Source organism: Podarcis tiliguerta (genome assembly GCF_965153285.1).
Source record: "Podarcis tiliguerta genome assembly, chromosome: 8".
In the NCBI taxonomy this organism is placed as follows: domain Eukaryota; kingdom Metazoa; phylum Chordata; class Lepidosauria; order Squamata; family Lacertidae; genus Podarcis; species Podarcis tiliguerta.
In genome coordinates this window covers 35,429,565-35,501,653 of record NC_139541.1, presented here as the reverse complement: position 1 = coordinate 35,501,653, position 72,089 = coordinate 35,429,565, and positions in this window count along the sequence as shown.

The following is a 72,089-nucleotide window of genomic DNA, read 5'->3' as shown; positions in this document are numbered from 1 at the left end:
TGACCCTCAGAAGGTCACCCAGAGGAATATGTGGCCATCATACTGCAAATGTCTCCCCACCCATGACCTGCGACCTCTGTTCTTCACCAAGGATATGAGCATGTGGCACCTTGGCCAAGCACTCAAGCTTCAACAGATCTCTTTCACTCCCTCCATTGTCCCTGTTTTCTGCCTGGTTCTTGCTGACAGCCTCCCTCTCCTCTCCTCTCCTCTCCTCTCCTTCTTTCCTGCTCCTCTCCAGTTTGCCATAAGGGTGACCAGATATCCTACTGTAAGAGAGTCCCCCATTTAATCAAGTCCAGCATTCTGTTCTTGCTGTGGCCAACCAGATGCCCATGGGAAGCCCACAAAGCAGAAACTGAGCACAACAGTGCTCTCCCCACTTGCGGTTCTCAACAACTTGTATTCAGAAACATAGTGCCTCTGACAGGGGAGGTAGAACAAAGACATTGTGACTAGGAGCCACAGAAAGCCATAATCATCCATGGCAATCAGTCTGTGTGTTTTATTTTTAACGAATAAATAAAAGAACTTCATCTTGTCATTTCCATGTTCTTTCCCCATAAATGAGCCAACTTTTTAAAGAAGTCTATGATAACATGTTTGTGTGTGTGTGTGATATTTCATTTTTTAAAAAGCAAGTTTAGAAATTTCCATGCTAACTGGTAACACTCTGCTCGAAATGGCAGGTGGCGTTGAATAGTTTAAACCTCCCATTTTCAGCTTCAATATCTGACACGGACTCATGTAAGGCACAGCGACAGGATCAGTTTGAGCAAATCCCTCCTTCGCTCAAAGACACATTGTCTTATCAGCGGAGAGTGAAAGTGCAGTTGGAGTATAACGCAAGCCCATTTCTCGCAAGCTCAGAGCTTAAGCACTTTGTTATTGGTTATTAGGGCTGGAGTCCCAGAGATAAACCTACAACTACTGTACCCCAGTTAAGGGCAAGTAAGCAAAATCCCCGACAAAAGTCTGTTGTAAAATGATGAATAAGCCTCCTAAATTGCCATAAGGCGCAAGTGACAATGGAATCGTATTTGTCAGACATGCATTGTAACCCTAAGGTTATCGTACTGGGCCAGCAGATACAGAAGGAGTATTTAACATTATCACCCCTAATCATTTTTCCTACCGGCTAAAAAACTCTACTGGGAGCACTACCACTTAGAGGTAGATGTGTATTCCACTAGATGTTGTAGAAAGCATTTGGAGAAGGGAAAAGAAAACTATATCAAAGACCACTGTACTCATACTCACACAATATATGAGAAGTGAGATTGTGTGTGTGACACATGTGTCACACGCAAACTTACTTAACCATGTCCCCAAAGGCCCGGAGTTTTAAATAATAAAAAACTGCAGATTACTACTTTATTGGTTAAAAAAAAAAGTGTATGAAAAATTATCTCTTGCCCTGTGGGAAGACATTTTATCTGAAATTATAGCAACTCCAAAAGAGCACTCTGATATCAAATTTAGAACTTAAAGCAGCTTTCCGTAACATTTGCTCTCAAGAAAAAATAAAATAGGCCACACTATATTATTCCTATGGCAAATGAAATCATAAAGTGCAACTCTCCCTTTGGAAAGGAAGACATTTTATCTTCCTTAAGTCTTCTTCCCTTGTAGGTCAAATATAGCTGGTTCACCTGGCATAACCTCAAAGTCTGTCTATTTCAATTCTCCCAGTTTATCATTTCCTCCCCAATTTTAGATTTATTTCTCCACCTTTCTGCAATTTGCAAATCATTTTTTCTTAAAAATTATCACAAAAGTGTGTCAGCATTTTTATGCAAATTTATCCTAATAAACACGTTATTATTTTTTGCAAGGCAGTTTTCCTTCATACAATGCATGTTTTGTATGTTATCTTCACTACTATGCATCTGTATGTACATGTTAGGTTGGCATGTGCATTTCTATACACATTACTTGGCTGGAGAACTATATTGCAAAATTGTAACAAGTGAAAATTCTGAAGGATGGCTGTTTTATGGTTTGTGCATTTTTGGGGTACGTGCAAATTTGGTAGCTTTGCCTTTAATTGTGAACTGATTCAACCCCCCGCCCAGCAGTACCCCAATTTTCCATATCAACGGTGACTCCCTTAGGGCCTCCCTTACACACACACACACACACACACACACACAGTTTGCTGCAGGACCATTTTCTGGGTTTACTATTCAATAGTTTGTTTTCCTCTCATTTCAGAGGCCAGAAGTTGTCTACTGAAGATAAAGGTCACCACCAAGACCAAAACTTTTAAAGCAAGCTTCCTCAAACTCAGCCCTCCAGATGTTTTTGGCCTACATGATCCCATGATCTCCCATGATCCCTAGCTAGCAGGACCAATGGTCAGGGATGATGGGAATTGTAATCTCAAAACATCTGGGCAGGCCGAGTTTGAGGAAGCCTGTTGTAAAGCATTCTGTCACAACCAATCCACTTTTTATTTTAAAATGATTTTTAAAACTTTTTACTTGCTGTTAAGAAAGTGACAGGGAAATATCCTGATAAATGTGGGATGAATGAATGGTTGATGGGAAGATGTGCAAACACCATCCAGTGATGTCTGTTGAAGCGTCATACACTTGTGTGAATGAAATTTAGCATGACCTGTTGGTATATTGGTCATGTAGCCACAGTTCCATAGCATTACAGACCCTGCAGTGTGAAAGGAACATTATAAAATGGGGCAAAAGTGCTAGATTTAAGATGGGGAAACTAATGTAATATTCCCCACATCTGAATGCACCCCAAGATCAATCTGGATGAATGCTGAATAAACAGGTTTTCTGTGGAAGCCCAAAAGACAGTTGAAACAAAAAAAGGTTGACAGTTCACACACACACCAATTTCAGTCTTTAGGCAAGAAAAGCTTAGTAAAGGTTGGAGGAACTTGAAGCCCATAATGATTTATATCCTGTGAGCTGGAATGCAACTTTAAACATGGTCTTTGCTTCCAAGTTCATCTTGTCATCCCTAGATAAATATAAATTAGGACAAACCAAAATAAATGGGTGGGTACCAAAAATCCACAGAACAACTAACCATAATGGTGGTGCTAGTCCCTCAATTCAATAGCAAAAACAGCACATTACTCGGTTTAAATAACTGGTTGGGCTGAAATGAAATATTATTGGACAGAAACGCTCATCTAGTATGATACAAACAAGTCAAAAAATAGTCAGGGTACAACCACATAAAATAAAACACTGACCAGATTTAAGTATAAACTGATCGTCTTCTCATGTTTTTGGATTCGTGTGATTATAGGCTGCAAGGCTCCATAATGTACCTTTAGAAAAGAAAAAGTCTTGTTCATTGGAGTTGCCAAACACAGATTTTTTAAAAAAGTAAAATAAAATAAACACACACACATTTCTGCAGACAGAAAGGTGCCGATCAAAAGCAATTCAAAATGAAGGACTTATTTGCAGAAAACAGATGGCGTTCAATGCCAGAGGACACTGCGGTGACCACTATCATATGACGTGTAGCTATAGAGGACTAAAGTTGTTGAGGGCAGCTTACTTTGTGGCTATGCAGAATGGAAACAACAATCCAACCACTGTGTTTGTAGCCCATAGAGCTCCCCTTATACTAGGTGATGAGGATGACCAGTAGTTGATTGTGGCCAAGCTCATCACTCAGAACTGGAACAAAGCAAGGAAGCTCCAGAGCAGGGGAGAAGAACAGGGCAAATGAGGCAGTGCCTCACTGTTTCAGTCTTCCCTTGACTGACCCTACATAGTCAGTCCAGGGGGTGGACCTGGCTATCAGCCTCTTCCTCCTTAGCCTCTGTGTTGTAGAATTCAGCAAGGAGGAGGACGGGGACAAAGCCATTGGCTCTGGCTCCATCAGCTGTTGGCTTTGGTGCCACCTACTGTTGGCTTCCCTACCTTCCATTTAGTCCGACTGGGCACCAGCCTACACTGGGGGTGCAGACACTTTGCAACTGAAGGACTATCTTCCCTCTGGGGGCCATGTGGGTGGAGCAATGGACACAACTCTGACTGTTTATAGTATGCTGAGTGACACCCGGCTCCCTTGGCTGCGACCAGCAGAAGAAGGCAGAAGGGAATAGAAGGGAGGCAAACAGTGTATTATTGAATTTGTGAAAGTTAAATGCATGTGTGATGTGACTACACTGTATTTTTTAATGAATGGCCCTTGTTACATGTGTGTCAAGACAATTTGCAAACACATAATATAAGCAGCTACAAATGGTTATTCAAACAGTACACAAAATAACTTAAGACAGGGTTGGAGGGGGATACAAAATAAGCTTGCCAAAACTTCAAAAGTTTCTGGAAAGTGGAGGACTTGAATCAGTTCTATAATGCAAAAATTGTGTAATTCTGCAAGTGAATCAATGTCCTAAACACGGAACATGCAAGCAGGTGGCAATATCTTCAAAAATAAAGGCACAGTTTCACACATATCCATCATCATTATTATTTCAAGAGTAAGGCTAGTTTTCCTATCTTTAGTTCAGGCAAGCTGGTTATTTTATGTCACTAGTGGCTCCAAATTATCCTACATTATCTGTGCTTTTAATGAGTAAAACATAGCAGCTAATTCATTCCAATACTATTTCTCACTGGTACATATTTCACCCCTTCCTTTACTAATACATGTCACAATACATTCCCTTACTACTCTAAAAGAATGACAAGAGAAAGCTTAGAAAAATAGCCCCTTATAAAAATGATACAATCCACTGACAAACCTACTTTGCAGAGACTTTGAAAACAAAAGGCAGATTTCATTTCTCTATTCACATTTTGGCCATGTCAAATGTTTCACACATTGCTGCCCTCCCTGCCCCACAGCAGGAATCTTAAAGCTGTCTCAATAGCTAGCGGTGGATCCAGCAGATGGCAGCGTTGCCTTCTGCCACTTGGTACCTACTGGATGGGTTCCAGTAGACATCTTTATTCACAGCAGCTAGAGAAAGTCATTGTCCTAAGGCAATTTTGAACTGTCTCTTCCTCCTAATGCAGATGGAGTTTGTGGGTCTGAAACAGAGGTATAAGTACTACTTCAGTCCTTCAAAAATGCTGCTTCCCTTTTAGTCTCTGTGTGCCACACTCCCTTCTCCAAAGATGACGACATCGGCTTTTGCTTGAGAGTAAGAAAGAGATATTTATTCGGGCTGATGGCAGTGCAGACTCAGGAGCAAGCACAAGGTCCAAAAGCAACAAGACCAAGATACATGAGGAAGACAAGAGGTTCAGATCCAAACTACTGTATGAAAATTTCCCAACAGTTGGAACACCCATCCCACCAAACTTTTAAAGATGAGGCAGGGTGAGGTCACACATGAGACGTTCTTGCTCTATGGGACTTCTGAGTGTGCACACATGCTCTTCATGTAGATGTGTCTCATCCCACCAATAGAGATGGATCCTGGTTCTCAGTGACAAGACTGTGTCCTGCCCCTCTGCTTCTAGCTCTGCCACCAGCACCTCCGGTTCAGACCCTTCCTTGATGCTGCTGCTGCTGCTGCTGTTGCCACCATGTATCAGAGGTAGGGCTTCAGTCTGAGCCAGATTACACTAGAGAAGAACCATCAGAGGGGAGCATTCCCACATTTTTATTCGAAACTGGCCAGTCACAAAGTTCAGCACTATTCCCTGAAATTGTGCACAAAACCCAAACACCAGCTCTGACCAAAATGGCACATAAGGTGCCATTGTGTTACTTTGAAGTAGCATTGGCATTCAAGAGCAGGGTTTTCTTCAAGTAGGTTTGCAGTTGTGCCTGTCTGAATGCTAGCCTCATCCAGCCTACAGTAACACCCCTTCACACAAAGACACTCTTAAAATAAGGGGGTGTACATACTGAGGTCTCCCATTTTAATTCATTATATGCATTATGGAAATGAATATCAGATGTCAAGGCTGGCTCCAGGTCAAATCACAGTGTGATTGATTCAAAAGGCCCCTCTGACAGCAGCAGACCCTGAACAGCGTTGACCACCCCAATCTTGCTATGAACTTACTGGCAACAGTGTTGTCTCCAGAGGTCCACTGTAGGGAATGTGGGGAATTTGAAATTCAAGAGGGTCACAGCTGTCCACTGCTGCTTTTAGGGGAAGTGTAGCAGGCGAGTTGACTTAGGCCCAGAGCAGACATCAGGCAAGTTGGCTGTAAGCCCAGCACCCAGGGTTACCAAGTGTTGGCGCCAAGCCTGTCCAATGCGACTAAATGGTAAGGAGCTTCCTTGGACTTTAAAAAAGCCCTGGCTGACTTTGAGAAAACTAGTTCTCAATAACTTATTTGTCTTTAAGTGATAAGACCTGGGCGATTTTCAAGCAAAGAAGGAAGCACTGATTAAGGGGATAGTCTAATTACTCAGCTCATTGCGGCAATAACAGTTAAAAGAGAAAAGGAAAGATGCACTTTGATGCAGAATTCCTCTCTCATTAATTTTAGAGACAATCCCTAATGCAGTCTTAGGAAGTGAGCCAAGTATGATAAATGAGGTTGAATTTGGGGAGCATCTAAAAATCAGTTATTAGAGGCAGGAACAGTGCAGAAGTGATGAGGTGGGTTTCTTTGGCTGGGAGAGGAAGGTTGTTTAGTCAAGCTTTTTGTCTACTTCTGTTACATCTTCCATATTCAACCATTTTAAGAGGCTGGTTGTTCTTCACAAGTAATGAAATAACAGGGATAATTACTTATGGAAACTCTTTTGGTATGAATAATAAGCAGTGTTTAAACTAGTGAATCTTGGTTAGAGACTAGCCTTTACCTGTTGCAACCACACACAAAGAGATTGATTGTAGGTAAGAAAATGATAAAGCTGTTTATTGTAGGAAAAGCTCTTTACGTGTCAATGGGAATACTCAACTCTTAGTCCCCTTTCCCCCAAGTTGTTTGTTTTAGTAAACAAATAGAAACAAAATAGAAAAGTGTCCATGGGTACTCAAGGGTTGTGGGGAAGCAATTTGCAGGATGTTGTGCCCAACTTGATTCCACTTGCAATAATCTGAGCTGGGGATGGGGAGAGTGGCTTGCATAGCCAATCCTAGATCCCCTGGCACTGTATTTGGTCCCAGTCTACTGCTTTAAATCACAAGAATCCAGTCTTGAGTCTGAAGGAGTGTCTTCAGAAACATTGATTAAAATGATGTGTTAAAAATCTGACATGCTTATATTTCCTCCTCTTCTTCTTCTTCTTCTTCTTCTTCTTCGATGCTAAATCTTTGGCATGCAAGTTATGGAGAAAGTAATGGCCTTTTCCACCATGAATAATGAAGTGAAAACATTTTTAAGCATCATGAAACATTTATAGCCCTAACAAAGAGAATGAAACACATTACCACCAAAGGTGAGAAAACAGTCAAGGAGAGTGCAGATTTATTGCTACCAAGCTGAAGAACCCAGACCATAGGGAAAGCCAAAGTGAAGCACTTGAGATCATCAGGTCCTGTCAGGTTGCTCACAATTTGGTGCACAAGATTTTCCAAAAAAACACAATTAAAAATACATACATAAATAACGAAAGTTCATTAAGCAATCATTTGCTTCCTTATGATCATCCAGAAATTTAAATGTCCACTAAACTACAAAGGTGGCACTGGTTGCAAACAATATCTACTGACAGGAGGAGGGTGTAGATAGAGGGATGGACACATCAGCTTATTCCCATTCTGTGTCAGTATGGCATATGCTCAATTGTTGGTAAATTCTGCCCCATCTCTTGTGGATTTTTTAAAATAAAGAAATTGAAGGATAGAACCTGCAACCTTTTGCACGTACTGCTTGTGTTATTCCCTGTATAAAATGAAGCATGTGGCTGCTCTTTGTAAAAATTGAACAACAACCACCAAAAAAACAACAATAATCCTGGTGCAAACAGCCCAATAGATATGTGTGTGTTAAGGCTGTGAAATGGCAGTATCGAGAAAATTACACATTAGCCATCTCCATTATAAAGAAGCTGTCATCTTTCAGCACAAGGTGATCCATTAATCATCTAACAATCATTCATCCATTCTTTCCCTGAGACATTAAACTGTGGTCTTTTCTGTCTGTCGCCGTTGATCATCCAGGTGGAAATTAGAAATCCCAGAGCATTTTTTTTTAAAAGAAGAAGGGCCAATCTGGTGACCCTCAATCATGAGAGAGAGAGAGAGACAGAGAATGGTTTCTATTGTCCACAGCTGTATGGGAAGCTATAACTAAGCTTAAAAGGCAACACATTTACCAGTGGCATTTTTATTCCCCTTGCGCCACCAGTGATGAAGGCACTCTGAGATACCATGAATCTAGAGGGAGCTACCTAGAATCATAATCTACGCTCATTTGTTATTTACAGACTTTCGACAGATCATCTGCCAAAAAATTAAGACATACACCTGAGATTCATTTGAAGGGATTTTTCATCATCAGTGGAACAATCTGTCTCATGTATTCTTCTCCGCCTGGTGACAGTCAATAACAGAAACAGCTGAGCACCACAAAAGTGGCCACATCCGTACCATACATTTAAAGCACTTATTACCATTCTAACAGGTGTGGCTTCCCACAAAGAATCCTAGAAAGTGTAGTTTGTTAAGGGTGCTGGGAGTTGTAGCTCTCTAAGGGGGTGATCTAACAGTTCTCAGCAGCCTTAACAAATTACAGTTCCCAGCATCCTTTTGTGAGAAGCCATTACTCTTAAAGTGGAAGGAGAGTGGTTCCTAAATGTATGGTGGGGATGTGATGAATAATCTCACATAGCGGAAAGAAGGATGAGCATACCATGGTGATAAGTGGCTGGGCAGAATGGTTTGTCAATACGTGTGTAGGGGCTGAGGAAGATAACAAACTGAGCACAAAGTAACAACTTTTAGGAGGTACTGTGATGGACAGCAGAGGATCACATGCATACGTCAAGAAGCGGTGGGACTAGAGCACCCACATTAAGCAAATTAATCAATTAGATTAATTGATGAGAATAATTTTTCATTGCCTAAAAATCTACTTTGGATTAAACCGGTTTGCATCCAATAATAGTTCTACTCGAAGTAGACCCAATTGAAATTAATGGATACAACTAACTTAGGCCCATTAATTTCAGTGGGCCTCCTTGGAGTAGGATTTAATTGGATACACCCCCCAGCAAATTACACACACACAGACAGACTTCACTTCTAATATTTCTGATCTTAAGTTCAGCACCCCACATCTCCACATACGTTTGTGATTTTATTTCAAAGGGTCCTAATCTGTATTCTAGTGTGAATGTCTCCTAGCAAACCTACCGTATTTTTTTAAAGCAATTTTGTCCAAACGAGCAATTTCCCCTAAGCATGCCTTTTTATTTACATTTTACCCGAAGATGTGCATTTTATGTCCACAACACTTGGCAGAAGAACCACATTGCAAAATCTGGAGGAATACGCAGTTTGAAAGAGGGCTGTGTTTCAGTTTGCATATTGTTTTATAAAGTACAAATTAGAGAGATTCGTGTTGAAATGCAACCTGGTTTGAATTTCTCCCACCATCCCAGCTCCTACAGCATGTGAGCCGCTGCACTCAGGCATCAGCCTTCCTTTAGGTTTGAACTCTGCTGGCATTGCTCATTTTGCCAATTCAAGGCTGGTCCTGGCTTATGCAACCCGAGCTGGCTCTAGGCACGCTGCATCCTGCTTGATACATCGTTTGTTGTTGGGCCGATGATTTATATGTCAGGTGCCTGAGGTATCCACTCTCAATTTTTCTGCAATTAAGGAGGGCAGGCCGGGGCAGTTGACAAACGGTCCTCCTATAGCCTTTTTGCTGTTGCTATTATCCCGTGGATATCTTTTAAACTAATTCATCCCTTTAGAACCCACAAGGTTTGGGTTGATAAATCAAGTGAGACCTGCGTGTGCCGGGAGCTGATTACAGGGTCATTCCTTAGCAGCAATGTTTGACCAGAGTTTCACAACTTCATATTTTATCTAGCAGCTGGGTGATGTATCACTGCTAATCCCAATGCAAAGCATCAGGAAATAAAAAAGGAGGAGGAGGAGGAGGCTGTGTTTATAATAAATCACTGACAAGCAATGTTTGACCTTTTCATTTCCTACAAGGTATTTCATTGTAACGCCACAGACAAACAGGATTTTTCATCGGGTGCTTAATATGCATCAGAAAAGAACAAAGGTTTATAAGCACTGAAGAACAGGCAAACTACTACCCCTGAAGATATACCAACTTCTTCAGATAAACACATTAAAAATAGTGTTATTCCAAAAATACTGATATCGTATTGAGGACCTCTGCTCCCAGCCACTGGAGTGGATAGTATAATAGAAGCTTCTAATCTCATTACTTTTTGAAGAGAGTTATTTTAAAAAAGATTTTCTTATTTATTGTATTATTATTATTATTATTATTATTATTATTATTATTATTATTATTATTTTGTTGGCCACTTGTTAAGCAAATGTCTCCAAGTGACTTACAACACATCTAAAAGCCTTAACACAAATACATTATATTATAAAAAAGCAAAACAACCCCCACAGAAGCCATTTTTCTTCTCCTCTTCCACCACATGGTTCTCTTCCCTGGCTCATATTGGGGAAGAGCCATAGTTCAGTGGTGGAATATCTGCCTTGTATGCAGGAGGTCCCAAGTTAAGCCCTGGACATCTCCACGTTGCACTGGGAGAGATCCTTCTATGAAACACTGGAAGGCTGCTGACAATTAGTGTAGACAAGATTAAGTCTGACTCAGTTTAAGGCCGCTTCCTATGTTCCTAGATTATCCTCAAATCCTCCTAGTGGTGCAGCAATAAAACTGCTAGCACATTTATGAAGCTAAGCAGGGTCTGGTATGGTTTTAAATTTAGATGGAGACCTGCATGTTGGGATTGGACTAGATTCTGTTATTCTTTGATCAAGCCTGAGAGGTAGAGTGGAATGAGAATGTGATTGGCTCAAGGTGTCACGGAGTTACCCTCCTGACTGAATGAGGGTTTGAACCTTGGTCTCCCTGGATCTCAGGACTAGGTACAATCAATAATGAATGGCATGTTGTGAGGAGGGGGCTGAACTCGGCTGACCAGGTCCTGACAGAGTTAGGACAGTTAAAAACAGACACCAAATAACCATTATGGCAGGATGTACTCTTAATTGCCAGCATAGGCCTGGAGGAATATAAGTTTTCAGCAGGCATTTAAAAGATGGCACAGAAGGCGCCCACTGAATCTGTATTGGCAGGGAGTTCCAAAGGACTGGGCTGTTGACACTAAAGGCTTGGTTCCTTTTTGTTATCAAACGAGTCTCACCAACTTGGGAAGCAGCTAAAAAGACTCAAACGCTTTGTGTTTTTTCACAGCAGGGTATGGTGACTTTCATAGTGTCGAGTAGCTGATGAAGCAGACTTCAGGAATGACAACCCTACTCAAATTGATGCTGCCACTCCAGTTTGCTTCATAACTTTCTGCATCCTGGTCATGAGGCCCGTTGGCCCTCATCTCCTTTGCATCTGCAACTGCTCCATTCCATTTGGCCAGCCAAAGGAAGAACAGTTACTGTACTTTCTTACCAGGAGGGCTATGTGCCAGAGGGTCTCAAAGTGTTTTATTTTAATGTCACAGATGATTAAATGCCTTAGTGTGACTGACAAGCTTTAGTAAATGTGTACAAATTCGATAGAACAGAGCTCTCTCAGCAAAGTAGATTTTCTAAACCGGTTTTGTCTGAGAGGAGAATAAGAGACTAATGATAGTAAAATACATTTAACATGCTAGGAAATTAAACATCATATACACAGAGACATGGAAAAAATGCTTTATATACTAGAATATGTTGGTGCAAGGAATGTGTGTGTGTGTGTGTACACGCGCGCGCACGCACACACACACACACACACACACACGTATGTAGAATTCCTGGATGCCAAGATCCAAGTTTAGGACAGCTGCTCTTTGGTGAGAGAACCCCAGCACCAATTTAAAATCACATGTAGCAAAGTAAAGTGTGGAAATATAGGCTGTTAGACCTTTAAAATATGCCCGTGTGAGTTCCCTCCAAAGCTTCCCTCTTCCCCAGCATCAAAAAAAGACCACAAGCTTGCTAGGTTAAAAATGGTTTGTTTACAATCTTTCTGAAGGTCAGATTTATGTGTTTTTCCATACAGCATTCAGAAAAAGTTGCATAGGCAGTAACACTTGACTTAGTTACAGTGGTGAAATTTCCTAAATTATTGGTAGCGGAACTCAAGAGTGGTTTGTGAGAACTGTGAAGCTAAGCTGGAGCAACCAGCTTAGCCCATTCACAGGCCAAGCTTCTCAGGTAGACTGGGGGAGAACAAAGGCTTGATTGCCTAGTTCCTCCCAAGGTGAGGTAAGCCTGGCAGTGCAGCTCATGCTATGGTTTTAACCCCTTCATACATTAATTAGACTTAAGTATGTTGGTTATATAAGGTTGGTTATCCCACAGGAGAGACGTTCAGCTTCTCAGTGGCCTGACCTCTTCTGGACCTCCTTTTTATTGTGCATCCTTAATCATTTGTGCTCATGATGGTACCAGTGCAGTAATATATGGTCCCACTTTCAATACTGCTTGATGTCTGCAAAGTTTACGGCATGAACATACTGGTTGGTATTCAGCACTGGTTCTGCTCAGATTTTGAATTTAATGGACACGGCCAGTTTAGGTCCATTAATTTCAATGGGTGTACTCTGAGGAGGACCTAGGCCACATTCACACCTTACATGACACCACTTTAAACACTCATGGCTATCAATAGTAAGGCTATCAGTGACTACTAGCCATGATGTTTGTGCCCTGCCTCCGCAATCAAAGGCAGTAATGCTTCTAAATACAAATTGCTGGAAACTGCAAGAGGGGAGAGTGCTATTGTGCATGTGTCCTGCTTATGAGTTTCCCACATGCTTCTGGGTGGCTACTGTGAGAAAAGGATGCTGGACTAGATGACCCATTGCCCTGATCCAGCAGGGTCTTCTTATGTTCTTACGTGTATGGAATCCAGCTCCCATGAAATGACAATATCACCCCAGCACCACATGACTTAGTCTTCAGTGAGGAAATGAACAGAATTTCAGGTCTCCAAGCAAATAACCATTTGGGGCCATTGCAAAAACGATTGCACATTGAGAAAGTGAGAGTATTCGCGTTTGTCCAAAGCCTACAGCCCTAACATCTGGAACATGCTGGCAAATTCTTCGCATTGCTGGCAGAGGTGAGGTAGCTCTACTCCCTCTTGTCTCCCTCGTTCTGTTGATTTTGCTCCTTTTAGGCAGTACTTTAAATTCAACATAGCAGGCAAGATTCTTCTCTGAGATAGGGCAAGGCAGCAAGCTTTCAAAAATAAAGGCCAGATCAAGATTGTTGGGTTTCACATTTCACTTAAAACAAAGCAAAATAAAAATCAGATCAGATTCAGTTGATAAAGCTTTCCAGGAAATTGGGCTGTGTGTGTGCTTTTTTAAAAAAAACCAATGATAATATAAAAGTTGTCAAAAACCCTGAGCTGAACAGATCAGTGGTCCCAATATGTAGCCACAATGCCTTTCTTCAAGTCAACACAACAACTCTCTGATCCCATCTGAACTTAATGGGGCAGGGAGTCTTTGGTGTGCAACAACTGGCCACCAATGGTCTGATCAGACAATACTGGGCTAAATGGACAGTGGTGTAAGGCAGTGGTGGCTCTTGCCCATTTGGAGTGGCAGGGCAGAAGGCAGGGAACCCAAACAATAGGTGGAGCCAGAACTAATGTGTGACAAAACCAATTCATTCTAGTTATGTCCCCACCCACTTCCCTGCTAAGTTCTACAAGGAAGTCATTAGAGGAGGAAATTGACAGGCAGCACCATCACCCAGACTCCTTATTAAGTAGAAAGGCAGACAGGTGGGCGCAGGGGAGACTGGGGTTGGTGGGACTGTGTCCCATTCAAACATGACGGGCTACCCTCCACTGGCTAAAGCAGCTACCTATTTCTGTACAAATTAAAAACAAAAGCCCCCCTCCCCCTGTTGAATCTAGGCACACACTCAAGTCTTTATGTCTCCCTCTTTCAAAGCTGACTCCTAGGAAATCTGCTTCTCTGCACTCTGCAAAATAAGATTTACATTTTTTTAAAAAAATGTACTCCTGTATGAGCCAATGTTGTGGCATCCTTAGTGAAGGGTAATTGGACAATGAGTTGTCACTATAGTCCATTGACATGGTGGCCTCCATATGTAATTAAATCAAAATGTCTGTGAACATTTTTAATGTCAGAACAACATTTACAAAGGGAAACATTAACTTGTCACTCATTAAACTGGAACATTGCAGGCTGTGGCTTACAGATTCGAAAGGTCTCTGCATAATGACAGCTCTTCGACCTGTAAAGATTTCAAACTCCCTTGAAATTTTTGACAGCGTCCCCCCCCGCCTTTTTTTAAGACTAACAGATTAATAAGCCATTTATTGGTATTTCTGGATTGAGTGTACTGAGGTAATGGGGCAGAATGGGGCACATGAAGCTGCCATAATCAGGAACATGATAAGAACATAAGAAGAGCCTGCTGGATCACACCAATTGCTCATCTAATCCAACATCCTGTTCTCACAGTGGCTGCCCAGATGTCCATGGCAAACCCTCAAGTCCAATCCTCTTTTAAAGCCATACAGGTGTGTCATCACTGAACACACTGCCCATCTGCATAGTCTTCCAAGTGTTGGAGAGGATATTGCTCTTCCTTTGACACCCTGGGTCCATTTGAGTGGAAAGGAGTATTCCAGGTGTTGTGTTTTGGTTCAAATATTGCTTTGAAAAGTGCAAATCTGGTAGGTCCTCCACCCCTGGGCACCTGTCAAATGATTAGCTGCTTGGCTTCCTTGGAACATTGTCTGAGAGATCATTGGGAAGTGGCTGATCCTGATGAAGCCTTTCTAAATTTGGCCCTCAAATAATGCAACATCCAGGACAGTGAGGTTGAATCTGGTATAACTCAATGGGGTCTGGATTGCATCATGCAATGAAAACAAGTGGAAGGAGCAGAAGTAGAGGCTGCATTTCTTTGGCTCTTTATTGGTTGGAAAACCCCTAAGGATGCCAACAAAGGAGATGGAGCAGAGTATTAATATCTAAGCAAGGAGATCAAAACCAGTTGATGTTCCTGGCACTCAGTTCCAGCGTGTGGATGTTTATTCATTTAAAAGTTATAGAAGGAAAACTGATTCCCCTCCTTCAAAAACTTAGTTGAGTCAAATATTGCCACGTGTTCTTTATTTTAAATTTGCTGTCTTACAATCCAAACTTAATTGAATCGGGATTGAACATTTCTGATTGGAATATTTAATATGGCAAGTTTCTCCTTCTGCCAGGAATGCTATCTGGATGTTAAACATGAACTCAATTTAATCATCGGAATATGGCAAGCATCACAGCAAAGGTCATGTTATTATTTACATTGTCCTCTTATTTCACAATTGTTGGTGTGCCCCCTTTCATCTTCTAAACTCAGAACACTCAATAACATGTGTACGTTTTGACTTATATAAGAGAACTGATTTCCCATCATGGGGTGGGGAGAGGGAAATGCTTGTTTTGAAAGGATATAACTGAAAAGGAAAGCTGACATGCTTCCAGCACTGCTTCCCATCAGTTAAGAGTTGTCTGAGCGTAGATCAGACAGTGAGCCAGTCTCACTTCAAGGATGAGAACTGCCAAGGGTGCAGAGACAACTGCACCAGTGCAAACAGACTGAGCAGATCCAGCCTACTTGAAAGAGTGCCTGCTTGCTTGCCTAGTCCTGTGGCTCAGGATGCCAGCTGAGCAAATAATTGTGCCTGCCCCGCTCCTCAAAAGAGAGCTTAGGGGGCATGTCAAGTGTTGGAACAACATCTTAGCTTACACCTAGCCATGTCCCTTGACTGCTTTGGCACTGAAAGCTTTGCAAGCTGGCTTCTGTACCATACCAGCCTATGCATTAAAATCTTTGGCAAAAAGCTGAATTCGGCATCTGAGTACTGTATCTACCGGTGTGGAGCAGGACACATATAGCACAATCAATGAGAGCGGTGGCCTGGGCAGAAGAGTTATGGCTATGGAGGAGGTATGGCTTGAGGAATGTCCTAAGAGCTGTCCTAAAGGCTGAATGTCCTGAAGCCATATTGCTGAGGTTCTGAAACCGTCACATGATCTCAGGCCGTGTTGGGGAACCTCAGGCACACACACAACCCTAATTAGGCTTGCTTGGTCTCCTCATTTGGCCTGCAGCATGGTTGGGCCTTAACCATTGCCTTCACCTGAATTGTATCATAGAGTTGGAGGGGATCTCCATCCAGCGGCATATAGTCCAACCTCCTGCAATGCAGGAATCACAGCTAAAGGGTCCCTAGCAGATGACCATCCAGCCTCTGTTTAAAGACCTCCAGTAAAGGAGAGTCCACCAGCTTCCAAGGTGTTCCATGTCACTTGCTTGCTCTTAGTACCTACCATCAGGAAGTTTGTAATGTTAACTCCGAATCTTATTTCTTGTAACTTGAGTCCATTGGTTCGGGCCCTGTTCTCAGGAGCAGCAGAAAATAAATTTGCTGTATAATCAAAATTTTGTTCAAGTCCCTATCTGTGCACAGTTTGCAGCAGTTTTTGGTGTACCCTTTACCCTCCCCCTTAAAGATAATCAATGCACACAACAACACATGTGCATTCATTACATTACCGCAGAAGAAAGCGGTCGTGATATGACTGTGCAATCGCCACAAGGTTCCTTTATATGCTGATGTAATCAATTGTTTGTGTTACAGCTGTATAGATGCTTTTAAAATGCCTGTCTTTGTTTGAAATCTGATTTTGTTTCTAAGGGCCAATGGCTAAACATCAAAGACTGGTTTTACGAGGTTGTCAATGCACATATGTGCTGGTGTGCTTTAGTAAATTATATAGATAAGGGCGGATGTGGGGAGACGCAAACAAATTAGGATCTGATTGCCCACTGTGAGAACAGGACGATGATCTAAATGACCCATTGGCCTGATGCAGCAGCACTCTCCTTATATATACTCTTCCTACAACTGTTTCAAACTGCACATGTGCCAATTAAATAATGCATTTTGGAAGTTCTCCATGTTAAAATGGAAGGCAGGCAGAGCTGAATGTGGGGGCAAAACAAACAAGGGATAATAATGGAATGGAATGGGTGAGTGCGAGTGGAATCCACTCATCTGTATTTCCAGATATGCCTCACGGCAGGTGGAGGAGAGTAGGGAGTGACAAATCTGGAGAGCAAATGCCTTGATTTTTTTTTACTGTTTTTGGAATTTAGAAGGTTATGGACATTCTCCAGCTTGCCATCTGGCAACCTTATTGAATGAACATAAGATCCTGCTCAATTAAGCCAATGACCCACCTAGTCCTACATGCTGTTCTCACTAGATGCCTATGGAAGTCTGCAAGCAAAGCCTGGGTGCAAGAGTACAGTGCAATGGAGGTAGAACATGGCCATCATGGCTGGTTACCACTGATGGCCTTATCCTCCATGATTTTGCCCAATTCACTTTTAATACCATTTGAGTTGGCGGCCATCACTGCATCCTATGGGAGCGAGTTCCACAGTTGAACAATTCACTGTGTGAAGAAGTACTTTCTCTTGTCTGTCCTGAATTCATTCAGCTTCATTGAATGTCTATGAGTGCTAGTGTTATGAGAGAGGGTCAAGAAGCTTCTCTCTATCTGTTCTGTGCTATCCACTGAATTAACAATAGAATCCAATGCAGGTCTGCTCAGAAATAAACCTCACTGAGTTCAATGGGGCTTTTTCCAAGGTAAGCATGTATAGGATCTGCTCATAAAATAGTGGTTCAGGAAAGGGATGGAGGATTGAGGGACAAGGGGCTTCTGAACACATGGCCAACCCAGGAATTTCTTTTTAGTACCAGAACTGGAGCTCACATGTAGATCCTTACTTTCCAACTCTGAGCATACTTGATATCCTAACTTAGGAATGAGGGGGAGACTTTTAGTTCTTGCCATTGTTAAACTGCTGGAATTCAGAAACACCTGCAAATCTACTGAAAACCACCTGGAGATCTCCCAGAAATCCCAGATGACCTTTTGACCACCTCAGCTCTAAAAGAATTCAGGGAGAAGCTCCAGAGAAATGGGAATTATCACATGGTTGCATAGCAGTCAATTGGGAATGGCTTTTGATAATGCCCTTGTTTGCATAGCATGCACAATAGCAAACTCCACTTAAGAGGACCCTTCAGATAAAGAGAGTTTTATTGCAGTCCCCTTGGGAGCATCCATTTATCAAGAGCGGTATTGCATAATGCAGATTTCATTTGTTACCTTCTTGAAACAGCCCTTTGTTTTTAGGAGGCTTGGTCGTTTGATGGTATGGGTCTATATATCCACCCTTAAATTTCTTCTTAGAACTATTATGTTTGACAGACACAAACACAAGGTCTCAAGTGTGTTAATTTGACAGAGCACCTTTATTAACTCCATAATGCAGCCTTATGTTTTATACACAGGTAAGCTTCAAGAGTGCATTTTTTAATCTAATGCAATATTTATCGGATCTGAGATCTAAAGTGTACATATTCAATTTTTTATGCATACCTTTACATGATTCATGAAATTCCCCCACGAATGTGAGTTCTTCTCATTACAGTTTGTTTTTTATGGATCATTGTCCCCACCCCCCACCCCTTTCCCAACATCAGGCTACCATCGAACTGACAAACTTCATTCAACTGCCTTTGAACAAAACTCTGTTTACCTTCCCATCAAGATTATATCTCCTCTCATCACTTTTGGGGTAAATATAACAAAAGAAATAAAATAAAGATTCCCAGAAGAGTGCTAAATTTATGATGAAGCCAAATAGGTTACATTAGTTCAGCTTAGATAGAGAATTTCCTATATATTTTTAAACATGGTACCAGGTATTCCGAAAGGGCCTGACACAAAGTGAGTTGCTATTACAAACAAACAAAGGAGGAGAGAAATTGTAACGTCTTGGGTGACTTCCTCGCTTTTGATCTGAAAAGATTCGGGAGCAAGACTGCCACGTTAATTAGAGCTTGTTGTCAGCGTTGTGTTCGCACACTGTAGAAGCAGTTTCAGTGGCCGTACCGACAAATGCTTCTGCTAACTGGAGCATGGAGCTGAGAAGGGACATTGAAATGGAGGAGCAGAAGAGAGAGAAGGGGAAGGGGGCATGATCCGTGTTGCTCTGATGGGATGGTGGAAGGGGAGCATGAAGGGGATGGGGAGGCTGCTTGCTTCCCTGAGTACAGGGCCACGTGAGGAATGGTTTGTTCCCCTACACGCTATATTAGGGCATGTTGAAATTGTCAACATTCAAATTCCGAAAATGAGAGGTGCTAAAAAGTTGCGACATGACTTGGGAATTCAGAAAATGTCAATATAATTTAATTTTGCTTGGTAAATAAAATGTGTGTGAAATTGCATAGAAATCATTAAAAATGATTGCCAAATACTTGCCGTTATATTATATATTAATATTATTTAGCATTACCTGACATTTTCAGAAGGTAAAATTAAAATTCTTCATTTTCTGCTAGCAGTTTGTGTGCTTCTTCATCAGACATAGACTTACCAAGCTAAATGTTGTGGGAAGCACGATGCTGGCTTAGATGGTCTTTTGGTGTTCTCATGGGTCTGTGATTGACCTGAATGGGCCTTTTGACTGCAAAGAGCACAGAACAGTGGCCTATTTAGTGGCACTGGTAAAACTCCTCAAAGAGATAGCAGCCATGTTCAATTCTGCACTGGGAATGATTGAAAGATCCTAGTGCTCCTGGAGCTGAGATGTGGGAGCATGACCCACACCCAAGCATATGTAAACTATAGGGAAGCAAGCCCAGTGTAGTGGATCATGCAGAGGCACTATGGGCAGCCTCCTCTGTGAGTGAGTACCAGCTCTCAGGAGTGTGCCCAGGTATCATAGGTTTAGGGAGGAGGGAAGCTGATATATTAAGCCAGAGCAACTGCTTTCACTACAAGCAAAGAAGGAATGCAATCATCCAACAGTTTCAGAATTTACTGCAATACAGAAATACTAGGACCAGCATAATCAAGAAATGATTTGTTGTCTTTGCCTAGAAAGTTGATGGTAAGGTTTCTGGAACTGTAGGATCCCCATGTGCAGCTCCCCCATGTGGTGAGCCTTTGAACTGCAGGGTGGCAGCTTCTCAGTGAAGTACCTTTAGGCCTTGGACTGACTGCTCATCTAGGCTGGCCATGACCTTCCTGGACAGAAAGGAGTTTTTTTAAAAAATTTATTATTCCTGCTGAGCCAAGCATGAGCAGCAAAGCCTTCCTGAGTCCTCTTATGATCCTGCTTGCTCTCTGACCCTGCATCTTGATTGATTCTGAAGTTCTGATTACAGTGGAACCTTGGGTTATGTACCGTCCTCCTTACGAACGCTTCGGATAACAAGCTCCGCTAACCCGGAAGTAGATGCTCCTGGTTGCGAACTTTGCCCCGAGATGGGAGCGGAAGTCGTGCGTCAGTGGCGCACTGGTAGAGGGAGGCCCCCATTGCTATGATCCTGATGGGCAGGCAGGGGAGCTTTTGAAGTCTTTGTCGGCTTCAAATGGAAGACTCAAATGATCTTCTGACCCATATTAGTGTTGACAAGACACTTCCTGGGAAAATCCACAGTTAGGAATGAAGGAATACATCCAGTTTTCAAGCGAATCTACCCTGATTTACCCTTCCTGAAATGAAATGGCAACTCAAGCACAGCTGTATTTTGAAATTTGCACTTCTCTGAATTATGTGATGTGATTCTCTAGCCAAATAATGTGTACAAAAACCCCCAAACCCAAACCTAAATACAAAGTATAAACTATGGGAAAGTGTTTCTAAAAATGTGTGTATTGGTGAAAAGAACACCCAAAAATGCATTATGTGAAGGGAAAGTGATTGCAAAAATGTGTATATAATTTATTTATTATTGCATTTATACCCCTCCTTTCTTTCCAAGGAACTCAAGATGGTAAACATGGTTCTCCCTCTCATCATTTAATCCCCACAACAGCCCTGTGAGATGGGTTACACTGAGAGGCAGTGACAGGCCTGAAGTCACTCAGTGAGCTTCATGGCAAAGTGGACATTTGAAGCCTGGTCTCCTAAGGTCCTAGACTGACACTCTAACCACTAGACCACACTGGCTGTTAGGAAGACTTATATGCAAACTGGTATATTAAGAGAAAAGCTCACTACAGTGCTGATGAATTATTATTATTATTGGTAATGCAAGCTGGTGAAGAAATCTGACAAATGAAGAGAAATTAAAATGGACAGACTTTGTCCCTATCTACTGTACCTGCGTCTCGTGCTGAAAAGATTCTAAGCCAGCACCTCCTTGTGCACTGAGTTTACACAGCAAACACAAAAAGAGAAGATGAGTGAAAGTGAGAAGGGGAAAAACGCTGCCAGTCTCCTGCTAGTTCAAAGCAAAGGCGCACTTAAACAATTTCATAAATTATAACGAGGCACATCAGAAAGAATAAAAGGATATAAATGCTACAAAACCACATAATCTCTTCCTCACAGTTGTTCATTAAAATCTTCAATATAAATCAAAACAACATGAAAAACACAAAACACCTTAGATAATTAGAATTTTATAACCCTACCACAGCGACCTGCCACCATCCTAAGTTCTCTTGAGAAGAAGAATACGCACATCAAATCAAAAGTAAGAAGGAAGCCTTCCACTCCCCATGCTCTTTCACGGGTAAAATGTAGCTGCTTTCTAAACACAGTGGACTAAGCCATCCTTCACCAACCTGGGGCTCTCCAGCTGTGCTGGCTGGGGCTGATGGGAGTTGTAGTCCCAAACATCTGTTGCTGGCATATTGTTAAGGGGATTCAGTCCATATACTGTGTGTTCCAGTTCAGTGGAGCCTGGAGCAGTTCCAGCCCAGGGTTTACACAGAGCTGGAGAGCGCCGGAGAATGGATTAAGAAGCATCTGCAAAGGTACATCCTCAAAAGCCACAGTGCCACAATGCAACAGGTACTGAAATGTGAAAGGAATGCTAGAGACAGGACACAAGCGCCAGCATGACAATCAGGAAATCTTTGCTTCTTCTTGCCGAAACTAAAAGTAATAATAAAAATAGCAAGAAGAGCAGAAGGAATAAAATAAAAGAATACTCACAATAATTATAGGAAGCTTAAAAAAGAATGAATTACATAAAATATATTCCATAGTGGAATACTAGGTTCATATTTATACCAAACACATCAAATAATCATGACTGTTGTCAAATAAACTCATGTTTAGTAGGAACCAGGAGACTGGTCATATAAAATCACAAATGGCCCCCAAGGAGAAGGCGGCATGTATTTTATGAGTCACTTTTTTGGAAGTGGCAATGAGCACGGCTTTTTGCAACCATAGATACATAGGAACAAGATGCACCCTTCCACCCTTGAGAGATCACTGGACAAGCGGCAGCCACCAGATATAGAACTAATTGTTAAGAATTAGTCAGCACCATCAAAAATGGATAAGAGACATAACTTGGCGTCCAAGGCAACCTCTTTGCCAACAAACAAACAGAATATTCTCCATGTCTGAATGCAGCCTAGGAGAGCACTGCTGAAACAGATGTCTATCTCTGGGATAGGGAACCTCAGGCTCAGAAATGTGGTCCTCCAGGTACTTCTGTCTGCCCCCTTGGAACTCTCTCCAGGCCACTCACACCTCCAGGCCACACTCCTCACTGGCATTCTTCAGTACTGAATAGTTTTGCCTGGCTAGAATGCGTTCCAGTTGTTTTAGGCCTCTTTGGTGTGCTATTAGCATAGGCGCCATCTCCTAGGGCCAAGGGACTCCTCCCCATGTATTTTTTGAGAGAGCCAGATCCCCTAAACATTCAGAGGGCATTTGGATCTGCCCCCTGGCTCCTCATTATGTCATGTGTGTGATGTCAGGATGTCGCATCAGCCCCCCCCCCCCCAATCATGCTGGGGATGGTGCATCTGGCTGTTACTGATACAACTGATATACAGCATTGGGTTTTTGAGTTATTGAATGTGGAAACCACTTTGAGACACCTGTTGAGGACCAAAAGGCAGGCCAGAAGTTTTCTTACCTGCTGCATTCTCCACCAATTGAAGTTTCCAGACCTCTTTTTGAAGAGACAGATGAAGTAAAATGTGCTATAGCAATCTAAAGTAGATATAATGAGGGAATGTGGCTGGGTGTGGTTTACAGTGCGTTAGATCAGTGCCATGTCTGGCTCAGTATGCTGAGCACTGATTGGCTCCAGCTCTCCAGACCTTCAGACATGAGGTCTTTCCCAGCCCTACTAAAGATGGTCCATGGAATCTGTTCCATCACTGAGCAACAGCCACAGCTGAGTTGGCTGTCCTGTCCTTTTGTGCACATTCCAAGGGTGCACAAAGCTTTCTGTATGTGTCCATCGCCTTATCCTTTTCAAGAAGACATTTGTCTGGGTAGCCACCATTAACACCCCCCGGTAGTGAGTCCCACAGGTTGCCTGATTTCCAAAGCTGTGAAAAATCCCTCTGAAAAGCAACTGATTTTACAGTGGTGAAGCTCCATGAGTTCAGAGCTCACACACTGCAGCGTTTGTGGAAACAGGCGTGCCAAGCGAACACTCGTGAATGTCGAAATCAAGCTCCACATTGAATTGGTTAGTGACGCTAAGAAATGTATGCAGCTACCAAAGGGGGAGCTTGAGATGAAAAAAAAAAAAACCTGCCAAGTTTCATAGTCTTGTTCTGCAGTTTCCTTCTGCTGTGATCAAGTGCTTTGAGAGGATGAAAATAGTCTCTCAGACAAATGGTTTTAATTTGGAATTTGTCATCCTGCCTCTTACATAGAACTGTGCCATGTTTCAGTGCAAGGTTTATCTTGCCCAATATCTCACTTTTATGATTGCAACAATCCTCTCCTCCGTACTTAACACGACAATGAGATGCTTACAGAAAAGCCTGCAGATTCTTATAAGTTTCCAAACTTCTGGGGAACCTTATAATTAAACGTGATGCCTACCATCTGGCAACTCAGCATCAACATCTTTATTTATAGCATTGTTTGGTGTGCTTTATACTCTTGGCAATGCATTCAGATAAAATGTGGCTGGGAATTTGTTCTACTTTCCCTCCTTTTGAAGGAATATGTGTTAATTATAAATAGGCAGCTCCTTTTGCAATTAGAGCTGTGCTTCCCCCACTTTCTTTCTTTTTCTTAGACAAAAACACCCTACTTTATGCCGTCCATGGTCCCAAAGCTGGGAGAGTGAAGATCAAAAGCATCTTGTCAAACAATCCTGCGCTGTACATACAATCTAGTTATGAAGGGATGTATCTCGTTTTTCCATGGTTAAAAAACATCCCTCAACTCCTACTATCTGAGGAGAAATAAATGATGTTTGGGGCTCATTCAACAAACCATAGCAGATTAAGCATAAGAAAAGCCCTGCTGGATCAGGCCAATGGCCCATCTAGTCTGGCATCCTGTTCACACCGTGGCTAAGTATATGTCCCAGTTAGAAGTCCAGAACAGCTCTCTCCGCACTTGCAGTTCCCAGCAGCTGGCATTAGAGGCAGAACCTAGCCATCACGACTAGTGGTGTACCACCTTATCCTCTATGAATTTGTTTAATCCTCTCTTGAAGCCATCACTACTTCTCGTGGGAGCAAATTCCAGAGTTTAACTATGTGTTTGGGAACAGTGCACACAAAATTACTAGGAAAGGTTTATGCCAGCTTGACTTCTGAATTGCTCTAAATCTCTGCTTGTTGGGGGATACGTTGAGTGACCATGAAGGCTTTTAAGTTTATCAGATGGAATATGTCAATCTGTTTGGAGGTCCTTTGTGTCCCCAGCCTCACTCCTGCCTTTTGGCCCTACTGACACTGGATGCCAGTAGGATCAGGGCATTTAAGATTTCTATGGTGGATCAAACATCAGATTGCCCATGATGGTGTTAGAACTCATGATGATGACGATGACGTCACTTTTCTCATCAAGTGATGCAAAGTGTCTTACATTTAAAATGATTAAGAACAACCACAATCCTAAAACACAGCTGTACAATTAAAAGGCAGGAATAACAAATCCCACCCCACTAAGGAGGCTTCAGTGATACCTTTCAAATTAAGCAAACTGGCAATGTATTAATTATGCTATATGCATATAGAGAAAACAACTGATATAAGTGTGCACCCACTTATTAGTGTACAAATGGATATCCTCACATCTTATTTCTTTTATATCATGCCATAAATATATGTTAATTTTCTTCTTTCCTTTCCTAAAGGCCATTTATCAAATTATTCTCCACCATTTTTTTGATTGATTGATTGATTGATGGATTGATTACCACAATTTTACTCACAAATGCTTCGCAATGATGCTTGGTCTGGGGCACTGTGGAGTATCCAAAATGGTAGCCATTTTACAGTGGCCACAAATATATATATAAATAAAAGGCCTGGGGAGTAGGGAGAGAACGAACTATGCCACTCTCAAGGGTGAGAGCCAGCCCTGAGAAGCCACTGAAGAGTTTCTCTTCCCCCAGAAGAAATTTGATCCAATGCCCAAATTTCTCTGTCTACAAACAGAGTGGAGACTTTTCAGAGGCCATTTGCACACAGCTCTACTCCAAAACAGTCATATAAACCAGCCAGCAGGAGGTTGCTATTTTTGCAGAGAAGTCAAGCCTGCCCTTGCGATGTTTCTGTTGCCACACAGTTGCCAGAGATGGCTCATTATGTAGGGCTTGTTCTTTGGTGCTTGAAATGGCTGAGGATGTCAAAGGGAGAAGAAAGTTTGAAGATGAGATTTCTCTTCTCTGCTTACATTAGTGAATCCCTGAGGGGTTACCTGGCTAATTGAATTTGTTCATAATTCCCTTGCACCGGGTTTCTGGAATGACTTGTCATTCAAACATTAAATAGAAGAGTTGACGGCAGCCATGCAAATTAAATACAAAATTTCATAACAGTGGTTTCCAGCAGAACGCTAAAGATAAATCGCTTTCGGAAAGAACAATGTTGCAACCTCTTACTTAAAATTTTAATATTTAACAGACAAAGACCATATTTTTGTGTTAGTCAAATACATTGTCCAGTGGGGGATTCAAGACTTGACAGTTAAGTATCTGGGAAAGAGAGAGAGGGAGGGAGGGAGATTTTGAAATCTGCCTCTCTAAAGGCAGGAAAATGGTGAACTTTTGTTACAAAGAGACCATGGAGACTCCAAGTAGAGTGCCAGTACATAGCATGACAAATCCCTGAATCACTTCTTCTACAGAAGAAAGGAGGGAAAAAAATAATTTATGGCATGTTCCAAAGTCTGCTGAAGAACAATGAAAAGACTCCCATTGACATTAACAGGCTTTTGATCAGATTCTCTATAGAGCGTTAAATAAATAGATAATAGTACATGGTAACCTCATTATCTATGATTAATCTTTGTTTAACCGTGTTCACTAGTGGTGAATTACCTTAACACTTCTGAATTATTTCAAGAATCCCAGGAGAGCTAGACGTTACTCTGAGATACATTTTTTTAAAAAGCTCATTGTGTTAAAGAATTCTAATGCAAGGCATACATTGAGAGTGTCACTGTTAATAATAGTCTACATCAGGGATTCCTTACTGCAGTTGTCGGCTATGTAATTTTGGGTTTGCATCCAAGCTGGAGGGTGAATACAAAGAAGCATTTGCCACATGGTAGGGATGCATCAAGGCTCTGGATTTCCATTCTGCCCTGTTACTGGTCACATGCAGCACTGCTTCCATTCCACTGCAGCTTGGCTTCTGACAAAAACAACATTATTCGCCTTGCTGTCTGCCATGCTGAGATGATATGCAGTTAGTTAAGTTATCCTTATGCTATTCTACACCATTTATTTCAATGCGAAGGAAATGCAATGGAAATTGGGAGTCCTCAATTATGACATATTTTTTGCGGACGGAAAACAAAACCTATTGAACCTCTGTTCCACAGGTCTGGAACAATGACACTAAAGGCTTGGTTTCTTGTTGTTATCAAATGAGCCTTGCCAACTTGAGGAATGGCCCATGTTGCTCCTGCAGAGATGATCTTAGATGACACAGATGGTGGCTATGCTCTGCCTCCATGATTAAAGATAGTGATGCTTCTGAATACCAGGTGATGAAAACCACAGGAGGGGAGAATGCTCTTGTGCTCAGGTACTGCACAAGGGTTTCTGATTGGCCACTGCGAGTACAGGATGCTAGACTATATGGGCCATTGGCTTCACCCAGCAGATTTTTCTTATGTTCTTACATTTCATCATAGGGCATGCTGGTTGGAGCTGAGAAGAGTTGAACTCCAGTAGCATCTGAAAGGCACCACATTGGCTTTCCCTGATATAGCCTCTCACTCTTGCATCCTGTAATTTATTTTATGATGCCCAGTGCTGCCAAAGAGCCTGACATTGCCCTTGTTTCCTTCCTAGTAAGTTAGACGAAGCTTCCCCCATCAAATGCTAATAAACAGCAAAATATAGTTCCTGTTCTTATGCATGTTAAATGTAAAACAGTGGGGTGGGGGAGAGTACTGATGTTATAAAACTATTCTTTTAATTAGATACTTGGAAAAGTGCTTAGATATATGAAAAATTAAATAGATCTAATGAAGTGGAATGGAGTGGTAAGTTTTAATTAAACAAATTAGAAAATTGGCAGAAAAGATATTAAATGATCCTTTGAAATGGAAATGGTCCGCTTAGCTTTACACTTCATGTCATGATTGCAGATGGGTGGGTAAGATACCCTGCTCTAAATGTGCCCTCCACAAAGTCTCCTGGGTATATATATATATATATATATATATATATATATACACACACACATATATACACATATATACCATTCATATCTCTGGACAAATTAAGAAAACCAAATTGACTTTGATGCATCAGACTTTTGAAGAATGGAAAAAAAGAGTGTGCGCAAAAGTTTTAGAAGCGCCCCAGTAAGAATATAAGAAGAGCTTCATGGATCAGGCCAATGGCCTATCTTGTCCTGCATCCTGTTCTCAAAATGGCCACAAGGATGCCTGTAGGAAACTCTCAGGCAGGATTTGACCACAAGAGCTCTCTCCCATTCTGTGGTTTCTAGCGACTGATATTCAGAAGAATTAATGCCTCTGACAGGCAGAGCATAACCACCACGGTGAGCGGCCATTGGTATCCTTACCCTTCATGAATTTATCCAATCCTCTTCTAACACCATTCAAGTTGGTGGCCATCACTGCTTCCTGTGGGGGCAAGTTCCATAACTTAACTATGAACTGCTATACTCTAATTTACAGTACAGGCCATATACCACTCCAGCTGTTGACCAACGCTGGACATCTTAGCTTTCAAATGCTAATGGGCACCTTGCATACAAGGACTTAAGACAGGGATGGGGAAGCTGTGGCTAAAACATGTGACTTGCTTCCCAACACAAACCTGATATTATCATTGCAGAAACTGTGGCTTTCCTGATGTTGTTGGACTCCAACTCCCATCAGCCTCAGCAATTACAGCCAATGGTCAGGGAAGATGGGAACTGTGGTCCAACAACATCTGGAGGACTACATCTTCCCCAACCCTGACCAAAGAACTGTGTTGCAATATAAATAAGACCAACGCCAATCTAATCTAGCATCCTGCTGCTGACTGAAGATGCCTGAAGCTGATGTTCTCCCTCTTTTCTTTGTGAAAATCCATGCCAAGTTCAGTTCCCATCACCTCTGTGGTCTGAACCACCTGGCTGGATGTCTCCTTGGCTGGGACAGAAGGGTCTTAGCACCATGAGCACCTGAGCATAGGCTGCCCAATCCCTCCCCTGTGCAAGAATAGCAGCATAAAAGAGGGTCAGTTGGATGAGACTACTGATCCCCTCGCTACACACAATGTACCTTCTACATCCCCTCAGTGCCCTGTAATGGAAATCCTTATCCCACCATAAATGGGACAATCAAACTAAAATCAAACAACTGTTAAGGCCTCCTGGTTTCATCGAATCACATTTAACTATCCAATATGTTTATCACTTCCAAATTTTATAGAGTTTCTTTAGATGTTTTGCTTCCCCACAAAAATACAGCAGCTTTACGGGGGGGGGGGGAGCATATTGTATTAAAATCAAATTCTCTCTTTAAAAAAAAATAAATAAATAAAATGGCTGCTTCACTTCATAACAATTTGATCTCTGATGTCAAGCAAAGGTCACATTTCAGACAGAGTGCTTCCTGAGGCAAGAGAAGGAGAGAACACCTTTATTACTTTAACTAAAAGCCCTCCAGATCTATTTATGATCTCAACACTACAACTCTTTATGCAGTAACTAACCCCTGGACCATGCTCCAATTTTTACCAGAATCTTGAGTGGGTTTTAAGATTTTGGAAAGATTGCATTTACAACAAAGACCTTCCTTTGTGCACGTGAACTTTGCCAAGACAGTCCCATGAGCCCCAAAAGGCTCATTCATTCTAATTACCAGAAACATTTATCATGCAAGATTGTCTTTTGTAGGTATTATTTAGGAAGACGTTATTCTGCACTTGAAACTGGCCCATCTTTCTGTGTATTTCCAAATCTGACACTAGAGAGAATGCTCCCGGAGCGCTGTCAAATTTGGGGTAAAGTAGGTGGAGTTTCTTGTATTTATCATTTATCAAGAGTTTCTTGTATTTATCATTATACATTTTTTTCTGAGAAGCTCAGGGTGTAGCACTTGGTTCTCCTCATTCTTGGGCAGTGGCTGGCCCAAGGTTACCCAGTGAACTTTATGGCTGAGTGGGGTTTTGAACCCTGGTCTCCCAGGTTCTTATTGGATACTCTACTACACTACCCTGGCTCTCTCAATGTGTCAGGAGCTGGATAACAAATTGCCATTTTAAAATGACTAACTGGACATGTATGTGTGTGTGGTGTAGTTTTAACATAGTAAAGGACTGCAGATATCAGTACGAAGCTACCTTATAACGGGGAAGCTGTTTCTTCATAAAGTGAGCACTTAATGTATCACCTGAAAGGAAGAGGAGTTGCATATGATAATTTAAATAGGCAGCTTCAAATGGTTGCTTCCAAGAGAACTACATGGTTTTCTGTCAAGCAAGGCATGCAGAAGAACCACATATTTACAGCGTAGGTTTCTCAGTAAGGAAATCCCTTCTGTCTTTGGTAGAGCCGCCAATCAAGGGCTCAGGACACTTTCTTTCCCTCTGCCTCTCAACCGCCTCCAGTCCAGTTAACATCTTTAGTGTCTATACTCCCCACTATGTGCTCTGACATACAAACCCCAAGGACCAGTTCTATGAGGAACTAGACCAGGCTGTCGGGAGGGTCCCAGACTTTGAACACCCATCACTCTAAAAATTGTAGCTTTGTGTGGGGAGCAGGGGCCTCCTAACAACTCTCAGCACCCTTATACAAACTACTGTACAGTCTCCAGGAATCTTAGAGGGAAGCCATGATTCCTTAAAGGCGTATGGTGCTACTGTAGATGTGCAACACATTGTAGGCATCTCCTAACAGCTCTCAACAGAGAGGCTAAGAACCCGAAACAGAGGTTGAAATGGAAAGAGCAGAAAATGACTCAGAACAGGTGGGAATTTTTAAGAGCACAAAGATATAAGGAGAAAACTGAGGGCTGAGCATACCCTTTCTGGATAATAGCAAATCCAGAATTAAATAGGTTCTGTTTACACTAGATGGCCTTGTTTTAAAAGCACCATTTCAAAGTAAAATTGTGTTTAGCTCTGTTTCTTTTTGGAGCTGCACCTATTTTTTAAGAAGGAGGGACAGGCTGAATTCAAAGGGAAGCTATGTATTAAACAGTTAGGAAAATTACTGAGCAAAAAGTCTATAAGATGCTGTTTGCCACCATCTCTCCCCCCACCAAATTCCTTTATCCACAGAAACCTATTTATAGGACCAGAATTCTAATAAACACAGATTGTGGTGCGAAGTAGAAAGGTCAGCAGAGTATGCTAGAAGCTTTATTGATGTCTTGTCAATCAATCTTTTTATTTTGTTGTCTAATTTTTTTAAGGGGAAAAAAAGGCATGTAAGCACTTTCCCCCCCTTCTAATAGCAGATTTATTGAGCTTTTTGACAAATCAGCTTCAAGATATGATAAGCAATGGCAGGTGATTATCAACTTTGTGGTTTCAGGTCAACCTGGAAATCAACCCTGCATCTGAGCCTGGACTTTCTGGGGAATAGCTGAAGCCCTTTCAAATATAATAATTTCCAATAAACTTTCCCCTCACCTGCCCCACAACACGCTTGAGGGGCTCATTTGCAGGGAAACTGCAGCAACCCTGTTTGACAAATATATACAGTCAAATATATTGTCTTCCTGTAATTTTGTTAAAACAATAAAAATAGGTCAGCTCCAGCGTGAGTGCCTAGAACATCAATGCCAAGAGAGGTTTTGAGATGGGCATGCATTATCCAGTGGGGAAAATACCGGGGAACTCAGCAATCAATGCACTTCTCCTTGCAGTCTTCATTTCCACTGTCCAGTTCGCCATAACTTCCAGATCTTAAGGTGATGATGCCTGTTTTCTACAGTGCACTGTCATACAACAATGGCAAATACTTTAGCTAATAAATTAGACCTCTTCAAAGGCTGATGCACCAATACTAGTGTTGCCCATTGTGAAGGACTGCCATGGACCAATCCATCATGGCCGGTTTCGAATCTTCCATTCCTGGGTAAGGTGATTGAGAGAGCGGTTGCTGAGCAGCTTGGTAGGTTTCTGGATGGAACATCGGCTCTGGAACCATTCCAGTCCGGCTTCCGCGCTGGTCATGGGACCAAGACGGCTCTGGTCGCTCTAACAGATGATCTCCGCAGGCAGCTGGATTGAGGTGGGTCGGGGCTGCTGATTCTTCTAGACCTGTCAGCAGCCTTCGATATGGTCGACCACGAACTCCTGGACCACCGCCTTGCCGACGTGGGGATCCAGGGCACAGTCCTTCAATGGCTGCGCTCGTTTCTCTCTGGTCGGGGACAGAGGGTGGCGCTTGGGGGGGAATTGTCATCACGCCACTCCTTGGTGTGTGGAGTGCCTCAGGGTGCGATACTCTCCCCGATGCTTTTTAACATCTTTATGCGCCCCCTCACCCAGCTTGTCCAGAGTTTGGGCTGGGTTGCCATCAGTATGCCGATGACACCCAACTCTATCTGTTGATGGATGGCCATCCTGACTCGGCCCCAGACACAATGACCAGATGTTTGGAAGCTGTGGCTGGATGGTTACGTGGAAGCCGGTTGAAGTTAAATCCTTCGAAGACAGAGGTCCTCTGGCTGGGACGGGACAATATGGGATTGGGAGGGCAACTCCCATCTCTTTTGGGGGGTGCAATTAGTGTCAGCACCGTCCGTTAAGAGTTTGGGTGTAATCTTCGATACCTCCCTCTCTATGGAGGCGCAGATTACAGCTATAACGAAGGCGGCATTTTTTCATCTCCGCCAAGCTAAGCAGTTGGCCCCTTATCTCTCTCACCCTGACCTGGCAATGTGAAATACGTGACGGTCACCTCCAGACTGGATTATTGTAACTCGCTCTACGTGGGGCTGCCCTTGAGACTGACCCAGAAACTCCAGCGGGTGCAGAATGCCACGGTGAGACTCCTTATGGGGTCTTCGCTGCGAGACCACATTCATCTGGTACTATACCAGCTGCACTGGCTCCCGGTGGAGTACAGGATCAGGTTTAAGGTGCTGGTTTTAACCTTTAAAGCCCTATACGGCCTAGGACCCTCGTACCTACGGGACCGCCTCTCCTGGTATGCCCCACAGAGGAACCTACGGTCTGCAAATAAAAACATCCTGAAGGTCCCAGGCCTCAGAGAGGTTAGGCTGGCCTCAACTAGAGCCAGTGCTTTCTCGGCTGCGGCTCCAATCTGGTAGAACGCTCTGTCACAAGAGACTAGGGCCCTGCGGGACCTGACATCTTTCCGCAAGGCCTGCAAGACAGAGTTGTTCCACCAGGCCGTTGGTCAGGGCCCAGCCTGACTCCCTCCTCTGGCAACCTGCACAGAATTTTGCTTAACGGTTGCCATTAATTTGATTTTAATTAATTTTTATAATGAAATGTTTTTAGAATGTTGGATAATTTGATTGTTTGATTATTTGATTGTTGTTAGCCGCCCTGAGCCCGGCTTCGGCTGGGGAGGGCAGGATATAAATAAAAATTATTATTATTATTATTATTATTATTATTATTATTATTATTATTATTATTACCCACTGTGTTTCTTCTTGCATGGTTGCAGGATCAGACACCCGGTCAGCTGAACTTGCTGGTGGGGAATAGCTGAGAGGCAAGCCTGCAGCTAGATAAGACATGCTGGTCCTCCTCCCTGCAGTGGAACCTATTAAGGCAAGTAAGGAACAGCTGGAGAGAGAGATGGGGCTGTTGACAGTGAGGCTTCAGAGTTCCTTGTATCTAAGGATGAAGTGGATGGGCAGAGGGGGCCAGACTGGAGTTCTAGATGAGTCAAAGTCCAGCAGGGAAAAGGTGCTAGGAGAGAGCCTGAGAATCAGTCAACCATGAGTGAATGGCAACTCTTTCCCCCTTATTTTCTGCCCATTTGGGACAGCCCAGTGTGGCAATCATAATTCACTCCTTCATAGCATGGGGTGGGGGGAATCTGTGGCCATTCAGATGTTATCTGACTACAAATTCCATCACCCCTTACCATTGGCAAGCTGATGCTACCTAACAACATTTGGAGGGCTACAGTTTCATCAACCCTGGTCTATGCCCTCGGCAGGCCTCCAGAAGCAACTCCTCTTGTCAGGCAGGGGCATAGGGGGGCATGGCCCCAGTAACACATTTTTTAGGGGTGCAATCAGGTGCCCCCATGAGAGGTGGATGGAGGCAGCAGGCAAGGAGACTGTTGGAGACGGGCTCCGTTCACCGCCTATGCAGGTTCGGCACATATCCACCGGTTAGAAGCCCACTCTCTCTTTTTTCTCCCTGCCTCTTTTGGGCACCACACATCCTGTCTGTAATCTAAGTGCAGGTGAAAAGAAGATCCCATTATGTATTCGGAATGATACAGATTTCAGGCTGACTTTTTGAGAGGTGTATCAAAGCTCAATCAGAATGAAGAGATGACATCAACTATTTAGAGTAGTGTTGCTTGTCAAATTTCAGTCACTTGGTATTTTGTTCAAAGAGGACCCCTTCAGACTAGGGAAAACAGAACAAAACAAAGGAAAGATTGGCAATGAGCCCGTCTCAAAAAGTGTGTCCAGTGCAGAGTGCAAGGGATTCTGGGGCACACCTCATGGATAAGGCAGGGGTACCTCTTAAGGAGGCAAAATGTCTTTGGCCAACTAGGGTCCTCACATGATAGTTGCAGTCATCAAGTACTGAATTTGTGAACTAGGCCAGCCCATCCATGAGGCAAGGTGAGGATCCACAGGGGCAGCAAATCTTCAAGTAGATCTTTATTCCATCCTTGTTCCTGATGTAGATCTTCAATCACCCCTCCTTCCCTGGTGTGGGGGAGGCTCCATTTTTTTGTTTGCCTCAGGTGCCGAAATGTCTTGGGCCAGCTCTGTTTATGTATATTAATCTATGCTAAGAGCATCACCAAACTAAGAAAATCCAAACAGATATAGAAACTGATGCTCACCATGCCCTCTCAGCTGAAAAGGACTGTAGTTTCAACTTAGGAGAACACTTTAACCCCCTTGTTTCACAGCTTCCAGGTCAGTGAAACAATGTTGAAGTGACCCTGAACAAATGATGTTCCTGTCGCATTATTAAGGCACAAATAATAGCCATAAAAGGCCCCTTTGTCTACTTACTGTGAACGTTAATTAGATGATGAAAGTACAGGCTAGGTTATTTCCGCACATTAAAGTACAGTACAGTGAGGATGTAACATTTCTGTCTGTCACAGTAATTACCTTTGGTGTTAGTTGTCCTTCAGAATCAATTGTAGCTGATCACAGAAAGTGTATTATAGACTTTTTGGCACGCTATATAACCAAAGGTCACAATTGTATATAATGGGTTGTTTTCCTTTGTTCGATCTGTTCATACATCTGTTGCATCATTAATGTAGATGAAAATCAACAGCAATAACCAACAACAAGCCTAGATTATTCTAGAGCAGGGATAATTAACCTGTGGCCTGCAGACTGCAGGATTGGACTCCATATCCAGTAGACCAAGGGCATGTCTAGGTAGGAGCATCTCCAAGGTAGATTGGGAGTGTCACCTGTAGGAAATTCTGGAGAGGCACTGCCAGTTAGTGTAGACAATACTGAGCTAGATGGAGCCATGGTCCGACTCAGTTCAGGGCAGCTTCCTATGTTCCTTCATCTGAGGCAAAAAGCAGTAGGGAGTTACAGGTTCACTGTCCCCAATATCCTGATTTCTCCTCACATCAAGGGCCACAGAAGCAGCAGCCACAATCCCGTAGATCTTGTTCATTGTTTTTTTTCTGGGTGCCTACTGCTTTTTAGCCTTTTACTGTAAAATAAAGGACCAAAAATACGTTATAAAAGGGATCCATGGTAATTTAATATCCCCAAACCCGACCTTTGACTTGTAAAGAAGGAAAGGTAGATAGCTTTGTTGTAAAGAGAGGTGATAACTTTTCAGTAGAAACGAACAAATCTGACTCCCCAACTGGTTGATTGCCATTTTGCTTGAGTGAGTTTACAAAGAGATTACATGTAAAATGTAATCCTCAGTTCAGTTGCAACATGGCTACACATTCTAAGGAAAATAAAAATAAAGCCGTTTTCAGGTGGAAGATTCATTCCAGAGCAATTAATCCATTTTGTTGCTGTAAAAAAGTCTAATTTCCAGTTAAACATTTAAAATCATGAGGTCACCAAACCTTTACATTTTGGTTTCATGAGTATTTCTAATAATAAAAATATATGATTGTCTGGGAAACCTCAATGTTTTTAATGGTTCAGTTTTTAACTGTACATGGTTTCTGCATTAAGATCCCATCTGCACTATACATTCAAAGCAGTATCATGCCACTTTAAACAGGCATGGCTTCCCCCAAAGAATCATGAGAAGCATAGTTTGTTAAGAGTTCTGCAAGTTGTTAGCAGACCCCCTTTCCCCCGACAACTACAGTTCTCAGAGTGGTTTAACAGCCCATCTTTGAAGGGAATTCTGGCCATTGTAACAATGTGAAAACTACACTTCCCATGATTCTTTGTGGAAGCCACAACTGTTTCATGTGATATGATACTGCTTTATGTGTATAGCACAGATGGGGCCTAAGACCAAGGTTGAAAACAAGGTCAAGAATACCTTTAGGAGATAATCTGTTGGCGGAGATGCTTAATTTACTGTCCCTGGACACACAAATTTTCAACAGGATTTTCAACTTGCAGAATATAACTGCCAAGCTTATTTTCCAACTCTAAAGCTAGGTGGGGAATGTTAGAATTGATAAGTAAGCTCCCCTCATCTCAGGTCAATAGATAATAATAATAATAATAATAATAATAATAATAATAATAATAATAAATTTTATTTATATCCCGCCCTCCCCAGCCGAAGCCGGGCTCAGGGCGGCTAACAACAATAAAACAATACAAACAACACTTTAAAATCATTCATTATAAAATTAATTAATTCAAGCCACTGGCAACCATTGGGCCAGAGCTCTGCGAAGATTGCCAATGGAGGGAGTCAGGCTGTGCCCTGGCCAAAGGCCTGGTGGAACAGTTCTGTCTTGCAGGCCCTGCGGAAAGATGTTAAGTCCCGCAGGGCCCTGGTCTCTTGTGACAGAGTGTTCCACCAGATCGGAGCCACGGCCGAAAAAGCCCTGGCTCTAGTTGAGGCCAGCCTAACTTCTCTGTGGCTTGGGACCTTCAAGATGTTTTTATTTGAAGACCGTAAGTTTCTCTGTGGGGCATACCAGGAGAGGCGGTCCCATAGGTACGAGGGTCCTAGGCCGTATAGAGCTTTAAAGGTTAAAACCAGCACCTTAAACCTGATCCTGTACTCCACCGGGAGCCAGTGCAGCTGGTATAGCACCGGGTGAATGTGATCTCGCAGCGAAGACCCCGTAAGGAGTCTCGCTGCAGCATTCTGCACCCGCTGGAGTTTCTGGGTCAGTCTCAAGGGCAGCCCCACGTAGAGCGAGTTACAATAATCCAGTCTGGAGGTGACCGTCGCGTGGATCACAGTGGCTAGGTCAGGGCGAGAGAGGTAAGGAGCCAACTGCTTAGCTTGGCGGAGATGGAGAAATGCCGCCTTTGTTGTAGCTGCAATCTGCGCCTCCATGGAAAGGGAGGTGTCGAAGATTACACCAAAACTCTTAACGGACGGTGCTGGCACTAATTGCGCCCCCGCAAGAGATGGGAGTTGCCCCCCCAATCCCATATCGTCCCGTCCCAGCCACAGGACCTCTGTCTTCGAAGGATTTAACTTCAACCGGCTCCCACGTAGCCATCCAGCCACAGCTTCCAGACATCTGGTCAGTGTGTCTGGGGCCGAGTCAGGATGGCCATCCATCAACAGATAGAGTTGGGTGTCATCAGCATACTGATGGCAACCCAGCCCAAAACTCCGGACAAGCTGGGCGAGGGGGCGCATAAAGATGTTGAAAAGCATCGGGGAGAGTATCGCACCCTGAGGTACTCCACACACCAAGGAGTGGCGCGATGACAATTCCCCCCTAAGCGCCACCCTCTGTCCCCGACCAGAGAGAAACGAGCGCAGCCATTGAAGGGCTGTGCCCTGAATCCCCACGTCGGCAAGGCGGTGGTCCAGAAGTTCGTGATCGACCATGTCAAAAGCTGCTGACAGATCTAGAAGAATCAGCAGCCCCGACCCACCTCGATCCAGCTGTCTACGAAGATCATCTGTTAGGGCAACCAGAGCCGTCTCGGTCCCATGACCAGCGCGGAAGCCGGACTGGAATGGGTCGAGAGCTGAACCTCTTTGGTGATCTGAACCTCTTTGGTGACCTCTAAAAATCACGCACACACGGCATTACCATTCAGCATAAAATCCTAAATTGACAATGCTGGATGAATTGTATTATATTGTAGAACAGAGATAACCAACGTGATGCCATTCGGATATTTGCTGGACTACAACACCCATCATCCATTGGCCATGCTAGCTAGGGCTAATGGGAATTGTAGTTCAACAACACTGGAGCGCACTATGTCAGCTACCCCTGTTTTGGAAGAGCGTCTGTGGAAGTAATGTCCAATTTGTATCATGCCCAAGAGTTATGAACCAGTCGATTTCTTAAATGAAACCAGGTAATTATGATTCCTGGTGATATCATTAGTTGAAATGTCCTGGGAATTTGCCGGGGAGAATCAGTTAGCTGTGAAAGGATTAAACTCCCTTTTCCCACACATCAATTCCCCACCTGTTGCAAATAGTCCACCCTTCACATAAAGCTTGGAGACATTTGTCTCATTGTATATAGTTTGTCTCATCTTACATCTGACACGAAGATGAAAATGGGTGAAAGCGTGGTTAGAAAATACGAGGCTGCCAATAACATGGAAAACAAGGCAGGAGATTGGATTATAATACAAGAAGTTGTTCCTTGTTTGGAAATCCACAAAACATCACGAGTTAATTAGGACCATTAAACCATTCTCAGATGTTCTCTGCTGTCAATTTCCCTAGTTATGTAGCTGGAAAAGTTCATTGGGAGAGGGAGGGGATCCCTGTCAACTAATGTAGTTTAAAAACATTTGTCTTAGAAGGTACCTGATGGAAAGGATTGTCTTTCTTCATGGATATAAATAACTGATGTGGATTACAAAGGGAAATGTTTAGCGGAATAAACTCTTCTCTCCTTAAAAAAATGAAAATAAACTTGAAGCCATGATGCACAACAAACAAACAAGCAAAAAACCCGGGACATAGAGATAAGCTTTCCTATTGAGTTTTTTAAAAATTTAAAATTGTTGATATGCCATACTTGTTGCTCACAACAGGCAGGTCAAGAACTGAAAATAATAGCAATAGCAATAGCAATAGCAATAGTAATAATAGTTATTGTTTGCCACCCCCTCTGATATTGGGAAAGCCATGAGAACTTCTCAGAGGCATCAACAGAGGACTTTGATGTATCTCCACTTCTCCACCTCCTGGCTTATCCATCTGCTCCAGGTTGTGAGCTAGTGATGCCCCTTGGGAGTGGTGGAGTTGATGGGAGTTGTCATTCAACAACATCTAGAAGGCCAATGATTCCCCACACCTGGGATCTCTCTCTCTCTCTCTCTCTCTCTCTCTCTCTCACACACACACACACACAATCCACCTTTCTGTATATTTGCCTATCGATCATCACACAACCCTAGTGTATAGCTTCAGATTTCAAATTCCTTGCTAGTCTTTTATATGAGAATGGGGATGTTACGAATACACAAGCTTGCCCCCCCCTTTCCTTTACCTCAGAAACATTGAAGCAGTAGCTATATTTGCTCCCTTAAAGCCGCACCACAATCTTCCCAAAGATAGAACATGACAAATGTGCTGAACATGTGGATGCAGAGGAAATGATTCCCCTAGCTCTGTGACCACATGAAAACGGTTTGAATTTCCTTCCATAACTCTTTGTGGCTTTTTTCAGTGGTCTGGATGACACTGACAGGAAAAGCAAATAATTAAGTAAATAGCAGGTCTGGATCCATCGCAGCAGATGGGTCTGGAACGATATTCCCCCCTCTCATTTCACAATTTGCTGATAACCCCAACTATTCATTTCATTCCAGCAGCTTAGTAATTATAATGCAGACCTGCTCAGTTTGGTGGTGAAATAAAAATTGGGGTGTTGGTTGAAGTTGTAATGTTTAAAGTATTCTTAGCATACACATGCATAAGTAGAGTAGCATTGTGCCAGATGGAGTCCTTCATTTCCAGCATTTCTGAAAAGCCTTTGCAATCAGAAGAGGACCAGTTACCTCTAGATGTGACCTTGCTCACATTTTTAAACACACACACACCCCAACACTGGAACATTACATGCCTATCAAAGTACAAAAGAATTGGGTACTATATAACTAAAACAGAATAAAATTCTTATGAAACAGGTTACACAGCACAGGTAAGGTTAGGAAAAAATACTCCCCATTCAAAGGCAGATCAGCAATCATCTTCTGACTGGAAGAACTAAGAGTCTGAGGGTGTCTGAGGGTGTTTAAGAGAGTCAGACACACAAAAAGGATACCCAACTGCATAGTGGTTTCCTGGATTTGATTTGCCTCATATATCCCAGGCAGGCATTATTAAACAATTTCTCAAGTAAGGCTACATTCCACTGTTTTTCATACCATCTGTCAAAGGATAGTTTATCTGCCTTTTTCCCAGTAACTGGGAGCCAGGCTGACATTTTAAACTGGAACATAACGCACATGTGATGCCAAGTCATGACATTTCTACGATGCTCAGCTACCTGAACCTCAGGTAGCAACGCAAGATGTAGGTGTAGGGGAAAGACCATAGCTCAGTGGTAGAGCATCTGCTTTGCAGGCAAAAGATCTCAGTATCAATCTCCAGCTTCTCCAGGTAGGTGTGGGAAAGACTCCACTCTGAAATCCTGGAAACCTGCACTAGTCATTGTATAGCAGAGCAAGAGAACTGGATCTGTTCAGTGGACAAGATTCTGACATCCCCTAACCCCTGCATGCCAGTTCAACAGGTGGTTCCACCCACTTGTCAAACCTCACTTGATGTCACCATGATGTCAGGTGAAGTATTTCCTTCTGCCTATATGGTTTGAAATCAAGCCTGTTTGGGGGGGGGGTTGCAGATGCTGACAATCTTCTGATCATTAGCACCTGCAAGCCTGCTTCCTTTGCTGAATCCACATTCTGTGATTCATTCTGGTTGGATGACTGCAATGTGCTCTATGGAGGGCTGCCCTTGAACACAACTCACAAACAGCAGATGGAAGGAAATGCAATGGTTCAGATACTGAATGGGGTGACCAGTTGGAGCCATGTTTTACCAGTTCTTTCAACAATTTGATTGACTAAGAAAACAATCCCGGTCTAAATTAAAGGTTTCGTTACTGGCCTATAAAATCCTGAATTTTGGGAGACTTAATATATCTGAAGGAGTGCTTATCTCTACATTGACCTGCCCAGGTTTTTAGATCTTCCAGAAACACCTTCTGTTTGTCTATCAAGTAGGGATTGTACATTGTGTGGGAACTTGACAGAGGGCCTTCTCTGTGGTGGCTCTCTGATTGGGAAACTCTTCCTGCCTCTGAAATTCAGCAGGTACATCTTTTTTCATTCAGAGGCCAACTCAAAATCTGGCTCTTCACTCAGGCTTTTGGGTGTTATTCATGTTCAGCTGGAATTGTAGTACTTTCCCTCTTTGTTTTTATGTTTAATTGTTAGGCATATTTTATTCTTCTCATAGCTGTTATGGATTATATATTTTAACATTGATTTTATCATTGCCTGCCCTGAGATCCTTAGATGCAGTGGGAAGTTTAAGTAAGCACATGGCGGGAGCCACTGCCTCCAATGTCATGTGCCCTCATTTGCCTCCCATAACAGGCAAATTGAACCTATGTATCAACAGCTTATTATGGAGGCTCTCCATGCAATCAGGGAATCCCAATTGTGCAGGATTCCTGATAGTTTGCACTGCCTATATATGTATCCTGTATTCAGTGTGGGCTATCCTTTTGTGGATATTGCTTCTAACTATGTGGGTAATGAGGAGTGAGGCTTTCCTCTTCCTCCACGCATTCACCCTATGCATGGAGGAAAATGTCTATAAAGGGCTCTAGTTAGCTAACAAGCAAACCCAGCATTGCTTGGAAAAGCCCCCCAAAACTGAAGTTATCGTATTTTCCCAAGCAATACGAAGCCAGCCAGCCAACTGATTATGCAGCACAAACATTCCATTCCATTTTGCATTTTGTTTTCTTTGTTAACATACAACAAAAAAGATTAACGCAAGGCAGAACCACAAACCCATAATGACCGGGTGCCGTACAGAAATATGAACAGCGCTTACAGGAAAAGATGACAAAGCATGTTAAAATGGTGTGGTCACATTCGAAATGGTTCCCCTGTGCTGCCGCCCCCTTTCCCACATGGTGCAAGGAAGTCACACAAGTTAATGCTTTCCCCTTAGCATGATTCTGACAGTGCATTTTATGCCTGCAGAAGGCTATACCCAAGACACAGGCTGAGTCTAACCATTAGGCCTAAGTGCATATCCCTTCCCAGAGAGTTTATCACCAACCTTGATATGTAGGGATAAGGGTGGCTACTGCCCACTACCACTGGTAGGGTGGAAAGCAGGGAGCTGAACAGTAGGTGGAGCCAAAGAGCCAATTACAGACTGAGCTGGTTGATTCTAGTTTTGTCCCCATCCTCCCCCCTGCTCTACAAGGGAAACATGTAGGGGTTGGATGAGGGCAAAATGAGGTTGGCAGGGCAGTGCCTCATTATCCTAAGGGTCAGCCTCCACTGTGGAGGGATAAGTGGTCCCCTTTACACAGCTTCCAGTGAATATATCAGAGTAAGATGGGTTTGCTGTCCCAACCAAAGTTGCTTTTCTTCTTATCCACAGGGAATTAATCATCATAACTATTAAATGCTTTTAATTGAGTTATATGAGAAGAACGGAAGAAAGGCCACAAAGCCTGTGATAAATCTCAGCCATAAACCATAAAAACCACCTGATTCCTTCAGGCAGCTTTTCAGCTACTTTAGACTAATGTAACCCTCCAACCACCAGATAATTGCAACAGATTGGATCAAAATTGACTCTTGACTGGAGATGGATTTGAAATTCACTCCAGTTTTGCACACAGAAAGACTAATAAATGTAATGGAGATGTGTGAGTGGCTGGGTGGGTGGATTTTAGAAATGGACTTCCCTGGAGTGCAAGCCTGGGCAGTGCGTATGGAAGTCCTGGGCTGCCCAGATGACAAGACCCCACTCTCATATGGTCCAAAGGAAAACAGAGCAATACATTTGCCTGAAGGAGCTGCTGTAAGGAGGCATACAAGAAGCCATCCAAAAACCTTAGGAGCTCCACTCTGGATTTGTGTAGCGTTTACTCCTTAATCTTTTCTTCTCCTGAAACTGATCCACAGGGCAGCAGAGGTTTAGGATCAGAGTTTTCCTTCTCCTAGATGGGCTACCTTCCCAGGTTCATGAGCCCCATCTGCCTTTCATCTCCCTCTAAATGTGCAGAATCTGCCTTCTTGACCATTAGACCCACAATGGGTCTCATCCACTCAGTCCACACGAGCCTGTCTTCGCATGCAGGGCACGTCCTGAACCCACCAAGGGTTAGAGAATCATCAGCTACCATTAGTTGGTTTAGCTGGCCAAACAAAGCCATTCTGGGAATGTGGCTGCTGTCATGTACTGACAGCTTCTAAGAGCCACAGGTAAGAGCTGAGTGGATGAACCTTTGGAGCATGTCATATCATGAGCATGTCATGTCCTTTGGAGCATGTCATGTCTCCCACCAGAGATACTGCCCCTCCCCTATTACCCATGCACCCCAGAATTGCAGTGTGTGTGTGTGTGTGTGTGTGTGTGTATCCAAATATAACTGATAACATGGGTTCATCAGTGACATTAAAGTTTGGGTCATAATTTATGTTTGCTCATCACCACGGCCACCTAATGCAAACAATTGGTAGGCTCACAATATTCTTTGGGCGGGGGGGGGAGTACCCTTCCTTTTTTTCAAGGAAACATAGTAACAGAGCAATGTCAATCCATTAAAGTTGATGGTGTTCACATGCTTGCACACAATCACCTCTCTGCTGACCCCAGCTCTACCCAAGTGGGCCCTGAGCTACCACTGGTGGAAGCTAGAGGAAGGCTTCTGAAGGTGGTTGGGTACCATCAGCTTTGGATTTGCTGGAGTCAAAGCCCTGTGGATTCCCCCCAAAGAAATCCTTGTGACGGTCTGGAGTTGGCGTTGTTGAAAACAGATGCCCCCCTTCCTGTCCTGGTTGGCAGGAACTGGCAGAACCTCATATGACATGAAGGGTCCAAGACCCCACACATCCCTGGCTCCCCGTTACTGGGATTGCTCTGCCCCAGATATAACAGGAAACACGTTATGAAAGAAATAATGAAACCCAACCAATTAACAAATTACCTAGCAGTCAATAAAATAAGCACAACCTGAGCCAACACAAAAGTTATTTAAACAGCCAACAGCCTTGTTTTCACCAGGCGCCTAAAATAATGCCCTACACTAACTTTCCATTTATGTTTGAGAACTTTTATCACAGTAATAAAAAGAACATTGCTACAACTTCCTAATGGAAGGCGAGAGATGCTGCCTTGTTTTCCCTTCAGGTCCTGTGCCTCCTTGCAATGCCAGAAAATGGTGCTTGCGTGCGGAAGAGAAGAACCCTTGGATCTGCTCCCTTCAAGCCAGAAGGAGACAGAGAGGTAGTTGTCTCCTTCTCTCATAACACTACAAACATGAGTTATCCAGTGAGATTGCTTGGTGGGTTATTCAGTGCCAACAAACCCTAGCAGAACAGGAGTGTAAGGATCCTAGAAGGCAGACTGATGGGCCTAATAAGGCTTCTCACCCTGAGTCGCCACTGATAGTCAGTGTACTCTGTTTAAACCCCACCACAACTAATTCAGTTTGCCTTTAAAGGATAACCCAGCTAATTCGCACTTTCTGAAACAATATGCAGACCCAAACACAGCCATCCTGCAAAATTCGCACTCCACCAAATCTTGCAATGCAGTTCTCCAGCCAAGTAATGCGAACAGAAATGCATATACTAGGATTAAGTGTGATAAAATGCATTGTGTTATTCAAAAATTGCTTTGAAAAAAATGTGTATATTAGGCAACACTGAACACAAACGTTAGGAAAAATTCACATTAAAATGCTAGTGAATTTTCATGAAGACTTTTTAAAAAACACAAATTTATGTAGAGATGTGGAGAAATGAATTTAGGATTGGAAAAATTAGAAAGCAAGGCAAACCCACACGGACAGATTGGCCCATCCATACTGTACAAATATCAATGTTAAATAAGCCCAATATATTACTGGATTTAAAAACCCAACCCACTCATGTCCTGTGTCATTTGCAAAGTTTAGGCATTAATATTAAAAACTCCTGCTGAGAAAATTCACAGCTGACTTTAAATCCTTTATTTCCTTAAAAAAAATGAGATATTTAGTGTATTTAATTTAAGAGATGTTAAGACGCACACATGAGAGATAAATATATATTCTAGGAATCTTCCATCATAAAATTAAATCACTCTTAGAGATTCACGGGTTGGTTAAATAGTCTTCATAAATTAAAGTAATGACAGTGTAATAATTTAGTGGGTTCTGAACCAATACTAAAGTGACTAAAAATAAAACACTCCATCTGGCCATTTCAATTAAAGTAAATCCTGTTATATTGCAATAAAAAAGCATTTGGAATTAATATGGTAAAATATGTGCCAGGGAACCTTTTCAGCTTTGATTGACTGAGCCCGACTTAACAGTGCTGTGGGCTGTGGCCACCCTTGGGAAGCAACACAGGATTTCTTAGCCCTACGGAGACATCTTCTTTAAATAAGACTGTGTTTTTTCAAAAGAAGAGTAATGATCCTCTTTTCCATTGGATGCTTTCTGTAAATATTTGGGAAATGAAGTGCTCAGCTGTCACAGGGGACTATAGTGCCCATCAGATTATGAGGCCGTGCTGGCTGGGGCTGATGGGTGTTGTGGTCTGAAACATCTGGAGAACACCAGGATGGGGTCTAGAAGACTTCACCATGTGCCTGGCCATGATGCACCCCTCTTAAGCCCCACTCCCAAGTGTTGACTGCCATTGACTCAGAAGGTGGATTGGAGAGACACGGAAGGAGTACGTTTTCTGGTTTTCCACATTGTTTTATAAGTTGCCTCGCAAATGGGTAGATGGCAATCAGTTGGCTGAATCCAACTAAGTCCTACTCAAGGTAAATCCATAGAAATGATTGAATTTAAGTTAGCATTGGCCACACCCACAGCCCCCAATTTTGGTTAGCCACTTGCACATCTGCAGTGCAATCCTAAGCATGCCTACTCAGAAATAAGCAATGTGGAATTGGATGGGACTTTCTCCCAGGCAGCTGGAGATGAGGATCACAGTCATAATGTAGAAGAAGAAGAAGAAGAGTTTGGATTTGATATCCCGCCTTTCACTCTCTTTAAGGAGTCTCAAAGTGGCTAACGTTCTCCTTTCCCTTCCTCCCCCACAACAAACACTCTGTGAGGTGAGTGGGGCTGAGAGACTTCAAAGAAGTGTGACTAGCCCAAGGTCACCCAGCAGCTGCATGTGGAGGAGCGGAGACGCGAACCCGGTTCCCCAGATTACGAGACTACCGCTCTTAACCACTACACCACACTGGCTGTAGTGTAGGGTGCAAGTCCTCTCCAAAATCCATCAGTTCCATCAGAACTTAAATTTATTTAAGTGGGAACTTAACCTGTTTCAAATGCGAGGGGTAGTCCCTATTAATATAATTGGCAACTTATGAATTTTTTAAAAATCAATTTCTGAGGGCTTAAAAAAAATACTCCTCCCCACCAGCTTCCCTTGAAGAAGTTAAAAAAAAAAAAGCTGAATCACAGCAATCCAATTTAATCTTTCGTTTCATGCAACATTCTGTCTTTCCGTCAGCATCTTGATCCAATTTTGGTTTCATCCATTCCAGTTGGCAAGGAACCATGACTTTCATAAAGGCTCCCTGTACACCAGCTCCCATATATTTGAGACCTTGAACAAACAGAAAGCCTTTGATGTTCTCGCAAGCTTCAAAACCACTTTGTCATTTCCAGTGATACGTGAGCCGCACTGGAGAGACACACAGTCATTATGGGTTTCGGGGAAGTGCCTTCTGCTCCCTCCGCTTGGTGTAAGTTTACCAGAGAACAAATTTACTGTAATCTTCCTGTTAAAACGCTGCTACCGTGCTACAGGATGGAGGGAGCCAGGAGGTCAGCCAGGCAGAGAAGTCCGCCCCACGCTAGTGGCCAGACAGCTTGCGACCAGGTCAGACTTTTGCAATTAGGATGAAACCAGATAAATGAATATGAACCTCATCAGGAGGACCCATGTGAATCCCACCCCTGGGCTAATGATCACTTCAAGACCAAATTGTAGTCTCAAGACTACAATGATTCAAGGGTTAGAGCACAAAAAGCATTTGTGGTTTCTTTTGAATCCCCTTCCCCCCCTTCCATGCCAAGGAGATGCTGGGCCAGTCAGAGTGACACTTCACATGGGAAAACACTGTAAGCATGCAGCCCATTTTCATATGCAGCCGGTGGAGAGCAGGGGTAGATGTAATGGATTGTCACAGGAGGGTTCTTGATCAGAAGATTCTCGATCAAATCCCATTTTCTGGTCTTTTCTGCTAAAAGGATCTCAGGGAGCAAGTGTCTGGAAATACATCTTCCTGAGCCTCAGTCACTCAGAACAGGAAAGCTGCTTATTTCCTTGACATCTGCTGGGATGGCGTCCCACAGGGAGGGCGCCACTACTGAGAAGGTCCTCTGTCTGGTTCCCTATAACCTCACTTCTCACAATGAGGGAACTTTGAATTGTGCTCAGAAACGTACTGGAAGCCAATTCAGATCTTTCAAGACAGGTGTTATGTGGTCCCGGCAGCCACTCCCAGTCACCAGTCTAGCTGCCACATTCTGGATTAATTGCAGTTTCTGGGTCACCTTCCATGGTAGCCCCCTGTAAAGCGCATTGCAGTAGTCCAAGTGAGAGATAACTAGGCATGCACCACTGTGGTGAGACAGTCCTCAGGCGGGTAGGGTCTCAGCCTGCGCACCAGTTGGAGGTGGTAGACAGCTGCCCTGGGCACAGAATTGACCTGCGCCCCCATGGACAGCTGTGAGTCCAAAGGATCCGACTTTGTATGGCATAGGGTGGCCTCTCCCACAAGACATACACTTGCATGGCTTCCAAAGAGGGTTAGGCAAATTCATGGAGGAAAAAGCTATGAGCTATCTCAATGGTTATGAGCAACCTCCACCGCTGAAGGCAGTGTGCCTTTGAATGCCAGTTGCTGGCACAAGTGGGGAGAGTGCTGTTGTGCTCAGGTCTTGCTTTCAGGCGTCCCATGGGCATCTGGTGGGAAACTGGGAAAATAGGATGTTGGGCAAGGTGGGCCTTGGGCCTGATCCAGCAGAGCTTTTTTATGGCCCCAATCATGTGCCCGTGAGACATGAGTGGAGTAAATAAATAACTTAGGGGGAAGCAACAGGTGGATGGGGTGGAGGGCCACCCCTAAGAAATAGCTAATGATCAGATAAAGGAGATATATATGTCTCCAGTTTATATACAGCTGGTGCCCCTGTTTCCTTTCAAAGCTGTGTATTCATCCCTTTGCATTGCAAAGCTGCTATTGGAGGCTGCTGGCTTTTGGAGCTGTCAAAATGAAACAGAGATTATGTGGTACCATATGTCAGGCTGCTGAAGCAAAGAGTTATTGTTCTAAAATGTTTGCTTTTCTGTCAAGATGGGAGTGGTGGAGAAATACACACACACACACACACACACACACAGAGAGAGAGAGAGAGAGAGAGAGAGAGAGAGAGAGAGAGAGAGAGAGGCTAGTGTAATGAGGGCAGAAGAACTTGGCATTACCCTTGACATTTCAAGTAGCTGTTTCATCTGCGTCCCCAAAGATACACATCCTCATTCATTTACTGTTCCTAATTCAGAAGCTACACAAACTTTGTGTTTTCCTCTAAGACAGGAGTGGGGGAGAGCTTGAAATTCCTCTGCAATTATTTTTTAATGCAAATGCATCCCCTCAAGCTTTTTAGTGCTGGTTGGTTGTGACAAATATCCCACAAAAGGCTCTTTAAAAACTGGCATATGTGCCAGGGCTAAAATGCATGGAGTTGGGAGCCAGGGCAATATGAAGATGAAAGATGACAACAGCATACCACTAATGTTTCTAAATTATTACTTTGTAGAATGCTTACTGGTACATCCTGGACAGGAGATCCCTATTGTTCCAGAGCTAGGCTCCATCAATAGACTAATCTTTACTGTGTTATACATACCCGCCTTTTGTTTGAACAATGTCTCCTCAGGGTTAGGTTGTCCGACATAAATGGAATTGTTACGCAGAAGTGGAATGAAATTGAAGCATACTGAGAAAATAAGCCTTCCATTTTGAGGTCAGCCATGGGACACAGAACTCACATAGTGTGTGAATGGCTCCATCAGCCTACACTACTGGAAGACTGGCCTAATTTTCTGATATAATGAAGGGAGGTTCTCTCTGGAATTGCATCAGCATTGAGTGACATGTGACATCTATGCATCAATGGTCCAAGAATTATTCAACTGTTTTCAGCTACTTGCTCTTTATGAATATCAAATTCTCCTAATTATTATTATTATTTTACAAAAGTCCTAATTGCAGATTTTGTTGCTTTAAAACATTTAGGGCAGGATGGGAGAACAGGCTCAATATCCCTGGTTTCAGGTGTCAGGCCTTGATGGAGTATGGTTCTAGGCCATCAGTTTCCAAGAATTGTGGGGGACGGTGAACTGTTAAACACAAGCAGATGTGGGGACAAAAGGAGGTCCTATAGGGGTCCATTTTTTCATGACTTACACTAGGTTGCATTTATTGCTTAGTTTTAGTGGTCATAATCCTAGCACCTCTGTCCCAATTTCTAATGTTCCATTCACAATGCAGTACCTGTTGTGCTATGGGACCGTGGCTTTTATTACCAATATACAATCATATCATGCCATATTTAAAATGGCAGGAAAGGCGTGTATGCCAGAACAGTACCCAGATTTTGTCCCATGTCAAAACTGTGATTTCCCAAGTGAATTTGTTTTTTCTTTCTGGAAACAATACATAAATACAAACTAAACTCCAGCTATGAATTCCACTAGATTTCCAAAAGTGGCTTTTCCATGGTGTGAAATGCGGAAGTGATCAGGTGAGGAAATGTCAAGAATAAATTGCTGCCCAACTCTAAATGCAGTGTGGGAGATTGCTTAAGATTGCTCTGGAGATTTTCTCCTTTGCAAACACCATTGAATTGGATAGGGGACGCTCCAGACCACAAGACTTAAATTTTGCTACAATTAATTAAGTTTAAGCATCTGATTAAATGCAAAGATCTAGAGGAACATTACAAAATCAATATTTGGAGAGAGAAAAATCCCTCTGATAACCATTCCCGGGTGTTAATAAAACAGTAAAATCAAGCACATACTTGGTATCAATGTTTTCAAATATGGAAACTGGAACTTACTCAGTTTACAGCTCTTGAAATTTTAATATCATGCAGAGAGACCGTTATATTAGGATGCATATTTCAGGCCAAAGGGAACTCAAAGCCCCAGAAGAAGAAGAAAAAGCATTCATAAACTCCACAATCTAATGCTGGCCAGCGAAAGCAGGTGATAAATTTTACATGCTTATTGATCCCAGTCCCATTGGCATTGCCTTTGCCATTGATTTAGCCATTGGAGCAGCCTGAGCAAGGCAGTGGGAGATGATAACAGTTTGAAGGCACCTTTATAAATCCTCATCTTGCCCAATCCAGAATGCCATAATAAACTTGGCAGATCATAAATGAAACAAATAAAGTTGTGTAATTACAACAGGGTTTGTGATGTAATAATTTGACACTGCAGGCATGTTGGATTTATGGCGATCCTCCTTGCTAGCCTCTCCATCAGAAAGGAAATGACTGGACCAACACAGTAGAAGAACACAAAAAGGTTTCACACAGGGTTTCCGGAACTGTCTATGGCTTCATGTCTGATTTCGTGTGGTGAATTTAATGAGTCGCTGGCCTTTTCAACAGTATCATGGCAACTTCTGCATCCTTTCAGCTCCATTTTACCCGTTCCATTGCCAAAAATGTTAGAATAAACATCTAGGAAGTTAAGATTTTACTTTTTAAAATTCCCGAAGTGTAGACTTTAGAAACAAGCTGCTTTATACTGAAACAGACAATAGTTTCATCTGGCTCAGTGTGGCTTAGTGTGGTGAAATACTTTAATCACATAGCATGTGATTATCATTATTACTATACAGTGGTACCTTGGTTTACGAACTTAATCCATTCTGGAAGTCCGTTCTTAAACCAAAACCGTTCTTAAACTGAGGCACACTTTCCCTAATGAGGCATCCTGCCGCCAATGCCCTTCCACCTTTTGGCTTCCATTCTTAGATCGAGGTAAAGTTCTCAAATCAAGACACTATTTCCGGTTTCACGGAGTTTGTAAACAAAATCATTCTTAAACCAGACTGTTCTTAAATTGAGGTACCACTGTATATATTTTTATATCACTTTTATTTATAAAAATAGTTATATACTGCTATATATCACAAAGCGTGTTCTCAATAAAGGAGAGCACGTGTTGCGGATGGGGACGGTCAAAACACTCTGTGGTAAGTAGGCAGGTTGGTATTAATGGGCCTGTTTGGATCCTGTTGCTGGGGCAAAATAGATGTTGCCAATTTAGGGGTGGGATCAGAGGGTATTTAAGCAGGGTCCACAGCAAGCTACTTTCTCTTTCGCTGTGGACATCGGATCAGTACCGAGCTTCAGCTGGAGACTGGTTGTATACCGACCTTATTTTCACCCCCCCCCTTTCAGTTTTCCCTCTTTTTTAATCTCTTTCTTGGTTTTGGTTATTGCTTTCTAATTTTCTTTACCTTCCCGGCGCTCAGATTTACCTACCGCATTTGGCGAAGGGTTGGGGCCCTCGGGCCTAAGGGCTCGTTGGGGGGGGGCGCTGGGGCGTTGAAGGACCAGTCCACCCTCGCCTGCTCCGAGGTTCTATTAAGGCCTGCTCCTGGCAGGCGGTGGTCTGGGGGCGGCGTGGGCGGCGCGGACGCCCGCGCGGCCCAGGGAGCGACGCGAGCGGCTCCCCTGCGGTGCTTCGTCGCCCGCTTAGCGGGCGCCTCGTGGTTGCGCTCCCCTCTTCCCCCCCCCTCCCCCACCCCCGTTCCGACGCCCGAACTCACCAGGGGGTCTGTAGGTCTAACCGTTGCGGCTGGCGGCTGGGGCGTAGGTTGTGCGCCACGTGGCGCTCACGGGAGGCGGTTTAATACTCCGCGCAGCATTCTTCGTGCCTTTTCGACGCGCTGGGGAGTGTGTTTGGGCCTACAAGCCTTGACCGTTTACGACGCCATTTTAGGGGCAATTTTGGCGGGAGCGCCATTTTGCCCATCCTCCAGGGCTCCGGCGGCCATTTTGTGTAAGGGCAGCTAGCTTGGAAGGGGAAGCGGTTCCCCCTAGTGGCTGGCTTGTGTTAAGCGCAGGTGAATTTGTTTACTATTTGGTGATGGTTTTCTTTGGCTGGTACTGATCTACGTTAATTTTCTGAATTTGGTGGCCATTGGGCAGCGTTCATTCTTATTTTACACTGATCGTTGATTTGACTACTGGTTGGTGGTACAGCAGGGTTGCCACTTCTGCTACTGACTTGCTCCTTGATTCTGCTTACTCAAGTGTTATTTTAATTTAATTTTTGCTTACTTAACTCTTCCTTCATTGTTTTGTTTACTCAAGCTTGTTATTTGGTAATTTGATTTATTCCTTTATTTTATTTATTACTATTATATTTTCTTTTCATCAGTAGTAGGAATGGCTCCCAAGAGGAAGGCGGCCGTAAGTTGGCCCGGGGCAGTGTCCTCAGCGAAGCGACCTATCAGAGGCCCATCCCAGGCCTTGCGTTCTCCGGAAACAAGTCCGTCTTTGAGGCGTCTTCAATCTATGGTCACCGATCTTGCTGATGACCCAGTGGCCTTGGCGCACGTGGAGGCTGAGATGGAAGGCCTGGTGCAACGCTGTTCAACTTCACCGACTCCTCCCGCGATGCCAGCTCATACTGCTGACGCATCGTCCCCGGCGTTGTTTTCTAGCGAAGATGAAGGAGCGAATCCTTCTGATGAGGGTTTCTTACCTAACACCCAAGTGTCTCAGTCCCCGGTTTTACCGGTGACCCAGGTAGCCCCAACAAGGGCGCGGAGGGGCGCCAGAAGGGCGCCCAGGCGAAGAGCCTCTGCCCGGGCCAGGGCCGCAGGGGATCCCTCAACGCAGTCCTTAACGGCTTTGAGGTCTGTGCCGGGTCATTCACAAGTTGTCTCCTTTCAGTCGGTTTCAGGCTCTGCCCAGCAGGACGATGGTTCAGAGTCATCGGTTGAGGACAGCCTTCCCCCTCCGCCAAAAGCCTCTTCCGGTGGGCACCGGCGCCATAAAAGGAGTTCTAGAAGACGCACCAAGAGGAGGCGTAGGGACACCTCTTCTTCTTCCTCAGGTACTTCATCCCAGACCTCTAGTAGTGATGAGGAAGCCTCTCTTAAGCTTTATTGGGGCTTTGGAGAGGCTTCAGGGCTCCCAAAATGGGCATGGGAGCGTAGGGCAAATTCACACAGGGCAAAGTATGGGGCGGTGCAGGAATGCCGGGAAGGAGTCCTGGTGCCCGACGTTAAGGTCTCCACCAACTCAGCCAGAGACATTATTCCTGGCGCGCACTTGTCCGCCAAGTTGCGCTCCAGGATTTTGGATGGCCGTTATGTGGATATATTTAGCCTGGCCCCCTCGCTGGAGGGCCAGGACTCGCAGGAGAGGGCCACGCCCTCTTCTAGGAAGCGGGTGGTCGTGGCTAAGGCGGATAGGACATTCGAACGCTGGCTGGACAGCTTCCAGGTTTTCGCTGGAGTGGTGTCAGCAGCTTATCCTAGGAGGTCTCTGCACTTATGGGTGTACCAGACTATAGTCCGTTCGGCCTTTACGATGGCTGGACAATCTGCTGTGATATCCTACGATGAGAATTTCAGGCGCAGGGCTGCCAAGATCCCTACGGCCCGTTGGGACCGGAAGGATCTGGATGTCTGGACCACCTATGTGGCCCCATGTATTGATAAAAAGGCACCGGAACCGCAAAAACCCAAGGCTGGCCCAGCGCGGCCAGGTCGCAAGCTGTTTTGCTGGGATTTTAATAAGGGCACTTGCCAACGGCAATTTTGCAGATACTCCCACGTTTGTGAGAAGTGTTCAGGTAGCCACCCGGCGTCCGCTTGTGCTGGGGGACGGCGGCCTTTTCGTAAGGGCGGGGGCTCTCAGCAGCCCTCTAAGTCTGCTCCCCAAGCCCCAGTTGTTGGGGCAGGAAAGTAGCGTGCTCCTTACGTTGGCCGATACCCCGGTCCGGCTTCAGCCGTTGCTTAACTTGTTAAAATCCTACCCGGACCGGGAGGCAGCGGCCTATTTGAGTGATGGTTTTTTGTTCGGCTTTAGAATCCCGGTAGTTTCAGCCCCGGTGGCGAGGAATACGGCAAACCAGAAGTCTGTCAAAGATATGCCAGATGTGGCGCGTAAGAAGATTGGGAAGGAACTGGCCCTACGTCGTATGGCTGGCCCCTTCGTTGCTCCCCCATTTCCTAATTTGCATGTCTCCCCTTTGGGTATAGTTCCTAAGAAGGCTCCTGGGGAATTTCGCCTAATTCATAACCTTTCACACCCTAGGGGCACATCAGTAAATGATGTCATTCCCCCGGAGCTTTGCTCAGTGAAGTATGCTACTCTTGATCATGCGATCAAGATAATTCGGAAGTTTGGGCCTGGGGCCCTTTTGGCCAAATGCGACATTGAATCTGCATTTCGGCTACTCCCAATTCATCCGGATGACTTCTGGTTGCTGGGTTTTTATTTTGATGGGGGATATTATATCGACAAGGCCATGCCCATGGGCTGCTCGGTGGCCTTGTCGCCTTTGAGTGCTTTAGTTCATTCCTGGATTGGGCATTGCGTAAAAGGACGGGGCTGGGTGGAGTCACCCATTATTTGGACGATTTCTTACTGGTCGCAGCAGGCGATACAGGTGACTGCGTGGTGTTATTACAAGCCTTGCGGCTCTAACGGAAGAGCTGGGTGTGCCTTTGGCAGCTGGAAAGACGGAGGGTCCTTCTACGCAAATGACATATTTGGGCATCTTGCTGGATACCGTGGCCCAAACTTCCAGCTTGCCGGCAGATAAGATATTCACCTTACGGGCGGTCATTGAGAAGATGCTTCCTTTGAGAAAGGTTACCTTGCGACAGCTGCAGTCGTTGCTGGGGCACCTGAACTTCGCCTGTAAGGTGGTCGCTCCTGGACGACCATTCTGCTCTCGCTTGGCCAGGCTCATGTCGGGCTTGAGAGCCCCGCAGCATAGGGTGCGCCTCTCTAGTCAGGTGCGGGCTGACCTACGCATTAGGCTGGAATTCCTGGCGGACTTCAATGGGGTGTCTCTGTGGCAGGACTCTCTAAACTTACAGAATGATTTTCAGGTGCATTCGGACGCTGCGGGATCGCTGGGGTTTGGCCTGTTTTGGGACGGTAGGTGGTGCGCAGAGCACTGGCCGCCGGCCTGGCGTGGGGAAGCTATAACTCGGGACCTAACTTTTCTTGAGTTTTTTCCCATTGTAGTGGCCGTGCATCTGTGGGTCGAGCATTTCAGGAACCGTCGAGTTTGCTTTTGGTCTGATAACATGGCAGTGGTGAAGGTGCTGGCTAAGCAGTCTTCACGATCTCCTAGGGTGTCTGCTTTGTTACGGGCTTTTGTTTTACATTGCCTGCGTTTCAATATCGTGTTCTCTGCCCGTTTTGTACCTGGTGTATCTAACGAGATTGCTGATGCTCTGTCCCGTTTTCAGATGGAGCGCTTCAGGTCCCTGGCGCCAGAGGCTCGAGACCGTCCGGAATTTTTCCCGGATCACCTCTGGAACCTTGGCAGCACTTAGTTTTACAGGGAGTAGCTGCATCCGTTGCGCCCTCCACCTTGCGGTCTTATAAGAAGGCCTGGACTGATTTTTGCATTTTACGGGGCAGTCAGTTGCGGGGGTGGTTAGTACCCCCCATTCCACCTCTCAGGTACTCCAGTATTTGGCGCATCTGTATCAGATGCATCGCGCAGCTAGGACAATGAGAATCCATGTAGCAGCGATTTCCTTCTTCAGCAACGCATTTTTTAATAAGGATCCCTGTCGGAAGTTTGTAGTGAGGAAAGCTCTGGAGGGCTGGGGACGCCTTCGTCCATCCAGGCCAACCTCCAGGCGGCCCATCACGTTTGATTTGCTGACAAGGATACGCAGCAAACTAAGGGGTATCTGCTGGACTAAATATGAGGCTCGGCTATTCTCCGCAGCATTTTCTCTGGCATTTTTTGGGGCCCTGAGAGTAGGGGAGGTGGTCCTTGAACCTAGGCGGGACGGAGGTTCGAGGGGTTTACTGTTGCAGGACGTGAGCGTGTCTCCGTCGGAGCTGCAGGTGAATGTCAGAAGCTCAAAAACGGATCAGCTGGGAAGGGGAGCGGTTATTCGGCTCCCGGCAACTGGGGAGGTGGGCCCATGCCCTGTTAAGGATCTCCAGAAATTCCTGGCGGTACGACCTCCAGGTGGGGGCCCCCTGTTGCTACACGAAAACGGGCAATCGTTGACAAGACAACAGTTCACTAAGGTATTACGCAAAGCTATTGCAGCATGCGACCTTACGGCTTCTGAGTTTGCTCCTCATTCCTTCCGGATTGGGGCAGCGACGACAGCCGCTCATTGGGGTCTAACGGCGGAAAGGATTAAGGATTTGGGCCGGTGGAAGTCGGATGCCTTTAGGGGTTATGTGCGGAAATGATGCGTTTTCGTGTGCTTACGTCTTTTGTTTCCACCCTAGGCCCTGTTGCCATTCGCATCTGGATTGTGGGGCACAGTATTGTGCATTGGGCGGCTAGCAGAGCTCGACAGTCCGGATTGGGTGCCGGCCTGGGTCTTCCGCAGCACGTACGAGTGTCTTGGATCTCCAGACGGGGGATGCTGTGGAAAGAACTTTTGCCACTTATACAGAGGCGTGTTTCCTTGGAGGGCCCTCCTACGGCGATGGTGATACAGCTGGGAGAGAATGATATGGTCTCCTCCTCATGTTTTGTTTTACGTGCGGTTATGTTGCAAGATGTGAGGGAATTGGCAGCCTTGCTGCCCGACACTAAAATAGTTTGGTCACAGTTGCTTCAACGTCGCATTTGGCGGGGTAGTCCCTGCCCGGCTGCCACCGAATGAGTCAGGAAGCGGATTAACTCTGCAGTGAGCAAATTGGTGGTTGAATTGGGTGGGCTTGTGATTCCTCACCCTCTTCTTACATTTCAGGCTGTTGAATATTTTAGGATGGATGGGGTTCATCTTTCCTCAGTTGGGAATGACGTTTGGTTGAATTCGGTGGTGGCCAAGTTGAAGGAATGGTTGGGTTTGTGAGTGGTTGGCGGCGAGCGTAAGAGCTCGAGTGGCGGTTAGGCATTGGTTTAAATTGGTTCGAGGAGGGGTATGGATTGGCTGTGCCTGCCCCTCAAAAGCTGCTGCTGCACGGGAATTCCGTTAAAGGAATTCAGGGGCTTACCATCCTTTCGTCCAAACCCCTGGAATCGGGTTTGGGCCGTGTAAGCCCCTAGGAGCATGCGGGGAGAAGCTGAGGGTCTGTGCCGCAGCTCCAGTTATCCCTGATCTTGTTCCTCCACACTGGCTTCCGCTGGAATCCGGGAGTCAGTGCTGTCCCCAGGCGGGGGGGACAGATAGTCATAACCAATGCCTAAGCAACCACTCATAATTTGTATGATTAATAAAGTTGTGGCCAAAATTTATGCCAAAAACCTTAAACAAAAATCATGTGTGATGTGTGAGTTATTGGGGAAGGGTGTTTTGGGGGACCTCAGCACGCAAATATATATATATATATTGAAGTGGTTTTGCAACAGTAAAAGTAAGATAAAACCATACAATAGCATATAATTAAGTTATGGAACAGTGTATAAACTATGGAACTTGCTTCCATAGGTAGTGTTGGTCTTCAATCTAGATGGCTTTAAAAGAGGATTAGAAAAATTCCTACTGGATATGGCTATTGATGGCTTCTAGCTATGGCTATGGCTATGATCTACCTCCTGTGTTGTAGGCAGTTTGCCTCTGAATACCAGTTTCTGGAAAACACAGGAGGGGAGATTTCTGTTGTGTGCAGGTGCTGCTTGTGGGCTTTCCATAGGCATCTATGGAATCGCCACTGTGAGAACAAGATGCTGTGCTTTTAAACAAAAAACAAAGCAAGGTTCAAAGGATAGCTGCGTTCCGGTTCCTGTATTGCTTCAGGAAGCATTAGGGAGATTTGCAAATTAGGACGCTTTGCATTAAAATATGAAACCAATGCAGAAATGTGGCAAAATGAATTTACGGTAAGTTTGTAAAAATTATAAGAAGCTGAACAAAACAGAAAGTGTTGGATTTGTCAATCTCTCCATTCAGAAGTGGAAGGAACAGAAGGTGGAGCTTGGATTCTCTCCCACAAATTCATTCATTCCCTCCCTCATGTCATGCTCAAAGTAGGTCAAAATGACATCATTTTATCCTGATTGTCAAATGTAGGCCCAGCTAAGTGGGTGTAGTTTCTGTTTGTTTGCTTCCAATACCACTGATCAGTTTAGCTGCATTGCTGGTTTGTTGTTTGGTTAATTTTTATGGACAATTTTAAGAAGTTTAATGGAATTGCTCTGTGGTAGGGGAGTCATCATTGAAAATTATTGTTATTAATTATATACCGCTTAATGCCAATATAGTTTTCTATGCAGTTTGCAAAGTGTGAAAACCAGCTTCAATGCCATTAAAATATAAGCATCCATAATTAAAAGACACAATAAAAGAATCCCATTAAAACATTCCCATCCATAATTAAAATCTATAACAATTCCATTAAAACAATGCAGCCATTAATACAGGAGACTCAGCTGAAGAAATCAAGGGAATGCCTATGCAGACATGAGCATCTTCAGGAGTAGGAATGATGCACAAGTTCATTTCAGGCTTGCTTTTCAGAGGACTTGAGGGCAAACAGGGTATGAGCCTTCCAACTATGGATGGGGAGAAATTTGATTCTGTTCACATTCAAAGGTGAACCTACCAGATCTGCACACAATATGCAAACTGAGATGCAGTTATCCTCTGAAATTTGCACTTCTCTGAATTTTGCAATGCAATTCTCCAGCCAAGTAATGCATACAAAAACACATATCCTAGGGTAAAGTGTGCACCAAAATGCATAGGGGAAATACAGACAATAATGCATAATATTAGGGAAATGGCTTTGCAAAAATGTGTGGTGGCACCTACACTTTGGACCTCCCTGCCTGCTAACATAAGGCAGGCATCTTCACGGTACTCTTATTGCTAAAAACATTTTTGTTTAGACAAGTCTACCCAGATATAAAGAATGCTGATGTGTTTTTAGTTTGTTGCTGGTTTTAATTTCTTGAATGTTTTAAATGTTTTTAACTAATTATATTATTGCTTTATTCTTTATAAGCTCCTCAAATTTAAGATTGGAAACCCCTATGAAAGAAACAGAAATTGGCAGATTTTCCCTACATCCCCCAAGCTTCCCTACTCACCCACCCCAGTGTAGTCACACAGACTCCTTCCTTATCTGCTTCTAAGAAAAGCAGGAACAGCAGCAGTGCCTTGGCTCCAAGCAAGATGCCGCACAGTGGATTCTGGGAGTTGTAGTTTAATAGCTCCAGCAACTCCATCAGAAATGCTGGGCGATGCGGGATGTGAGAGGAAAGGAGAGTGAGGGGAAAACCTCTCATTTTTGCCTGTTGTCATAAGAAGCAGGAAAGAAGGGAAGGGAAGTTAGGTCTGCATTGGCACTGGGGTGAGATGAGGTGGCTTGAGGGTGGCACAGGACACAGGAAGGAGACAGAGTGGCCTGAACCCTAATATGTCTTGAGAATGTTGTCTCAGTTTGTGTGCATGTGGAGGGTGGGACACAGAAAAATCCCAAACCAAGGCAGGTCTCAGTAAAGTTCATCTATCCTTACTGAAAAGCAGTCTAGAAACTCTGGTTATGAACATCCATTTGCTTGCTATGGTGCCTGATATGTATAAACGGCCAACTGACATTTGAAGCACTCCTAATTCAGCGATGGGGAACCCAACCCCTCCAGATATTGTGGGACTCCAATTTCCATCAGCACTAGCCAGCATGGCCAATGGCCAAGGTTGATGGGAATTGCATGCCAACAACATCTGGAAGGTCCACATTTTAACATTAAGTTAATACCCCTCCCTCAAAGACAGCTCCTTCTCTATCCCTCTCACTTTTTTATCTTTTCCAAATGGTTGCTCTTGAATTTCATCAGAAACGACTTGGAGGATCTTCTGTTAAAAGAACAGCTTTTATCTACATTCAAATATATATTGTTTTGCCTCTGAAACATCAAAGAGAAGATGTCTCTACATATTTTATTTCCAAGAGGGGGGAAAATCAGCTCTCCCTTTATTAACATGGGCAATGTTGATTCTTGTAATAAAAAATGCACAAAAGCCACATTTTTGATGAATAGGTAATATGGAACAGCACTGGGTAAGAGAGCATTAATGTTCCTTTAGTGGCTTGCTGGGATAATGTAATGGAAGGGTCTGAACTGATATCATGTCACAAGTTGTGGGGTGGTTTTTTTTTAAGGTCAGTGGTCTTTTCCATTCTCATTCCCTTTTAATGGGCATTTTTATTGACCTCTCAAAGCTGCCACATGGTTCAAGTCCAGCTAAAAACATCTACTTGTCATAGATCATCAGGAGTGCTTTTTTACACATGGGCAAAAAGATATCACAAGGTCTTGGATAATGCGATCTCATCATGCCAAGAGCAAGCATTAGCGTATATGAATTATTGTCTGGACCAGGGTAGTAGAGATATACGACATAAAAATGTAAAAAGAGCCTGCTGGATTGGGCCAATGGCTCATTAGTCCAGTATCCTGTTCTCACAGTGGTCAATCAGATGCCAGTGGAAAGCTTGAAAGCAGGACCCACTCAATTTGTCAACAACTTGTTTTTGTCAAAAAATATCCCTTCTTTCAACTACCGTAATTTCAGGGAATGGCAGCAATTTTTAGGAAGGGCCATAGCTCAGTGGTAGCTTTGCATGCAGATTCAATCCTTGGCATTTCCAGTTAGGGCTGCTGCCAGTCAGTGTAGACCCGGCTTCCTCAACCTCAGCCCTCCAGATGTTTTGAGACTACAATTCCCATCATCCCTGACCACTGGTCCTGCTAGCTAGGGATCATGGGAGTTGTAGGCCAAAAACATCTGGAGGGCCGAGGTTGAGGAAGCCTGGTGTAGACAACACTGAACTAGGCGGATCAAAGGTCTGACTTGCTGTAAAGCAGCTTCCTCTGTTCTGAACTGTATGCCTGTCCCTGTGCATTGTCCTGCCATGTGCTCTCTCTCAACTGCCCGTGTTTAGCCTACATTAGGGTTGCCATATTTCGAGAGGTAAAAATCCAGACACAAAAAGTTGTTGAGCCCAAACTGCCCATGCCAGAGTCAGAGCCTGAACCAGAGCCGCCTGTGCACACACACACAAAAAATTAAAACTCAAAATCCAGGACATTTGCTTTAAAATGTACAATTTCCCCCAGATGGGCATGTCAGGGAATTCCCAGGCATATGGCAACCCTAAATGATGTCATGTTGCTAAATCGGAGACAGGGGTGGCAAACCTGTGGTCCTCCAAATGCTATTGGACCCCAACTCTCATCAGCCCTAGCAAGCATGGCCACTTTGCCCTCATTGCTCCACCAGCTTTTACCACTGGCTCCTCCCAGCACTGACCTCTGACCCCCAGACAGTTGCTCAGAAGGGAATGAAGTCCTTGGGCTGAGGAAGCTTCCCCACGCCTGGTGCAGGAGTTCTGAGAAGGAGCTGTAGGTGGAAGTATGCAAACTGCTTCATATTCTCTCTCATTCTGCTCTGAAAGCAGAGATTTGTCCTTCCCACCAGCTGCCATTCACCCCCCTCCATTTTGCACTCCAGTTCATTTTCGATTGCTAAACCCCTTTTCTTTTTCCCTTTAATTGCCATGGTGAAGTCACAACTCACGTTTCAAGGAAAGTGAGCAAATTGACTGCTTTTTCTCCCTCTGGAGGTATTGTGTGTTTAGGCCAAACTTAGCCAGCCACGTCCTATTCTATATGCAGCTTCCATCTTTTATTTTATTTTCCGGAGGTATAAGGTACCAGGCATGCATAATGCATATGGGTCAAGTTTGATTGCTGAGGAAGAAGGCAATAATGCAGGACTAATTATTTTCTTGACCTGATGGGGTAATATTTTATTTAACTCTGCATGGAGGGAGCTAAACTAGCTGGCAGGGAACTGAGAGAGAGAGAAAAAGAGGCAGTGTATTCTCAAAGGAACACCACTAGTTTATGCCACAGCTTTTATTTTTGCATATACCAAATGACTGAGATAATTCTGAGCTGTTATTTATTCATGATGTGTTTATTTGGGCTCCAAATGCAAAGCTTAGATTTTTCCTTTTCCTTTTTTCCATTTCATTTTTTTAAAAAATGTTTGCCACCCCTTTTGCCTAATATGTGTTAAGACTGCACACACACACCCAAAACCATTTACTGTCTAGAGGGTAAGGAGAGTGACATTGCTCATCATGTGCAAATAAATGTGAAGTAAGCTAGTCAGCTCAAGTGGAATGAATTACTGTCACTGGTAAAATAAGGGAAGAAGGAACAGCTACCTTGGGAACCGAGAAAGAGACTCCCGAGCAGGTACAGCTATTGAGCGCCTGGGATAACACTTACAATGATTTATCAAAGACCACTTGAAAGCACTTCTGAGGCATTAAATAGGCATGAAAAAGAGGCTTTAGAGGCAATGGGATGATGCCAGAATGGACCGATTAGGCAGCTCAGAGGTTTGACTCAAGGAGGTAACCAGCAAACAAGGACAGGGATTTTGTTATTCTTAAAAAAAAAAACTTCGAAGACAGGCCTACCCATTTAAGGCAGGCAAAGGAGTGAGTGCCCCAGAGATTCTATGAAAGGGGATCCAATAACTAAGAGCTGGTAGCTTGAATAAAAAGAACAAAATATGGCTGTCTGTAGTATTTGATTAGAACATGACCAGAAAGTTGAAGGGCTTCTACATCAGAGATAAATGGAAACATGGGGTCGTGACTTTTTATTCCACACTAACTTTACACATAAACATGATCTCCAAGATTTTATCAGCCCAGTGTTTTTTACCTGGGATTCTTCCAGTTATGTGCTATAACACATAGCTAATCAAATGCATCTCTGTAGAAAGGCTGGATCTCAGTGGGGAATGGTCATAGCTGAGTGGGAGAGCAATTGCATTGCATGCAGAAGGTCCCAGCTTCAATTGCTGGGCTGGAAGAGACCCCCTGCCTTAAATCCTTGAGAGCCACTGAATGTTACTGTAGACAACAGTAAGCTGGATAGATAAATGACTCAGTCCAAGGCAGCTTCCTATAGCCCTGTGCATTCAAAGTAATCATTTTTATAAAGCAGATTAAGACCTATCTGTATGTATGGGTAGCTTTCCCCAACCTGTAGTCCAGACATGTTGGACTACAACTCTCATCATGCGTGGTCATTGGCTCTGCTGGCTGACGCTGATTGGAGTTGTAGTCCAAAACATATGGAGGGTACCAGCTTAGGAAAGGCTGGCTAAAGGTGTTGCTTCTGTGTAAAATTCTCACTTGACAACACAAAAAGATGACACCAATTCAACCTCTAAACATTTTAGGGAAATTTGCATCACCCAAAACTCTGCCCCTACCCTAGAATTAGAGGGTTTATCAAGACTTATCATTCACAATAGGACAGAAGAAGAAGAAGAAGAAGAAGAAGAAGAAGAAGAAGAAGAAGAAGAAGAAGAAGAAGAAGAAGAAGGCTTGAAGTTAGTTGAACTTAGCTCCCACTGAGTGAGGTTGACTAACTTAACCTAGATCAAGTCCATGATTGTTTTACTATGGAAACCCTGCAAAGGAGCTGTGTAAACACAGGGAAATGAAATCCATGAGTCTCCAATGTATACATTGTGCTCTGAAAATCTGAGCCCAGGCACACAAGAGCACCAAAGCTTAAATATATCTTATAAGTGGAAACGTTGATCAAGGTATGTTCAAATCCAACACCAGACTTGAAACTGGGAGTATGAGGTCTTGACATTTTCAACTGGGCATGATTCACGATCCTAACCAACCTTTTTTACCAAGTGCCACTGGGGCTGCAGGAAAGCTGAACAAAATTTGAAATAGCTAACTGACATCTCTAGTTTTCAGTCAAATTGAGAGCATTTATCTGTCAAGTGTTTTTTCAATTGCAATAGTTTTACGTGCGTTGCCAAAATCCACCATTACTTCATCATGACCTATTTAAAAATGGCAAACACAGGTAAAAATGATCAAGAATTTATGCTGTTTGAGATTATAGGGCAATGGCAAAAGAAAAAATAGACATGTCCAGTGGTTACTGCTTATTCAAACCATGAGGCAATCAAAAGTAAGTATACCACACAGATGCTGATATGGTAATGAAAACTTCAAGACTGGATTATTATAATGCACTCTATGTGGGGCTCCCCTTGTACTTAATGCGGAAGCTGTAGTTGGTGCAGTTTGCTTCCACACTATTACTGACAGGAATGAGACCTTGTCAGCCTATAATCTGAGATCTGTGCTCAGTTGTCATCTTTAAAAAACATACACACAAAAACGCAACAAAGCTGTATATACATTATACTAAATAAATATGAGAGGGAGATATTGTTGATTTTCAAAACAATAACAGAATCAAATGCACAAATTGAACAAGGTGGAATCTGAGCAGCAGAAACCCATTCTCTGCTCAGGTTTCCGCAAACAGTTTTGCTAATGTAAATCCTTCTGCAACATCAAATCCCCATCTTCAGTTTAGAACATCCGCCAACAATATCAATAAGCATTTGATTTGATAATCGCAACTCAAAAGAATGAATTTAGGGAGGCAGCACAGTAAAGACTTGTGACCAAGGGATGCTCTGAAGAGATCTGTCCTCTTTAATGTTAGAGCATTAGTGGAATTATCTAACTTTTCGAGAGAATCCTGCAGTTTATTTAAATGAAGTGGGGTGGGGGGAATCTAACTGAGATTATCACAGCTCAGGTCACTTCTCCAGCTTATTCAGCTGCAGCGAGACGCGTGGTACGTCATCACAAAGATCATTTTAATGGGCTTGGGAGCCATGCGATACTGTTTATAATCAACCCTCCAAGTGGGCTGTTTGCCTGCCCCTCCCCAATGCAGCCTCCCTTGAAGAGAGTTCCTACACAATCATTACAAATTGATTGCAAAAGAGCTAACAATCATGATTAAATCATTAAATTCTTGTCTACGCTTCAGAGAGTGGAGAGAAAATTAACTTCCCACCAACCTAATTTTTTTTCCTGAACATGAAATAATGATTTTCTGCCCGTCTAATTACAAAGCCAACATCTGATCAAGCCAGCATCCAGAGGGGATTATCACGTGTGCGAGTATTAGACCTCATTACCAGCTTGAGTGCAAAATTATTACATCTTGTAATTGGATGGTGAGATTTATATACAGATCGGGCCGGTTTCTGTAAGATTGCAATTACAAGCTTCGTTGGTTAGCTACTTATCACTCAGCACAGAAGAGAAGAAAATAAGCAACAGAAAAAGCATTTCATTAACCCATAACCCTATCAAGGGAGAACCACTGTAACATCCATGTCTGCATTAGGGAGAACAGCTAAATTCACAGATGAAACAATTTATTATACGCCCCGCAAATGGGATTTCATTTTGTTTAACCCCTAATGAACTATTTGGGTAAACTGTATAAGCAAACCATCCATTTTATAGACAACTAGGTTCAATATAGTAATTATAAAGGGTAACTGACTGAAATAAATACTCATCTGCTTAGGGGCAAGGTTATTAGGTATACGATTGCATGTAGCTCTGAGCAGCCACAATAGGCAGAGTTTTGACTTGGCTCTTGATGGGAACGGGAAACATATTTGCATTAAATTAGAAGAGGGGAGACCTGGGAAATCCAGGCACTTTGTGGTGAAAAAACAAACCCAAACAAACATGCTTTTTAAAAGGACGACCTACAAAACAATCCAGGTTGCGTAGGATCTGCCAAGCTAAAGAGTTTGTTTAAATAGCCATTAAAAATTACACATTTGGGATTTCGGTAGGAAGGAACGATTAGGGCATTTTAAAAGAGTATCTTGATAAAAGGCTGCTTGATTAGTGTTCTTTGTTTTCCCCTTTCTTCCCCTTCTTTGGAAAGGCTGTGAGGGTTGTTTTTTTTTTTAAGTGACTTTTCATATTTTGTTTGTTTGCTAAGATTTGCATTCTGACTCCAAGAGATGTGGGTGGGAGAGAAAAAAATCTGGCCATGCTCAGGACCTTTGCCAAGGCTACTACCTAGTTAAAAGAGATATAAGGTATTCCAAAAATGAGGAGTACCCAGAGAGAATTGAAAGCAAATGAACGACCAGATCCAAAGTTCTCCAGGGTTTGTGCTGGAATATTGGAAGATTGGGATGGTAAATTTTGTTTCCACCTTTCTCCATCACCTTTGTGATCCTCCCTCCCTTATTGTTTTTAACAATTCCCCATAGAGATTGGGATCCAGTTCAAGAATAAAAAAGTACACCAGTTCCATGCTGATTTAATTTCTTTATTTACTTCAACCCCCTCCTTTTTGATAACTTTATTTTTTGAAAATAACATGCAAGTCCCTCAACAAAAAAACCTCAAGGGATACAGTGAAACTGCAGCATAAGAATATACAGTCAGGAGTGTAAAGCATAGAATATGATTTACCCAAGAGCAACCAAGAATGTCTCGGTGTTTATGAGAGTTCAGGACTTTCTCTTATTCACACGGTCAACAAATCAGCAGCCATTCAATTGTAAATGAGTCTTTGTGTCTCTGTCCGCTTGAGAGTCATATTCTGTTGGTCAATTTTTGTATTGCAACCAATTGCCAGACTCTGTTAAGCAAATTTGATAAGGGTGTCCCGTCACAAAATTCATATATTGCTTGACTGTAATTAAACCTTGGAGCAGGTTATTAAAAAGATAAAACTATTTAAAACATTCAAAACAATAATTAAAATCAACGATAAGCTAAATACCAGATAAAAGCCCATGTCAGCATTCTAGATATCTAGGTAGGCTTGCCTAAACAAAAAAAGTATTTTTAGCAGGTGCCAAAAGGTACCAAAGGGCAGGTGGTGCCATAATAAAAAAATTGAGGTCTTACCAGTGTGAAATGAGTATAACATAGCCCCTCTAACAGAGTCAGATGTGAAGATCAAAGAAGTTGATAGAGGGGGTATGGGGTAAGGAGATCTTGCAAGTGATCTTGCAACAAACGATGTAATCCACACCCCACCCGAACATTCAAGGCAAATATCAAGGAAGAAGCACCTCTCATGTCTCACCCAGAATGCTTTCTTTTAGCCCCTGTGTCATTGGAACACCAAGAGAAAAGTGAAGGATTACAACTGCAAGAAGGATGGCTCCCTTCTGCTCTGTGTGTGATCTCCCTCTCTGCACATACCCTGTGGCTCTGGGATCTATCTACATCCTCCCACCACTTTGTGCACCATGGAACTGCAGACTTAAGGAACAAGCCTTCTGATTGGAGATGTTTGTCCCAGCCTGCATCGTATTAGAATGAATTGGAATGATTATTATTAATAAATCAATAAATTCAGTTTTCAGTCACTTTGTACAGTAAAAAGTCTCAAAGCAACTTGATAAAATGAACTGCAACACAACATTTTAAAATAATTTAAATTAATTTAAATGCAGAAAAAAATTAAAACAGCGACAATACAAAGCACATACAATGCTCATCTAGCAAGATATAGTAAAGGAGAAGTTCTACCCATCCTACTGAAAGATGAGCAGCACCGTGGAAGTCAGCATCAAGTAGCCAGGAGCCTGGGTAACAGAAAGGTCTTATCCTGACACCTTTCTGGAGAGAGCATTCCACATTTGTTTGCATTTCAAATTGTTTTCTACATGTATGATTCTGGCTGTTTTAAATTGTCTTTATTCTATTGTGAAATCACTTTGATATGATTGCTAATGAAGTGTTTCATAAATGAAACAAACAAACAAACAAACAAACTGATTTCCTTAAGTGATCAGCCACACATTGTAAATACACACCCTAAATTCACATGCATAGGGCATTTTATTGTGGCATTGTCTGCCGTGTAGAATTTATTCTGTCATCTGATTTTACACCTGGGTCTGATTTTAGAGTAGGTACACCAGTCACAGGCTTCATTTATTAATTTATTTATTTGCCCAAAGCAGATTCATAAAACTGCATTTCAGGTAGTTTTGCTGGCTTTCTCTATCATGCACTTCATAATTTTTCTATACCATTTTGGGGCTTTTCAAAATATTCTGTGGTTTCTCTCTCTCTCTCTTTCTTAATGTTTTCAAATTTGTAAGATCAAAAAAGAAGAACATATACAGCCCTCCCTTAGTTCTTGGTTAAATAATAATACTCAAAAAAATGTGTACAAAAAAGCAAAATGTTGGGTAAAATGCCTTTTTTAGAATGCTATTTTTTGTGTGACCATAACAAAAAAAATGAATACCATAGATTTATGTGCAGAACAGAACAGATTTATGTACAAACATGCAAAAAATGCCATATACCAGATCTACAATGATCTACAAAAGCTGGTGTCACAATAGATCTGTTAGTTTTTACAGTGGCACAAAATTATTCTGTTGTTTTTCTTGCAACAGACTGATGTGACTGCTTGACTGGAAGTCTGTGTGTGTGTGTGTGCGCACTTAAGTGAACCGACTGGGCAACCATTGGTCAGAGAATAGCATGACGAGCCTCATCATAGCACAAGGTTTCTTGCTATTGGTTGCTGCAGCTAACTTTGCATTTATTCCATGCACTCCTGGCTGCTTGCAAGGGAGCCTCAAGTCCTCTTGCAACATCCGTCACATGTTTCTTCAAGAAGATGATGCGGGTGGGTGGGGAGTTGTAGGGGGAGGGGGAGACAGAGGGAGGAGCCCTCTCAGCACCATGCCGATTAAATACCATTACAACTTTCCTGCTTCTGCATACTACAGTAGGCAATCAATATAGGCTTACATTTTATGAGACAAGGAGTTAACTTGTTCAATTATGGCACAGACAGCTCTATTCTTTTGTAACAAGTAATCTGGATAGTGAAATCGATACTGACAGGCCCAATGCATGCCAGCTAATTTCATATTATCCTCAGCCAATCAGGTGGCGAGGAGTAATAGAGTAGCTGTTACAGTTCATTACCGGAGAGGTGGGATCAATATCGGTACAATAAGAGGATTGGCAATACATCTGCCGTGCAAGGAACCCCGAAGGGGCAAAAGTCCCAGCAGTAAACTGAGCAAGCCTTCGTTTGCATAGGCAGAGAAAAACAAAACAAGGGCAGGGAACTCTGAAGCAAGGTTTCCATTCCTTGACCTGCAATTAGAGAATAAAGCATCCCAGAATGGGAAGAGGGATCTACAAAACCACCCTGGAAAAACTCTCAGATAGAACAGGGGGCAAAGATGAACAAAGTGGTATTGGCTGATAAAGAGCCATGTGTGTTTGTGGGAGGGAGGGAGGAAGGGGGAGAGGGAAGGAGGGAGATCACGTGCCCCAGGAAGAAAATAAGGGGAGCAGAAGAGAGCAGCAGTGCACTCCTGTAAGTGAACAAGAAACCATTGGCTCCTTGAGAAGCATGCACATCTGTGCACAAGGCAGACTTGGTGAAATATCCAAAGGATCAAAGCATTTTAATTAGCATCATGGCCAAAGTTTATCCTGCATGCATTTTCCCCTTACCGTTCTCCCTCAATTACTGAGAAAAGAAATCACACTCGGAAATTATCGAAGGGAAGAAAAACATTTGGTGGAATTCTCATTTTTATTCTTACAATTTTATAATCCACACTTTCATTAAAATATATCAGCACAGAGTTCACCATGTAAGGATAACAACAACAAAAGATCCATAAAAACATCAATAGAACATCAATAGATATATTGTTGCACTTATATTACTTTTGAGGTGGCCAAGGGTTTGCAAGCATCCATGCTTTCATTCTACAAATAATCTAATCAGCAGTCTTCACTCTGCAGCCCTTCTGGGTGACCATGCTTCAATAAAAGTCCAGGAGAAGACTTGGAGTCCAGCAAGGTATGGAGAACTGCAAGTTCTCCATCCCTGCTCTATAGCCTTCTAAAATAGTACGAAGGGGGCATCACAAGGAAATCTAAATAAACTTCTGACAACTGCACAGATCTAAGGGCGAAATCTCTTCTGCCTCACTCCAATAACACAAGAATGGGCTCTCTCTGCTATATGTTGCTACTTGGGATAGATAAATCTGTCAGTTGTGTCTCTTGGTTTCTCATTTTTCTTACCTTAATAGTTGTTACCAACAGCTGCAGGAGGAAATCAAAACCATTTTCCAATTGGTTCTCTTTCTGCTAGAATTCACCAGTTTCTATCCCCTGATCTGTCCCTGGGCCCATTTTTAAAATCGGAAGTTTACAATCATATGTGCAAGAGAAAGTCTCAACTGTTGTTGGCAGAGCCAATATATCACTCTTGATTCAACTTAATACATCAGTTTTGTTTCATTTGGGCTGTTGGACAGCTCAGATCTAAGGTCCTGTAAGCCGTCATCCACCTGGGACCTCTTAATTAGCTGTACCATCCACAAGCAACCTGCAAAGAACATAGGCCAATGAAGAGCACCATTTCTGAGCTAACATTCCCCCTTTTAACTGACTACGTAGAGATTAGTGTGAGGTTAAGAACATAGAAGGTAAATGGCAAGTTTTTCTTATGGATTCCAGAAAACTATAAATCAATGAATATTATGCCAAAATATTATTTGGCAGGCAACTTGTAAGGCTGAATCTAGGTGCTTCCCCCTTCCCCATACGCACACTTCCCCAGGCCACTTCTAGACAGATGTTAAGTGAGAAATTGAGGCATTTCTTAGTAAAAGATAAATGGTCCTAACTCATCCTCAGAGAGACCCTTTTCTATTTCAGCATCACCAGTCTCTCGGTGTATGCACTTTTCCTTAACAGTTATAGATCACTGGTATAGGCTAGCTTTCATATCATCACTCCCAGGCGGCCAAGCCTGTTGAACTCTGAACCTCTCAAGCACTTTCCACAACCAGTTAAATGGGAAAAGACAAGAGCAAGAAGCAACAACACTCAGCCCACTTACACCAGGGCAGCCCTACAGACTGTAAGCAAAGCAGTCTTTTTAACACTTGTGCTAGCGATGATGCCAATTCATCAGGATACAAATTTGCCCACCTATCATGGTTTGACTGGATCTGGGATCACTGTATTGTCTATGGGCCAGTCCCTACCTCAGTTTAGTGTGGATTGTGAACCACTTCTGCCTCCTCTAATTCACCCACGTCCGTGCGGCATTCTCCTCCAATGACTGATGCCCCACACTTCATCCTTCCCAGTGGCGTAGCGTGGGTTGTCAGCACCCGGGGCAAGGCAAGTAATTTGCACCCCCTAACCCGTGGATTTGCGCCCCCTAACCCTAACCCCCAGATGTTGTGCCCGGTGCGGCCGGCCCCCCCTGCACCCCCCACGCTACGCCACTGATCCTTCCTAAATCCAGAGATCCCCTAAGCATTCAACATAGCTCTCTTCAGTTTTTCAAAGCCTAGGGAAACAACAGGTTTCCAGATCCTATAGCAGCATCTCTCAAGGGTTGGGTCTGATGTATCTTGGGATCTCTTATGAGTCAAAGCACATCTGTCCTGAGTTATTTTGAGGAGATGGGGGACCTTTGGCATTCCAGATGTAGCCAAACTCCAATTCCCACTATGTAGTCAATGCTCAGGGATGACAAACATTACAGTCCAACAACATCTGGAGGGCATCGTATTGGCTATCCCTTCAGTACATCTGATTTTCATAAATGGACATGAACTCCCTTGTTAATTTATACCAAAACATGATTCAATTTCACCTTCGTGTCCTACTGCATAACTCAATTAAAAAGTAAGAGGAAATCAAAGAAACTATGTTGCACTAGTTGCAGTGACATCATTTTAGCACAATGCCATTTCCAAATTCGGAACTGGACTAAGCACACACACAAAGCTGTTGTTTTAACCTTCAGGGAAATTGCTCAGTTAAGT